We start from the raw sequence: 72,089 nt of genomic DNA, 5'->3' as shown, positions 1-72,089 counted from the left end.
TAAAGTGGTCTATCAAACCATTATCTTTCTCTGAAGGACAAAGGAAGAATTCTATCAAATAGAGGATACACAGCTTGATTACATCATCATCAATCACCCAATTACGACTAGTTACAATTTGTTTCAAGTATGACTTCTCAACTTTTTTCCTCGTTCGAAAAATAGCTCCTCATTATTTTACTGTCATGCTTAATTGTGTAACCAAAGTCTGTTACTGTCACGACCCAAACCTAACCCGTCGTGATGACGCCTATTGTGGAACTAGGCAAGCCATAACTCAACAATTTCAACCCAGTAAAACACTCTTTTAGAAATAATAGCGGAATAATTTATATTAAAGAAAAGCCATTTATAAAACAGAATTTAAACAAAATACGGTACAATCAATCCCAAAACCGGGATGTCACTGAGTACATGATCATTTATACCAAGAGCAGTCTAATACAACATCTAAGGAATAAGAACTGAAATGTGAATAAGATAATGAAGGAGAGCCAAGGCCTTCGAACGCCATGCAACTACCTCGATAGTCTCTGAAATCAGCTACGCAAAAATCAACACCCGCTATAACTGGGAACACCTGAATCTGCACGAAAAGTGTATGGTGTAGCGTGAGTACAACCAACTCAATAAGTAACAAAAATAAATAAGGAACTGAAAAGGTAGTGACGAGCTATACAAATACAGTTCATTTTCAATAATTCCAACAAAGAATAGGCATGTTTTCAAATCCAGCAATTTAAGTCAAATCAGTTTTATACAATTGAAGTGTAGGTAATCCGGATATAGAATCTTTCAGAAATTTTACAACAATGACACATAGCAACTAAGTGCATCAACAAATGGAAAACAAGTACAGCCTCTCAGGGCAGCAGTCACTCAACTCGTCACAACAGCTCAATCACTCGGCTCTCAGCCTCAGTACTCACACTCAATAGGTACATGCACTCACTAGGGGTGTGCAGACTCCGGAGGGGCTCCTTTCATCCCAAGCGCTATATCGATGCGGCGTGCAGCCCGACCTAATCATATAAGTATCTATAAGGCTCGTTGCGACGTACAATCCGATCCACAGTCCATAAATAGCCATAAGGGTTGTTGTGGCGTGCAACTCAATCCATATACCCTCACATAGCTCACAGCTCGGCATTCAGGCCCTATCTCAGTCACTAACCTCTCCAGCGCTCTCGGGCTTTCATAAATGATACAAATCAGCCAAAAGAGATAATAATAAGTATCAACAAGAAAACAAAAGGAAACATAGATATGACTCGCAAGTATGACTGAGTTCAAGACAGCAAATAGCAGTTAATTCAACAAGTACTCGCCCGTTGCGGGTCCCAACCGTGTTAACATATGGCCTAAGCATGGTTTCTAACATGAATGACAATCAAAATTCTAGAAGACACAGAGAACAGGTAATTAACAATAAGCTATCCGACTTTACAGTCTGACGGGACGGACCAAGTCACAATCCCCCACGGTGCACGCCCACACGTCTGTCACCTAGCATGTGCGTCACCTCCAAAATAATCACATCATACCAAAATCTGGGGTTTCATACCCACAGGACTAGATTTAAAACTGTTACTTACCTCAAACCGTACAAAATCCTACTCTAAAATGCCTTAGCTCCTCGAATCAGTCTCCAAATGCCTCGAATATAGCGACAAGCAGTACGATATAATTAATATAGGCTAAAGGAATCAATTCCACAAGAAAAATATGAAATTATAAGCCAAAATCTGAAATAGGCTCGACCCGGCACCCGGGACCTCAACCAAACATACCAACAAGTCTTATAACCCAATACGAACTTAGTCGAACCCTCAAATCACCCCAAACAACATACAAATACGGATCACACCCGGATTCAAGCCTAACAAACTTCTAAACTTCTAAATTCCACAAACGACGCTGAAAGATATCAAACCACGTCCGATTGACCTCAAATGTTGCACACAAGTCATATTCAACATTACAGACCTACTCCAACTTCAGGAATCGGAATCCGACCCCGATGTCAAAAAGTCCACTTCCGATCAAATTTACCAGAAATCCAACTTTCGCCAATTCAAGCCTAATTCTACTACGGACCTCCAAATCACATTCTGGTCGTGCTCCTAAGTCCAAAATCACCTAACGGGGCTAACGGAACCATCAAAATTCAAATCCGATTCCGTTTACACATAAGTCGACATCCAATCGACTTTTCCAACTTAAGCTTCCAATTAAGAGACTATGTGTCTCAATTCACTCCGACGTCACTCCAAACCCGAATCAACCAACCCGATAAAGCATATAACAGTTGTAGAACATAATAGAAGTAGAAAATGGTAAAACGGGGCTACAACTCTCGAGACGACCGACCGGGTCGTCACATCCTCCCCTTCTTAAATAAATGTTCGTCCTCGAATGAGTATAGAGACATACCTGAAGTGGTGAAAAGATGAGGATAACTGATGCGTATATCATGCTCGGTCTCCCAAGTCGCCTCCTCGATCGGCTGACCCCTCCACTAGACCTTCACAGAATCAATATTCTTCGACCTCAGCTTTCGAACCTGCTTATCCAAGATCGTCACCGTCTCCTCAACATAAGATAAATCCTTGTCCAACTGGATAGAGCTAAAATCCAACATGTGAAACGAATCACCGTGATACTTCCGGAGCATAGAAATATGGAATACTGGATGAACTCCTGCTAGAATGGGAGGCAAGGAAAGCTCATAAGCAACCTCTCCAACACGTCGCAACACTTCAAATGGGCAGATAAACCTCGGGCTCAGCTTGACCTTCTTTTCGAACCTCATAACACCCTACATGGGTCACACCCAGAGCAAGACCCGCTCTCCATTCATGAATGCAACATCACGAACCTTCCGATCTGCATAACTATTCTGTCTGGACTAGGCTGTGCACAGTCTATCCTAAATCACCTTAACCTTCTTTAGAGCATCCTGAACCAAGTCTGTACCCAATAATCTAGCCTCGCCCGGTTCGAACCAACCCACTGGAGACCTACATCGCCTACTATACAGAGCCTCATACGGTGCCATTTGGATGCTCGACTGATAACTATTGTTATAAGAAAACTCCGCTAGAGGCAAGAACTGATCCCCCAAACCCCCAAACTCCATCACACACGCACGGAGCATGTCCTCTAATATCTGAATAATGCGCTCCGACTGTCCATCCGTCTGAGGGTTAAATGTTGTGCTCAACTCCACTCGAGTACCCAACTCATGCTGTACGACCCTCCAGAACCGTTATATAAACTGCGTACCCCGGTCAGAGATGATAGATACTTGTATGCCATGAAGCTTGACGATCTCGCGGATATACACTCGAGCCAACTGCTCTGAAGAATAGGTAGTCATCACAGGAATGAAATGAGCTGACTTGGTCAGCCGGTCCACAATCACCCAAACTGCATCAAACTTCCGCTGAGTCCGTGGAAGCCCAATAGTGAAATCCATAGTGATCCGCTCCTATTTCCACTCCGGAATCTCTAACTTCTGAAGCAACCCACCTGGTCGTTGATACTCATACTTCACATGCTGGCAATTTAGGCACCGAGCTACATACTCCACTATGTCCTTCTTCATTCTCCTCCACCAGTAATGTCGTCTCAAGTCCTGATACATTTTTGCGGCACCCGAATGAATAGAATACCGCGAACTGTGAGCCTACTGGAGAATCAACTCACGCAAACCATCTACATTGGGCACACATAGCCTACTATGCATCGTCAATGCACCATCATCCTCAATGGTGACCTTCTTAGCATCACTATGTTGGACATGTCCTTAAGGACAAACATATGGGAGTCATCATACTGACGCTCCCTGATACAATCATAAAGAAAAGACTGAGAGACCATACAAGCCAATACTCAACTCGGCTCAGAAATATCCAATCTAACAAACTGGCTAGCCAAGGCCTGAACATCCAACGCCAATGGCCTCTCTGCTGCTGGAAGATATGCTAAGCTCCCCAAACTCTCCGCCCGACGACTCAAGGCATCGGTCACCATATTGGCCTTCCCGGGATGGTACAAAATGGTGATGCCATAGTCCTTAAGAAGATCCAACCACCTTCGTTGACGCAAGTTAAGATCCTTCTGTTTGAACAGATACTGCAAACTCCGATGATCAGTGTAAATCTCACAATGGACCCCGTACAAATAGTGCCGCTAAATCCTCAAGGCGTGAATAATAGCCGCTAACTCAAGGTCGTGAACAAGATAGTTCTTCTCATGAGTCTTCAACTGGCGCGAAGAATAAACAATCATTATACCCTCTTGCATCAGAACATACCCAATACTGATCCGCGAGGCATCATAATACACTGTGTAAGAACCAAAAGCTGATGGCAAAACTAGAACTGGAGCCCTGGTCAAAGCAGTCTTGAGCTTCAAAAAGCTCTCTTCGCACCCCTCCAACCACCTGAAAGAAGCACCCTTTTGGGTCAATTTAGTCAAGGGCGATGCAATACATGAGAATCCCTCCACAAAACGACGGTAATAACCAGTCAAACCGAGAAAACTCCGAATCTTCGTGGCTGAGGACGGTCTGGGCTAACTCTGAACCGCCTCTATCTTCTTTGGGTCTACCCGAATACCTTCACTGGACACCACGTGTTTCAAGAACGCCACTGAACTGAGCCAAAACTCACACTTGGAGAACTTTGCATAAAGTTTCTCCTCCCTCAACCGCTATAACACAATCCTCATATGTTGGGCATGCTCCTCCTGGCTACGAGAGTACACCAGGATGTCATCAATGAATACAATAATGAACAGGTCAATATGAGGCTAAAACATATTGTTCATCAGATCCATGAGCGCCATTGGGCGTTGGTCAGCCTAAAAGACATCACAAGGAACTCATAATGGCCATATCTGGTCTTAAAAGTTGTCTTAAGAATATTTGAGTCCCGAATATTTAGCTGGTGATACTCTGACCTCAAATCAATCTTGGAGAACACCATCGCACCCTGAAACCGGTCAAACAAATCATCAATACGCGGCAATAGATACTTGTTCTTGATTGTGACGTTGTTCAACTGCCTGTAATCAATGCGCATTCTCATAGTACCATCCTTCTTCTTTACAAATAGAATTGGTACACCTCAAGGTGACACACTAGGCCGGATAAACCCCATATCAAGGAGTTCCTGAAGTTGATCATTCAGTTCCTTCAACTATGTCGGTGCCATACGATACGGTGGAATAGAAATGGGTCGAATGCCCGGCACCAAATCAATAATGAAGTCAATATCCCTATCATGCGGCATGCCCGGCAGGTCTGCAGGAAACACATCCGAAAAATCTCGCACCACCGGAACAGAATCAATAGCAGGGGTCTCTGTACTAACATCCCTCACAAAGGCCAAATAAGATAGACAATCCTTCTCAACCATCCGCTGAGCCTTCAAGTATGAAATCACTCTATGGGGAACATAGTCTATAGAGTCGCTCCACTCAACCCTTGGAAACTCTAGCATCGCTAACGTCACAGTCTTAGCGTGATAATCTAGAATAGCATGACATGGAGACAACCAATCCATACCCAAAATCACGTCATAATCGACCATACTAAGCAACAAGAGATCTACGCAGGTCTCCAGACTCCCAATAGTCACCACACATGATCGATATACACTGTCCACAATAATAGTATCGCCCACTGGAGTGGATACATGAACAAATGAAGCTAAAGACTCATGGGGCATATCCAGATAATGAGCGAAATATGAGGACACATATGAATAAGTGGAACCAGGGTCAAATAATGCTGAGGCATCTCTATGGTAAACTGAGATAATACCCTCAATCACAGCATCCGAAGCAATGGCATCTGGTCTGGCAGGGAGGGCATAGAAACGGGCATGGCCGCCCCCTGATCGGCCTCCCCCTCTCGGACTACCCCTAGCTGACTGAGCTCCACCCCGAGTTGGCTGAGCGGGTGGTGAAGAAACTGGTGTTGATGTCATAGACTGGCTCCTCTGCTGAGCTAGACCTCCCACTAGGCGGGGACACTGCCTCCTCATGTGACCAAACTCTCCACACTCATAGCAACTCCCCGGTGCTAGTGCTGGGGACTGAAGGAAGCCCCGAGCACCGGGATAACTAGTAGAAGGACCTGGCATAGACGAGTCCTGACCTGATGGAGCACAGGACGAACTCTGAGCTGGGAGAGCATTGAGAGATGAATGGCCATGTTGATAACTGTATGAATCATGGCCATATGATGCACCATGGTAAACTGGGTGATCCGTTTGAGCATGTCTGAAAGGATGACCCCTACTGTGGTAGAACTGACCCCCAGAAGGAACACCGTTAAATCCACACTGTCCACGAGGCCTCTTGGCATCCCTCTCAACCCGCTCCTGGCTGCGAACCATCTCAATCTGACGAGCAATGTCGACAACCTCATCAAAAGTAGCACCAGACACTCTCTCAAGTCATAAGCAATCGCAGCTGAAAAGTGAGGCCATCTATGAACCTCCTGATCCTCTCCCTATTTGTGGAAACCAACCAGATAGCATGACGGGCCAACTCAGAAAATCTCATCTCATACTGCGTCACGAACATATCACCCTGATGAAGCTACTCGAACTGCCTGCGCAGCTCCTCTCTGCGGGACTGTGGCACGAACTTCTCCAAGAATAGACCGGAGAACTGCTGCCATGTAAGGGGTGTTGCGCCGACCGGCCTACACCTCTCGTAAGGCTCCCACCAACTGAAGTCATCCCTAGAGAACTGAAAAGTAGTGAATGAGACCCCACTGGCCTCTAGAATACCTGTTATATGGAGTATCCTCTGACACCTGTCCAATAAGCCTTGTGCATCCTCTCCCTCGGCACCACTGAAAGATGGAGGCTGGAGTCTCCCAAACCTCTCCAATTGACGCTACTCATTATCAGGCATGACAGGAACCACATAGTCCTGAGCAACTGCAACCGGCTGGGCTGGTGGTGCCCTCGATGTCTGGAATCCCTGTACCAACTTCTCTGGTATGCGAGCAGCGGGAGTGTGAGCACCTCCCCCGGCCTGAGAAGTGGCTGCTGCGACCAGACCAGAGACTGCCTGAGCAAGACTGGTACACGCTTTCAGGATCTTAACTAAGGCCTCCTGAAGGCCTAGAATCATAATAGGCACAGGTGGTTCCTGAGCCGGTCTCACAGGCTCATCCACAACTGGAACCTGCTCCTAAACTAGGTCAGCTGGTGGATCTGCAAGTGCTGCCCTAGCTGCGGTGCGAGCTAGGCCTCTTCTCCTACCGCGACCTCTACCACGACCTCGGCCTCTCGCGGCCCTAACTGGTGGTACTGGTGGTTGTCCATCCTGCCCCGTAGTACACGTTGTCACCATCTGTGAGAGAATTAGAACAATAGAAATTTAGTTACCAGAATCAAAAGATTCGCACGACAAGAATTCAAGAATGTGAAATTTCCTAAGAGTTCGGCAGCCTCTCGAAGATGAGTACAGACGTCTTTGTACTGATCTGCAAGACTCTACTAACCTGCTCATAACTCGTGAGACCTATGTAATCTAGGCTCTGATACCAACTTGTCACGACCCAAAACCTAACCCGTCGTGATGGCGCCTATTGTGGAACTAGGCAAGACATAACTCAACAATTTCAACCCAGTAAAACACTCTTTTAGAAATAACAGCGGAATAATTTATATTAAAGAAAATCCACTTATAAAACAGAATTTAACCAAAATACGGTACAATCCATCCCAAAATCGGGATGTCAGTGAGTACATGATCATTTATACCAAGAGCAGTCTAATACAACATCTAAGGAATAAGAACTAAAATGCGAATAAGATAATGAAGGAGAGCCAAGGCCTGCGAACGCCATGCAGCTACCTCGATAGTCTCCGGAATCAGCTACTCAAAAATTAACACCCACTATGACCGGAAACACCTGAATCTGCACACAAAGTGTATGGTGTAGTGTGAGTACAACCAACTCAATAAGTAACAAAAATAAATAAGGAACTGAGAAGGTAGTGATGAGCTATACAAATACAGTTCATTTTTAATAATTCCAACAAAGAATAGGCATGTTTTCAAATCCAGCAGTTTAAGTCAAATCAGTTTTATACAGTTGAAGTGTAGGTAATTCGGATATAGAATCTTTCAGAAATTTCACAACAATGACAGATAGCAACTAAGTGCATCAACAAATGGAAAAAAAGTATAGCCTATCAGGGCAGCAGTCACTCAACTCGTCACAACAGCTCAATCACTCAGCTCTCACCTCTCAGCCCTCAGTACTCACACTCAATAGGTACATGCGCTCACTAGGGGTGTGCAGACTCCGAAGGGGCTCCTTTCAGCCCAAGCGCTATATCGTTGCGGCGTGCAGCCCGACCCAATCAAAGAAGTAGCTATAAGGCTCGTTGCGACGTACAATCCGATCCACAGTCCATAAATTGCCATAAGGCTCGTTCTGGCGTGTAACCCGATCCATATACTCTCACATAGCTCATAGCTCGGCACTCAGGCCCTATCTCAGTCACTAACCTCTCCAACCCTCTCGGGCTTTCAGAAACGATACAAATCAGCCAAAAGAGATAATAATAAGTATCAACAAGAAAACAAAAGGAAACAGAGATATGACTCGCAAGTATGACTGATTTCAAGACAGCAAATAGCAGTTAATTCAACAAGTAATCGACCGATGCGGGTCCCAACAGTGCTAACATATGGTCTAAGCATGGTTTCTAACATGAATGACAATCAAAATTCTAGAAGACAGAGAGAACAGGTGATTAACAATAAGCTATCCGACTTTACAGTCTCACGAGACGGACCAAGTCACAATCCCCTACGATGCACGCCCACACGTCTGTCACCTAGCATGTGCGTCACCTCCAAAATAATCACATCATACCAAAATTCGGGGTTTCATACCCTCAGGACCAGATTTAAAACTATTACTTACCTAAAACCGCGCAAAAAATCCTACTCTGAAATGCCTTTGCTCCTCGAATCAGTCTGCAAATGTCTCGAATCTAGGCACAAGTAGTACGATATAATTAATATAGGCTAAAGGAATCAATTTCACAAGAAAAATACGAAATTATAAGCCAAAATCCGAAATAGGCTCGACCCGGCACCCGGGACCTCAAACAAACATACCAACAAGTCTTATAACCCAATACGAACTTAGGTGAACCCTCAAATCACCCCAAACAACATCAAAAATGCGGATTACATCCGAATTCAAGCCTAATGAACTTCTAAACTTCCAAATTCTACAAACGGCGCCGAAACATATCAAACCGCGTCTGATTGGCCTCAAATTTTGCACACAAGTCATATTCAACATTACGGACCTACTCCAACTTCCGGAATCGGAATCCGACCCCGATATCAAAAGGTCCACTTCCGGTCAAATTTACCAGAAATTTAACTTTCGCCAATTCAAGCCTAATTCTACTACGGACCTCCAAATCACATTCCGGTCGCACTCCTAAGTCCAAAATCACCTAACGGGGCTAACGGAACCATTAAAATTCAAATCCGAGGCCGTTTACACATAAGTCGATATCCGGTTGACTTTTCCAACTTAAGCTTCCAATTAAGAGACTATGTGTCACAATTCACTCCGACGTCACTCCGGACCCGAACCAACCAACCCGATAAATCATATAAAAGTTATAGAACACAATAGAAGCAGAAAATGGGAAAACATGGCTATAACTCTCGAGACGACCGGTCGGGTCGTCATAGTTACTTTTGTAAAATATCTAAGGCTAGTGATAAGGGCAAACTCCCTCAACCTAAAGTTCTGCCTCTCACCCCTTATCTCTGCTGTAAAAAATGAGAACCGAATGCGTTCAATTCATACTTCATGAGAAGGTGAATTGCTCGATTTTGGATACATATTTTGGGCATGCAAAGAAAGTGCCCAAAACATGTCCTCTTAAATAACTTTAACCCATTTTCAGACAATAACACATTGATTTGGGCAGAAACAGCATGGTCGGATAATGTTTGAAACCTAGTGATCCTATAATCAACATCATATGGTGCAAAAATGTCTGATTCTACACCAAAAGAAAAATTAATTAATAAAACATGTTTAAAGACCAAAAAAAAAATTAATAATAACAATCCTGCTACACTTTAGCTACAGTGAGAAAGACAGTAATACATTGCATACAAATAAATTACAAAAGTAGTAAACAAATACAACAACTGAACTACACTGATACTACAAATGCACAGACAAATTTATGTTTAGAGTAATAAACTAGAAAGTAAACTACATTTAAAAAATTGGAGGGAAAACAAACAACTTAACATAATATATACAATTTTGTTTTACAGAAAATGAAATTAACATCTACAAATAGAGCAAAAATTAACCAATAAAACCAACTAAATCATGTAAAACATATCCTAACAAAATTATTTCAAATAATATATAACAAATCTATAATTTTCAGAAATGTGTAGAAAAATTGATAAACAACAAGAAATATACACAATGTAGGCAAAAATTTTACAATTACAGAATAACAAAAAAATAGGTACCAGGATGAGAATGAAAACAACTTTTTAAGTAAAAATAAAAAATAAAAATTGTAAGTACTATAATTTTACCTTCTCTAATGACTGTTGGGGTATGTTTTTAGGAGATTTTTGAACCTTCTTATTTTTTGAATGTTTGCCAGTAGAAGAAACTTTGATTTTTTTTTTTGTGCAGGCTTCAGAATAAGTTCTTCTTCGACGAAATCATCATCACAAGCAATTTCTTTGCCCTTCCGTTTTACTGATTTAGCAAATGTCGAAGCTTCAGCAGCATCCACGTCATGCTTGAGTTTTGTTCGAGCCTCTGCCCTAGCTTCACGAGGAGAAAGCTTGGACTTTCTCTCTGGTGTTGCATGTCTGGATTTCACCATTTTTTTTGGGTGAATCCTTTGAGAAAGCACCCAAATCAAAAGTAGGAATATCACCATCAGTAGGTTTTTTAGGGCTATTCCTCGGAGTTTCTTTCTTCTTCATCGTAAGGGAAGGAAAATTTGAAGCACTAAGGATTTCGTTAGGATTTTGAGAGAAAAATCAAAAAATGAGAGAGAAATTGTAAAAGCTTTTTGAACAAAAATGGAAAAAACGTTAATGGAGGCAGAGAGGATGAGAATCGTGGGGGTGTGGGCAGAGATACGTGGGGGGGAGTGAGATATGTACATTAGATACGTTTTAGCGTGATTAAAGGAGAAACGTGGGGGGAGGGGATATCTCATTTAATTCCTAAAATATATATTATTGGTAAATTGTATATGCACATATAATTAAATTAAAACTTGAGTAAGATGGGCAATAACTTTGACTTGTAACCATCAATTAGTAGCTCTTTGACTCTGCTCCTATCTCATTTGTTGTTCTAGCTTAATTGCCCGCCCCAATTATCTAGAAAATGAAATACTAAGAACTTTCTTCTGGTTATCATTTTGAGGGTTGAAAGTACAATGGACAGTATAGGCGGGCAGCCCCGCGACAATATTTGGACACTAAGGTTAGTTTTCATAGGGCGAAGCGGCGACCTCATTCATTATCTTCATTCCACTTCCAATTAGATGTGTTAGGCACAGTGAGATTTGCCAATCCTCTTAGAAATTAATTGAAGGCTGACTGGCGCTTCCCTCTTTCCTGGTCTCCATTACCCTTCTCCCGAAAATGCTTTTTCATCGCTCTGAGCTCATCAAGTGGAATAGTTAATTACGTTCAACAATCTTCAGCGGCTTTAAGGTAAAGATGCCATTTGCATGATCCAAGGCCTTCCCTGCAAAAGGCTGTTGGAAGTCTCGTTCTCGATCACGGAGCAAATTACTTCTGTCTTAAGATCTGCAATCTGGCACTTGAGGCGAATCTTGCCCGTAGCTTTCTGAGACTCAGCATTGTACCCTGGGTCTTAATGCTGTTCAGCTTCCTGGTGGGAATCCCCTCTGTCAAAGACAGATCTAAAGGCTTGAACAGTTAGGAATGAAACTGCCTACGGGAAGAGTGAGCTCTTCCTTCTCACCTTCGGCTACTAAAAAGGAAGGAAGACTGGTGCGACAATAGTAATGCCAAGCCAAAATCTGCTTATTTTCTTTCTCATCTTAAGTGCACAAAGCATCTCACATTCACACAGGGTCAGGGCAGCACCCCTAGGAGTGTGATGTAGACAACCTATCGATAGAGAAATAAAAAGCTCTCCAAGATCTTTAGATCCCTAAACCAACCATGCTTGATTTGATCAGATAACTATTCTTATATTATGTGTTGGATTATTTTATCCGGTGTATCTATGACAAAGCAAGTGATAGCAAAAAGAAAGCCAGAAGATAAAAGGGAATTAAAGCCAACAAGTGCTTAAAACAACCTCTTATGTCATCCTATTCTGTTCCTAGATATCAGAAATAACCCCATGAAATATGGACAAGTCAATTAAACAAAACACAGACTGAATATGATTACTGTTTTGAGAACCACTCCCTTCTTCGGAATTTTGAGGCAATGAAAATCTTAATACTTTTAATACCACTTAACCTTAGCATCATGTAGCTCATACATAGGCTCATTTTTGTGCTCCTTAAGTATGCACCATCTACCTCAATTTCCACTATAATTATCAAACTACATTATGGCTACTCTAATAAACAGCATCACTCTAACATCCAGCAGCACGACAAATAAGACTCTGTGTGTGTGTGGGGGGGGGGGGGGGCACGGAGCATTTTGCGTGAACACAGGGTGCAGAGAAGGGTTGCACCTCAAAGAGGTGTGATGTAGGCAACGTACCATGATGCAAGCATTAGTGGCTGATTCTACGGCTCAAACCAGTGACCTATAGGTCATACAGACAACTTTACCGTTGTTCCAAGGCTCCCCTTCGCCCTTCGATTTGAAAATATTCAGTATTGTATCTCAACTAAGTAGAGATCTAAAGGACATAGCCAACTGGAATAAGATTTTAAGCACAGAAAGCAGACAATTATACTATAACCACTTAACCACAAATGCAGCTTCTTAAGAGAAACGGTCAAACTTGAATTTTTTCGTGCACTTGGCACTGAAAATGAGTTCAATCTCAGTCTGGAACAACAATGTAAGGCAATTGTGACAACAATCACTGGAGAAGGTTGGAATTTATAACAAAGTATTCCAACCATTAATTTAGAAGAGTTCAATCTTCCAGTCAACCATAATAATCCACTGGTCGCAGAGGAAGGTTCTTCCAAACAATCCGTACTTTCAAGGTTTCATACCATTAATAGCTGGAGCGAGACCTCGGGTATTCTTCACATAAGCCACATATTCACTGTAGTGCATAGTAAATAATGTGCTCTGGTATCGAGTTAAACGGATTCGTTTCCTCAGTGATTCTGTTATAGGTCCATCGTAACCTGCTTTGCGTATCAATGAGTCAATTGCTTCTATCACTGTCCACCCTGGAGAATAAATTCAGAGAGTTCATTTTGCAGCTCAATCAGTTCCAAAAAGCGCCAGAAAATCTTGACAAGACGAACAACATTCGTCATCAGTGATAGGGAAGGGAGAAGAAAATCACCTTCATGAGCGGCGACCTCAGGTAGGTATGTGGCGTTTCTCTTTGTGTTATAGTTAGGGTCAGTGAATTCAATGATTATCCCATGCGTACCTACCTGAACAAACCCACTACATTCATGAGAATAAAATACTAGTACAACCAGCCAACAAGAGAGAAACACAAGTTGGGAAGAAATGATGGTAGATAATATTGTCAATAATGAGGATTTACGCACTGGCAACTCATGATCACCTTACCCATGCACAAAAACATATAGAAGTCATATGTCTGATAATTCAACTAAAAACCAATAGGAGACTTTGAAAATGTAAAAAGGCTTCCGACATTTGATTTCAGAATCTGGATTCTCACAAAGGAGCAAATGAGGAAAAGATAGCTTTGATCCGAGCTTCATCGATTTACATGTCTGGGGTGTTTATACAAGTTCAAAGACATATTTGATCGGCATGCTTGTGTATCAAATCTCTAAGAGCACCGAGATCCATACGAAACTTAGTTCTGTCATCTCATCCAAGTAACAATATAATGTCTTAAAAACTAAAAAATGCATGCAATGTTTAAACACCATTCACATAAGTGCAATCTAGCAGTCTAATTACGGCAGTATTTGCTTCTTATTTGAAATCTTTTGGTGCTCATTAATTTTCTCCGCAAAGCCAATGCACTATCACAGAAACATGCATGTCAAGCATACAAGCATGTACATTTCCACTTTGCTTTAAGAATTAGAGTAAGTTCAAAAGTAATACCTCCCAATCTAGGTAGTTAGCTGCAGTTTCATAATTAGTTAGAATTGAAACTGTACACTGTAAAGTAGGTAACTCTTTAGCCTGTATTGGGGGGAAACGGCGGTCCCTGAGGGCGCTGAAAATGAATTCAACTATCAGTATAAATACAGATATAGTGTCACAGGATATAACAAGCTTTAAAGTAGGCATGATCAAAATCACTTACTTAAGAACCTAAGAGTGACAAATTTAACGTCTCGAAACAAACAAAGAGAAAGAGAATGAAATGTAAAACGTCATTTGTACTGAAACAGTGAAATCTGAAGAGATTAAAGTGCAATAATCTCAAGATTTAACTGTACACAGATCCAATATCTTTATACCACATGCTAAGTTGCTAACCAATAAATAAAAAAAGACCTTTATAGCGCATACTGAATCATGCTGAAGTACTACGCTAGTCCGCAAACAGATTGCTTTCAGAAGCTCAAGAAGGGTCCGATCAATTAAAATAAATTTTTCTTTCGAAACATACCCAAGCCTAACAAGCATATAATCCTTCTGCCAGTGATAACCACACTCATGCAAGAAATTCTTATCACAAAATGAAGCTCAATTATCTTAATCTAATTCCTCCCTATTAGCTAAAGAACATGAAATAAAATTGCGAAAAGTAAGAAGACAGCTCCTCAGATATAACTTCACTTATAATTTACCTTGTTAGAGCATAATCCCTAAAACCATTAACAATGCAGCGAGCTTCCAGAGTGCCAATGCATCCTCGCAACCGAGGCTCCCCACCATTCACTGCTTTCTTCCAAGTCACAAATAATGGGCTGAAATGCAGTTTGGGCCACATGAGAACAAAGCATCCAAATTAATCTTTGCATTGATTTGGCATTTTATAAGTTTCAAAGGAAAGACTAACAATGACGCTAGCATTTTGGTTAGTTTACGAAAGGGACAGTAATAAAGCATTACCCAGTACAAAACTGACAAGCAGCTTATCAACACTAGACTTAAAAACAATTCTCAGTGAAGACAGTATACAGAGACAGTTAATAGGTCAAGTTTGAGAGCCACAAACCTTAAAGATTATAAGGAAGATTAAAGACTACAAGTAGGGGGAATTATATGGAAAAGGAAGCTTCCAATATGTAGAAAAAGAAGTTCCCTACATAAAAATCCTATTTGAAAAACATACGAAGCAAAGAAAGGCCATTTTCAGAATGCTATCACTTAGTAAAAACTATTCTCAAAAAAACAAAAATTAACACTTAGTAATTACAAGTGACACAATTGGAATTAAGAAGTTAAAAATCACTTCTTTTTTTTATGGCAGAATAGCCTAGTAAACTCCTGTAGTTGTTTCGATTTGCCATCCCGGTCCTTGTACTCCATAAAATTTCATCTAGACACTTATAGTTATTAAAACACACCGTTGGCCTAGCTTATGTGGCATAAATAAGCTGAGGTGGATAAAACGACTGGTACACACGTGCAGAAAGAGCTTGAATACAAGGATTCGGCAAAAAATGACTAAAATAAGAGAAAAAAGAAAAAAAGAAAAATATAAGACCAGCGAAGAACCCATGGTTCTCTTCGTTGCTGCCATTGCCATAATTTCTTCTTTTCATCAGAATTAAAGATAGAAAATCATCATAATTTTCATAGGCAAAATTGTTAGAATAATCGTAAGTTCTCAACAGGAACTCCATCCAAAATTAGGAATATCATCGGAGCTAGTCGAAAATCCATCACTGGTTATAGCTGAAACCTTCGAACCATCTAGGGCGAAGAACACACCGAAAAAGTTCGAACCATCACCGGCGTGGAGACCACCGATGACCACCATAATTTTTTCTTCCGTATCACACCTTTGTAATAGAAAATAAAACAACCCTAGTAGTTCAATCAAATCGGAAGAGAAATACTAAAACGGGTGCCCGAATCTGATTTATAATGGCGTGTGGGTGCCCAAATCTTGCTTGGTTTGTGAAAATTATTGGATTTTATAGTGACGGCAACTTCAATTGTTTCCTCTTCCACTTTTAATCCCTCAAAAAATTATAGCGGATATTCACAAATCCCCATTTTTATTCTTTGTTTCTAATGAAGTAGAGATAGGGGAAAAAAGTTTTTGATGTTTGCTAGAATCTCAGTTGTAGTTGTTCAATGGTGAGGTTTTAATGGGGAAGGTCTGAACGTATTACAGTGGTATTGGAAGGTGAAGAAGGTGAAATGGTGGCCATTTTGCCTTTTTTTTGTAAGACTAAAAAAATGATATTTTATTTGATGTGGATATTAATATTAGCGTGATTGAGCAACACGCAGGACCAAAGGGTTTAAAATAGTGTGTTTTAACAGCTAGAAGTGTACAGATGAAACTTCATGGAATACAGGGACCGGGATGACAAATCAGAACAAGTACAAGGATCTACTAGGCTATTCTGCCTTTTTTTATCAATATGGCAGCCCGGTACACAAAACATCCGCTATTCACGCAGGGTCTAGGGAAGGGCCGCACCCAAAGGATGACATATAGACAGTCTGTCCTAATGCAAGTATCAGTGGTCGCTTCTACAGCGCAAACCCGTAACGTATAGGTAATTGTTGTTCCAAGGCTCCCCGTTCAATAAAAGTAAGAAATCACATCTTTTTAATCACTAAAAGAAAATTCACATCTTGAAAGCACATCATTTGCAATTGGCGTTAAAAAACAAAATAAAGGAGCAATTTTCCAGATTAAAAACACAAAGGGATTGAAATCGCATTGACCCACCATGCAACCAAGAATGTAAACACAGTAAAACACTCAACTAAGCAACTTTCACAAAACAATCTAATTCATTCAAATCTTCAAATAGAGAAATTGCACATACCCAGGTACAAGGTTGTTTATTTTCCACATACTCTATATCCCAAAAGGATAGTAAAGATATTTTTACACATAGCATGTATATTAAAATTCAAAATCCCCCATGTATTAAAAAATAAAAAAGGAGTAAAATTTGCAAGAATAGAGATGTGGGTGTCTCTATTTTTAGGCTAAAAGAAAAGGGGAAAAGAGAAAAGTAACATACTGTTCACCCTCATCAAAAGTAGCAGGAGGAGGTTGTTCCTTGTTGTAGTGAGCCACCAATGTATCAAAGCAGTAAACAACCATTTCCTTATTTGCTGACACCATTTTTTTCTCTTGTTAAATTCAAATCAAATTTCAACCCGAAACAAGAACGGATATTTCAATCAATCAGTTAACAATCAATGGATCAACTGCTATCAATTTGAGTCAAATAAATAAAGGGTTTTCCCCTTTTTCTATGTGCTATATAGATTTAATAAATCTTAAGCAGAATTGAGTGCAGAATAAAAAGAAAGAGCCTTTAGAGTATTCTCCTTCCTTTTCCCCTTTGGCTCTTTTTGAGTTTTTGCTTTAATGGTTCCCAAGAATTATTTAGAGTAGTGGAAAAGCCAATATTACTTGGCTTTTTCCTTTTTGTTTTTCTTACTCCAAATAAAATAATTAGTATGTTCTTAAATCCAAATATAATTAATTGTACTCAAATTATTTTTTTGCATTAATGTCATGTCATGGACCAACCTTCTAGAGAAAAGCTAAAAATGTCCCTCGATTGCTGGAAATTATTATATTGTTGCATTTAAGTTGCGTGACAAAAGACATGAAAGCAACATGACAATTTCCGAGTTTTAGTCCCTCATTTAGACATTAATAATGTTGTCCAATAAAACGTTCAATATTTATTGAAACATGTCTATCTATTCTCACGAGGTAGATAAAATCTACATATTTACTATCCTTCTCAAATTTTATTTCTAAAATTATACTAGATTTATTGTTATTGTTGTTGCAATGATTTGTTCAAACTTACCCACAGTTTAGGCATCCGATTCAGTTGCATTCTGCGAAAAAGCTATAGGACGCATTGAGAAAAAATAAGACACAAGTTTCGTTTCAACTTCCATCCTGGTCGACCAAAGATCTAGAATCTTAGATTTAGTTCGTATAAATATAATCCCCTCATCCTTAGGTGTTACAAAATTCTTATAAATCCTTGGTTTGAATATTAAACTATTGGTTATTGTATCAATCGTTTATTGCACGCAATAGTGTCATGGTAGACAATTGAAATTAAGTAGTTGAAAAACCTAGATGTACTCGAGCATAGAACTGATTCCGTCCTTAAGATTTTACGTTAAGCATAAAATGTCCTATAATTTTAAATTTTTATATCACCTTTGTTGTCATGTGAACTAAAAAGGTTAACTATAGTAGAAGTTTGATCTATATCCATGATGATGACAGATGTATTCAATCAGGAGCGGAGAGAAAGGTTGAAAGTTGGATCCACATGAGATGTATAACAACATAACTAAACAAAAACTAGTTAACAAGTCGAACCCCTACGAATAACTAAGATCGCTTACACTTGATAATCTATCAAGTGCTGATTAGGTGTGGAGGATACAGGCTGTTTAAGAAGAGAAAGTAGTTGGTCGAAAATAAAGGAGAAGTAGCGACCTTCTACTAAACATCACATTAGGGATGACCTTTGAGTCCTTTTCACTACATATATATACTATGAAATGTATATTGAATGTAGCACGGGCTTACTTTGTGAAAAAGCTGAATATTGGCAAGTCCAACCAAAAAGTCCTAACTTACCAAACAGGCGCACAATCGTATTAGATTTGTTGGTTCCTTGAAAATTATTGGCAAGTGTTTTCTTCATTTTCGGCAACAGTAGAAAAAAGACATGAGATACTGAAATATACCCCTGTTTGTAGAAGAAAGCAGGCAAAAGAGTTCTCTATGGTACATTTTACGTCACCGCTAGAAACTAAATAGCTTCATTCTTTTTCGTGAGATGTACGCAGTAAAAGAAAGGTACTTAATTGTATCCAACACAAATATCCAGAACGTAATTGTTAAAAGTAAATGGTCGTAGCACACAATAAGTACAAGGATTATTCAAGTTAATCCGAATCCGAATCATGTCTTCTTCTCTTCTCCTTGTCTTTCTTGTGTTTCCTCCTGTCATCTGAATCTCGGGTATGCTTCCTCTTATTGTCTGAATCGCGGGAATGTTTCCTCCTGTCATCTGAATCGCGGGACTGTTTCCTCTTATCATCTGTATCCTGCAAGTGTCGCTTCTCTCTCCTTTCATCTTTTTCCCGTCTCTTCTCTTCTCGCCTCCTCTTCTTTTGGCTCCTTTCATCCTCTGACTCTTCTTCATTCTGTAGGGGTGCAGCAACAGTTACACTCACATTAATCTTTTCTACAGGCTCATTTATCGGATCAGATGGAAAAGCCGATGGTGAACTTGGCTGTTCCCAAGGTTTGGGCAATCTGCAGAATGCGTTAGCAAACATGATAAGGCACCCGCACAAAATAAAGATGAAACAAAATCCATACAGTTCTGTCCTTTATTATTTTCTTTAAATCTTAATTTAATAACTCTTGGACCTTCATCTTTAAAGTCGAGCCACCGTTCCTCACCTAGCAATGAAGTTCAGAGATAATTTATCCATAAGAAAAAGGCTAAATGGCAGGCAGAAAAATAGTGCATAACGCACAACATAGGAAATAAAATGACTGATAAGAATCACAAAAATCTAAAGAGAACTTTCAATGCTAGTGAAACCAATACTTACTTTGAGAAACCAAGACCATCTACCCGAGCTGCTTCAGAATGGCCTGCTCCCAAGTCTTCTGCAGTTGAACCTCTCTTCACAAGTTCAGAAAACTCATGTTTATCTAGCCGAGTACCTTGAGGACGTGTGGCACGCTTAGGAGCTAAGCCCAGTGCCTCCCTCATTGCCTGCTCCTCCTCTTCTTTAATCCTCCGTATTTCTTCTTTTGCTGCCTCCATATCCTTTTCCTGGGATTTCTTATCGCGGGTGTACCAATGAAGATCTTTCCCTGCACAGAGGGAGAAAACACCATAACAAGATGTAAAATATGTAATGAAGAAATAAAATGTCCAGTGCAACTTACCCCAGCTTTTCTCAGTAAAAAAGCACTAGGGATTCCAAATAAAATATTCATTTAGTACCTCATGAATCCAACATGTTATTTATAACTTCAAATCTATATCGGCTAGCTTTGTCCAAACATGCATCTACTGAGACTTAGCAAGATAATTGCAGTATACAAAGCAGGGCAGAATAATCTCCTCCGACAATACAATATTAGACAAGATAAAAATGACCACATCCACCAGAAGGTGCAATTAGCACACATCAAGGATAAATGAGAGGACACTTGAGATTGTTTGTCTATGTCCTACGTCTACCTCCAGATGCACCGAGTCTTCAGTGCGAAATGTAAGTGTTAGAAGGGAACGGGGTAGACCTCAAATCACATGGAAGGAAGTTGTTTCGAAAGACCTACAATCTCTTGGAATCTATGCATAATTAGCCAAAGGTAGGGTATGATGGAAGAAGATGATCTATATAGGTAATACAAATTAGTTGGGATATATTTTAGTCATTAGTACATCACTTTAGGTCCTATGCTTTCTAGGAGTCTTTTAGCCTTGACAAGATTTATACGTCAGTAGAAAATATAGAGAATTTCAAATATATTTTTGTTATTATTTGTATCTCGCATAATATTGACCTTAGATGAGTTTAAATGGAGAAACATGATTAATGAGGATTCATATAGCCGACTACAACTTGTTTGGGACTGAGCCATCTATATCTCACTCCTCCGACAACCAACAAGGCAAATCAATCAACTATGCCTCAATCATTAACTAGTTGTCGCTCACTATAAGAATTTTTTTAATCTATTGAACTCCATTAAATTTTGTTTCATTTTTCAGTACATAATTGTCTTTTAAGGCAACTTCGGAGTTACCTAAAGCTAGAGATTCTCTAACTTTCACAGTTACCTTACACGCAAATACAAGTCTCTAACCAGAATAAAACTAGAAATCACATGACCTAATGTAAGCAACAACAACCAGCAAGTCTTAATTCCAACTAGTTCTCGTCGCCTATATGAATCTTTTACTACCGTTATGTGCTTTTCTTGGCTAAATACGCACTGATTCCAAGGGATAAGGTCTTCTAATAAAATTTCCTCAACGTAATTGAAGGCCTCTTTCAGTTTATTCCTTTTTTCAACTAGGGTATTTCAGTTATTTATTATATGTGCTACTTGCACCCTCCGTTGATGTGATCATCTCTAATCTTTTTCAATCTTGTATAGTTGGACAACCATCCAAACATTCGTAATTTCAACATCATTCAAACTGTTGATAGCCCTTTTTTTAAATCGGTTCAAGATGTTGATAAGCCTTATAGCCCAATATTCACTCCTATACGATATTGCTAATCTGAAAACTTTTTTAGAACTTCCTTTCACTTTATTAGGTATTTAGTATTTACTTATCACATAGGACTCCGAATAGGGATGGCAATGGGGCAGAAAAGTAGGGCAGGGCAGGGCTTTAATGGGGCAGGGCGGGGCGGGGCAGGGTTTGGCAGGTCAAAATACGTTTTTAGAAAATTTTAAATAGGGCAGGGCAGACCTGCAGGGATAGGCAAGCAGTTGTAGCTTCATTAAAAAGGTCAAAAAGTTATAAAAACTTGAATAGAATATTGCAAAACCAAAAAAAAAAAAAAAAATGAAAATTTTGAAGGAGAGTCTAAACAGGGTAGGGAAAGGCAGGTCAAAAGCTTAGCAGGTCAAAAGCTTAGCTTAGCAGGTCAAAAGCTTAGCAGGTCACAGCTTGCCCTGCCCTGCCCAATTGCCATCCCTAACTCCGAAATCACTTGATAGCACTCTTCCATTTCAATCATTATATTTCAGTTCAATGTTTATCTTCATCTATCATGTCATTCTCTTAAAAGACAGCCTAGATATTTGAATTGTTTGCATTTAGGTACTACAATCTCGACTTAATATCACTTTAGCTTCATTCTTAAGAGGGTTACACTTCCCGAGCATATATTCTATCTCATTTCTACTTATCTGAAAATCCTCAAATCTCTAAAGTGCTTCTTCACAGCTCCATTTTTTCGTTTCATTAGTCTTCAATTGACAATATCATCAGCAGGTACATGCACCATCGAACATCATCCTAAAAATTATTGTTTATCTCATCCAACATTAGTTTAATACTTTAATTAAATTCAAGCTCACAGAAGACCCTTGGTGTAAACCCACCATTATACTCAACTCCTTACCTATTTTAAAAAAATTACTAAACTCTTATATATCTCCTCCTACTGTTCACACACCTTTGATTGCTCCTTTGTACATAATCTTTATAACATTGATATATTTGGTATGAGTTCTTTATTCTAAAGTATACTTCCCTTAGCATTTCTATTACATGCTTGACTACAAAACTAGACTAATCGATCAAAAACTCAATACAACATACAATAGGAAGTTCCTGCAAAATCTATCACTTATGGTCCATTGTAAGGTAATAGTAGATAATAGAATAATTGCAGCAGCAAATAAAAAGCAACATGAAGTACTGTGATAATTCATGAATATATTACCCAGTGTTTTAAAAAGCATCACTTCGCCGCTTTAAGCGAGAAGCAACGCGAAGCGACCAGCCATCACTTTTTCCTACCCGAGGCGACACGACCAGCAGAAGCGATCCAGTCGAGGAAACGCGAAACGACACAGAAGCGAGAAGCGCAGAATCGATCGCTTCTGTCCAGAGGGGTCAATATTTTTTAAAAAGAAAAATTGGGTCTATTTTTCTATTATACAAAACATACCCCAAAGTGAAAGAGACCATTTCTTTCTCTTCTTCCCAAAATCGAACGTTGCCTGCTGCTGCTAGGGTTCCATTCCAGCCACGACCAAAGACCTCCAGGTAATTTTTCTTTCTTTTTTTCTTCTATCTTTTTCTTCTCCTTTTCTCTCTTCTTTCTTCTTCTTCTCGTCCAGTCGTCTGCACGGCTAGGGCAGGCGCTGTTTTTTTCTTTTCTTTTATTCTTCTTATTTACTCCCTCCGTTCCAATTTATGTGAACTTGTTTGACTGGGCACGGGGTTTAAGAAAAAATGAGACTTTTGGAATTTGTGGTCCTAAACAAGTCAAGAAGGGACCCAGAGTATTCGTGTGGTTATAAAAGCTTCTCATTAAGGGTAGAATTGTAAGTTTAAGCAAAATTGTTTCCAAATTTAAAAAGAGGTCATTCTTTTTGGAACAGACCAAAAAAGAAATAGGTTCACATAAACTGGAACAGAGGGAGTAGTATTTTAGCCTTTATTTATTAATTTTATGTGTATTTCAGTTTATAATTTTTTTTATTATATATATATATATATATTATATTTTCAGTTTATTTGATTATGTTTTTTATTATATCTTAATAGGAATTAAAAATGTCCCAAAGTTCGAAAGAGAAAGACCCGGCTTGGCAATATAACGATAAAGTTAATGAGAAGAATAGTACAAAAGTTATATGCAAGTTTTGTAACAAGATTACAACGGGAGGAATTTATTGCTTTAAATTTCATCTTATTGGTGGCGATAGAAACGTCACAAGTAGTCCGAAATGCCCACCGAAGGTGAAGGAGGAAATAAAGAAATTTGTTGAGAGCAGGAAGGAGCAAAAAAATCAAATGAGTCATCAACCATTTGTGATTAATCTTGATGATGATAATGATGATGATGATGATATGGAAGAAGGTGAAGGTTTGTCACTTCCAACAAAACGGGGAAGAGATGCAATCTCTTCAAGTCATGGATCGACGGGTACGAGTAGGACTAAAGATCCTATAGATTGTCATTTCCCAAAGAAGCCAGAAGCAAAGAGTGGTGGAAAAGATGTGCAAAAAATTGCCAAGGACATTTTAAGGGATCGTGAGTTAAAATTTTTGCACGATGGGTCTATGATGTTGGGTTCCCCTTCAATTGTGTCAACTATACTGACACTTTAGGAGACTTTATTGAGGTCGTTGGTCAATATGGACCTGAAATGAGCCTCCCACTTATCATGAAATCAGAGGTCCTTATCCAAATAAGGAAGTGGAGGAGACCAATAAAATTGTGAAGGAACATAAAGTTGTGTGGAACAAGTATGGATGCTCCATTATGATGGATAAGTGGACGGGAACAACCGGGAAAATGATTATTAATGTGTTGGTGAATTCTCCCAAGGGAAGCTTGTTTCTTGAGTCGATTGGACTCCATGTGCGGCTCATCGCATCAACTTAATATTCAGGAACATTTTCAAGGAAAAACCCTTCTCTACAGTTTTTGGCCAGGGCGTTAGGGTACATTCTTATATTGCTCAGCGGCCCTTGTTATTGAATATGAGAAGATTCACCAAACAAAAACATTTGGTGAAACCAGGCAAGACAAGGCTCGCCACTGCTTTCTTGACTTTGCATAGTATCCACTTCAAAAGGCCAATTTGAGAAAGTTGTTCATTTCACAGGAATGGAACAAGAGTAAATTTGCAAAGGAAGCTGGGGGGGGGGGGAAGAAGATGCACGCATTATTCTTTCTTATTCTTTTTGGAATAATGTCCTTCATGCTCTTAAAATTGGTGGCCCTTTGATTAGAGTACTCCGTTAGGTGGATGGGGAGCAAAACCCACCAATGGGCTACCTCTATGAAGTTATGGATAGGACCAAGGAAGCTACTCAAGCATCATTCACTGATGAGCATAAATATGCAAAGGTCTTTCAGATCATTGATTCAAGATGGACGGAGCAACTTCATCGACCTTTGCATGCAGCTGGACTTATTCTGAATCCGTCACTCTTTTATGATCAGTATGAGAATAATTCACTAGCTAAAGAAGTGTGGAAGGGATTCCATGAGCATGTTATTAAGTTGACCCGAGATGAAGACTTGCAAGAAAAGATAGTAGATCTGTTTGCTATTTATAAGCAGGAGAAGGACTTTTTAAGCTGCGACTGGCTATTAAACAAAGAAAGACGAAGTCGTCAGGTGATCGAGTGCTTCTATATTTTATAGCTCTAACTTTTAATGTATTTTTTATACTTATTAACTCTTGAATATTTTTTATTCACTTTTATAGTTGAGTGGTGGGACCAATATGGTGTAGAGACTCCGGATTTACAGACTTTCGCCATCAAAGTTCTAAGTTTAACTTGTAGTTCATCTGGATGTGAAAGGAACTGGAGCATTTTTGAATACGTGAGAACTAAAAAGAATGATTTCATGTTTTGAGATAAAGTAAATTATATCTCAATTGTTCTAACTCCTACTAATTAGTTGACACATCTTGTTCGCAGATTCATACAAAGAAATTGACTAACCTTGAAGCGCCTCCATAATCTAGTGTTCAACAACAACAACAACAACCCAGTAAAATCCCACAAAATGGGGTTTGGGGAGGGTAGTGTATACACAAACCTTACCCCTACCCCGATGGGGCAGAGATGTTGTTTCCGATAGACCCTCGACTCAGGAAAACGGGAATAAAACAAGAAGAGACAATTCATCAGTAACGTCAGCAGAAACCGTAGAAATAGTAACAGAAGCATAAAAACCAAAAAATAGATAGCATGCAATAACAGTAACCAGTAATTAGGCCCGGGGCTAAGAAAAACAGAAAGGATAGTATGGACTCAATATTAACCACAAGCCGTCTAAGATCAACCCTATCCAACCCCGCCTCACCCCTGGTATGAAGTAGGAAAAGCTCGACTACCCCTTAGCCTACAACCCTAATGCTTGACCTCTAGACTTTCTTATCAAGGGCCATGTCCTCGGAAATCCGCAGTCGTGCCATGTCTTGCCTGATCACCTCTCCCCAATACTTCTTAAGCCGCACTCTACCTCTTCTCGTACCCACCACAGCCAACCGCTCACACCTCCTCACCGGAGCATCAAGGCTTCTCCTCCGCACGTGTTCGAACCATTTGAGCCTCGTTTCCCTCATCTTGTCATCCACAGGGGCCACGCCAACCTTCTCCCGAATAACTTAATTCCTAATCTTATTCATCCTAGTGTGCCCGCACATCCACCTCAACATCCTCATCTCTGCTACCTTCATCTTCTGGATATGAGAGTTCTTAACCGGCCAACACTCTGCCCCATACAACATGGCCGGTCTAACCACAGCTCTATAAAACTTATCTTTGAGTATCGGTGGCACTTTCTTGTCACACAAGACTCTAGATGCTAGCCTCCATTTCAGCCAGCCCGCCCCTATAAAGTTAGTGACGTCCTCGTCGATCTCTCTGTTCGCCTGAATAACCGACCCAAGGTACTTGAAACTACCTCTCTTGGGGATGACCTGTGATCCAAGCCTCACGTCCCTGCCTACTACCCTCGACTCAGCGCTGAACTTGCACTCTAGGTACTCTGTTTTAGACCTACTCAACTTGAAACCCTTAGACTCGAGGGCCTGGCTCCAAACCTCCAACCGCTCGTTAACACCGTCTCACGTCTCAGCAATTAGAACTATGTCATCAGCAAATAACAAACACCATGGCACATCCCTTTAAATATGGTGTGTCAGTGCATCCATCACCAAGGCAAATAAGAACGGGCTAAGCGCAGAGCCTTGGTGTAACCCCATAACAACCGGAAAATGCTCTGAGTCGCCTCACACAGTCCTAACCTTAGTCTTAGCTCCATCATACATGTCCTTGATCACTCTGATATAAGTGTCACGCCCCAAAACCGAGGAGCACGACTGGCGCTAAACCGAGTGAACCGACCGAGCAAGCCTGTTAGACTTCCTTCTACCCAAACTCATCCACGAATGAAGATAATACATATTTTCATTAATTAGACAAAAACGTGATCATGTCTAAAATACCAATTCATTACCAATAGTTTTCATCATTTTTAAAGTCTCAAATGGGACAAGTAATACAACCACAACATAACATAGTTTGTCTTTCCCAACACCAATACACAACCCACACTATGTCTACGGAGCCTCTATAGATAAAGATGAGCACAATGATGAAGCCGACAACAAAGCCCCGACTATACCTCAAACAGAATACACAAAGAACAAAAGATACATGACCCCGGAATGAAGTGGGGCTCACCAAGTCAGCTGGGAAGAAGGTGTACTGTTATCACTGCTCAATATCTCCTGTTGTGGAACCACCTGCATCCATTTAAAGATGCAGCGCCCCCGACAAAAGGGACGTTAGTACCGTCGAATAGTCTAGTATGAAAACCAAACACCAATTTAAGAATTTAAAAATACAATATGAATATGATGAATCAGGGCGACACGACAATAGCATGATATAGCTAACCGTTTAAACAAGAGCAAGCTTATTAAGAGCTATCAATATCATATATATGATTTAAGATGAGATCCTCTGTAACCATCTTCACGCAAAGAGATTCCCGCCGCCTCACCCGATGTATGCATGTGGAGGTGTAAGTACAATACCACAACTCTACTCAAGCGGCCCCGCCGCCTCACCCCAATGTATGCGGGTGGATGTATAACCACAGTACCAAGAACCTACATAAAGCGGCTATACCGCCTCACCCCAATGTATGCGGGTGGAAATGCATCAACGATACCAATACCAACACAAAGCGGCTATGCCGCCTCACCCCAATGTATGCGGATGGAAATGCATCAACGATACCAATACCAACACAAAGCGGTTATGTCGCCTCACCCCAATATATATATATATATATATGTGTGTGTGGGGGGGGGGAGGGTTGTGCCACAACAATACCAAAACTATACACAAAGCGGTCGTACCGCCTCACCCCAATGTATGCGGGTGGAGGTGCAGTCCCACAATACCATAATCCCTACACAAAGCGGTCATGCCGCCTCACCCCAATATATGCGAGTGGAGGTGTATCACAATCACAATCTCTATACCATAATCCCCACACAAAGCGGTCATGCCGCCTCACCCCAATATATACGGGTGGAGGTGTATCACAATCACAATCTTTACACAGCTTGGCATAATAACTTTCACATAAATCACGACTTGAAATTATAACATGTGGATACACAATCCATAGTTTGGAACATATCCTCAATTTATAATGCAATATGATAAGAGCATTTGAAACACGAATTGAACATATATCTTTATTACAAAACTTATCGGAATACTCGATTTGTAATCAACATCTTGCAACTTACAAGGATAATAGGAATTCCAATTCTCAAAGAAGAGTTTAGCCAACATACCTCACTTGAGCTTCCTTACACTCTAAATGTTCTGGAATTCTTAGCAACTTCAATCTATTGTAGAAATATAACAAGTTGAACCAAAATTAGGACGATGATCATGGTTCTAGCTCATTTGAGTATTTTATCAAACACTAGGTGTGCATAAGGTTTCAAAGTCCTTTTATGGAGAATTCCATCATCCCACAACTCAATCTTTACCATGCCTAGTTCAACAATCTTCCTACACCCCTTGATATCACATGCATGTAAAATAAACAACTCTCATGCCCAAAAATTATCTTGCTCATTACCCATTTTCATAAAATTTCGAAATTACGGGTTAGGTTGTAGAATCTTACCTCTAGGATGAAGACCTAGTGAGTTTCCCTTCTTAATCTTCCAAAACTTGAGCAAGAATTGAAGAACAATTATTGAAGAACACCTTCTCACTCTAGGGCACTCTCTCTCACTCTAAAATGTCAGATTATAGCTCAAAAATGACCCAAAGAGTGTATTTAACGAAATAGGGTCGGGTTTTAAAAAAATCCAAAAAATGAAGCTCCGGAACAGGTTCTGCGAGCGATCGCATATGCGATCGCATAATCAGTATGCGGACCGCATATCGGTCGCATAATTGCTGACCAAAACGACCAAAAATCTGTCTGTGTTTGCGGTCACTATGCGGCCCGCATAACAGTTATGCGGTTGCATAGTCGACCGCAGAATTGCATCCAATCTAGCCCTCTCCTGCCTCACTTTTGCGGCCATTATGCGGCCCGCAGAGTGGTTCTGCGGTCGCATAATGAACCGCAGAAACGCACTTTTCCGCCAAAAATTTTCCTTTACTTTCCGGTGCATTGTTCAACCCAAAAAGTTCGAGTCGTGGCTTGCAAGCTCGCTGCGAAGAATTTCTATAATACTCAACACGTAAAACCAATTCGGCACCATGAAACATTATTTTCTTTTGCAAAATTTTACGGGGCCTTACAGTAAGCTATCGGCACACCCTTTGCCTCAAGACATCTCCAGAGCACCTCCCTAGGGACCTTGTCATACGCTTTCTCCAAGTCAATAAACACCATGTGCAGATCCTTCTTCTTATCTCTGTACTGTCCCACCAACCTCCTAATAAGGTGGATAGCTTCTGTAGTTGAGCGACCCGGCATGAACCCAAACTGGTTGTCGGATATAGACACCGTCTTCCTCACCCTCACCTCCACCACCCTCTCCCAAACTTTAATGGTATGGCTTAGTAACTTGATACCCCTATAATTGTTACAACACTGGATATCACATTTGTTCTTGTACAACGGTACCATTGTACTGCACCTCCACTCATCCGGCATCCTCTTCATCCTAAAAATTGCATTGAACAACACAGTCAGCCACTCCAAGCCTGCTCTACCCCACACACTTCCAAAACTCAACCGGAATTTCGTCTGGCCCGGGCGCTCTACCCCTACTCATCTTACGCAAAGCCCCCACGACCTCCTCCACCTTAATGCGCCTGCAATACCTAAAGTCTCGGGGACTCTCCGAATGCCCCAAATCCCCTAGCACTATATCTCGGTCCCCCTCCTCATTTAGAAGACCATGAAAGTACGTCTGTCATCTCTGCTTAATCTGAGACTCCCCCATCAATACTCTAGTGTTCATAAAATACAATAGAGCATTGAGGCGTCGCTACAACCACCGCAATCTAATTGATCTAATTCTTTTGGATAATATTGATGAGGCTAATGAGTGGCTAACCGGAGTCCCCGAAAATTGTGAAGATGAAGAAGTATTTGAAGGCGACTCTAATTTCACTTGGGGTGATATTGCGGAGGTTAGTGGAGTTGGGGAGAATCCTTATGGTTTAAGGGGGAATACTTCAAGTTCAAGCTCGAACAGGAAGGGAAAAAGTTTAGCTATTACAAGTCGATCCCTAATTGATGAAGATGAAATGGATCATGAAGAGGAAGAGGAGGGGGAAGAAGAAGATGACGAGCAATATGAAGATAATAGAGGAATTCAAGATTTTGACAATCTTGAAGAAGAACAAGAAGAGTAGAAGAATAAGATGTTGATTCTAGTAATTTAGTGGTTTTGATTTTGCTTGTCCTATGGTTTATCGAGTTTTGTGGTACATACTTTTAAGCTTTTAAATTGAACTTTTTGATTACTTTTATTGTCTCGTTGCAAGGTTTACATTATGTTTTTTAAGAATTGCGCTTCACTTCAATGAAGCGTGCGCTTCGCTTTTTGAAGCGAGGCGAGCCCCTATCGCTTTTTTGCGTTTCTCGCTCTCAAAAACACTGATATTACCTTTTTTCATATCTACAATCTTCAGAAGAAAAATAATTTTGTTTAGCCAGTTTTCTAAGTAGAAGAAGAAGAAAATTCATAATTAAGAAAAAAAGAAAAAAGAGAAAGAAAAAAGAGAGAGAGAGAAGCTCTTATACATAGGGATCAACATATGTAGTTAGGTACAACCCTCGGGGGTTGGCCTGGTGGCAATTGACTTGAGCCTTGGGGTTTGCTCCCTTTCAAGGTCTCAAGTTCGAAACCCACTGGGTGCAAACAATTTCTGAGGGCCATCGGACTGGGTAAAACCTGAATTAACCGTGGTGCACTTGCGGGAAACTCCTTGCCGAGGGCCTGTGCACCCCCGGGATTAGTCGGGGCTCAAAGAGACTCGGACACCCGGTGCAAAATCAAAAAAATGTAGTTAGGTACCATTCTTTTATTTACAATGGGCACAAACTACTAATGCAATTAGCACATATCTTAGGGAAAACAGCACAAGCAATATGGTTCTTATCGACTAATTTCCAGCAATTGCAGTTGTGATATACTACGAGAACAAGAATAAATACCTTTCTGCCATCTCCCAACCGGTGCTTTGATACTATGACCTATATAATTTTCTCGATGTTTATCGACCTTCACATCATCCCAGCTAAATTCTGTTGCAGCAAAGAAATTATACATTAGGAACACTACATAATAGGACATAGGCATAACAGTTTGATTCTCCAAAAACAAGATAATTTTATGCAAGAACAACCTATGCCATCTACAAAAAGACTTCATTAAGCGTGTCTGAACTAGATAGCATCATAACTCTCAAAATTCAATTTTTTTCCTGATAAAAGGTAAGTATGATCATTACTCGAAACTCATGACTCTAGGAAGAGCTTAGATATACTGATCCTCACATCCGTGTATCTATCTCCTCATTTTTTGTTGCAGAGAGTTGGATTAGTAAGGCAGAACCCCAAAAAAAGGAGCAACATTCAGATAAGGGAAAATGTAAAAAGGCAGAAAAAATATGTATGACAAGCAGGACTGGACACCAAGATAGCTGACCAGATCTAGCTGCATCAATAGATAGCAACTAATTTCTTGTAGCACATACATGATTCACCCCATACAAGCAGCACGTACAAGAAAACTTCCGAATCTAACAAATTGAAACATGGACTTAAAATATACAGACATCAAATTATCAGAAAACAAACATGCATTGAACACCACCTCCTCTGCCTATCACCCAAAAATAAAAGAAAGAGAATGATTGCGGCAACTCTCTGCTTTATTCGGTCAAGTAACCCTTTACACAATATTCCTACTTCCTAGATCACAAACCCATATCCTTTATACTTTTAAACCCTAGAGTCCTAGACCTGATGTATAACCCACCAAGCTAGAAAACCTGAATTTTAAACCCTAGAGTCCTAGTCCTTGGATTGAAGCATAGTCATCGTAATTGTTGTTGTTGAACCATGAGGTCTCAGGTTCAAATCCCGGGGGAGACAAAAAATACTACTAGAAATTTCTTTCCATCCGCCTAAGACCGATAACTAGTGGGAGGTAGTAGCTACCTGACAAGCTGGCTCAGACACCACTTGTCATAAAAAAATTAGTAATAGTTGTTTATAACTCCTAAAAGTTTTCCATTCTAATCCTACTTTTGAGTGCTGGGCGAAAATCTGGTTTTGTTTATCACGACAATAAATCTACATAATATAATTCCACGATTTAAGATTTCTCGAATAAGCCTTCTCATTTAACTGCTAATTTCAAATTCAACACACAATAAGAAGACTCATTTTTTGTAGGAAGGGGTGATTTTTCCCAATTATTGACCCGATAAGCCATGAAAGGAAATTAGACTCACAATTAAAGGGGAAACCCAATATTACGAGAGATGGGAAAGAGAGGGAAATGAAAGCTTACGATCTCGTCCACCGCGAACGCCACCTCTAGTTGGATGATACATCTTTTGCCCCTTTCTTCTAACCTTGGATTTCAATTGCAGGAATAAATCCAAAAACCGAGGTACTGAGGAGGAAAATAGGATACTGGCTGTTTCGCCGAAGGTCGACCACAATATTAGATGCTATTTATAAGTCGCAATTATTAGATGCGATTTATAAGTCGCAATTATTAGATGCGATTTATAAGTCATAGCCTATGCACTCTAAAACACGCATTTATGTCTTTTTATTTTTTTTGGTTTTTCTTATAAGCTAAAAAATGGGTTATCGCTTAAAATATCAGGATAAGGTACCTCGTTTTTTCTCTTAACCAGTTAACCTTCTCGAGCGTCAAGCAAAAATTTAAGATAGGTATTACTATAACCTTTTCTAGCCCCCCGCCCCCCCCCCCCCCCCACACACAAAAAAAAAAAAAAAAAACTTCAACCTTGCACTTAATAAACACTCTTTTGGTCGAGCTTGTAAAAGATATCTCCTAAAAATTTTGTTACGACCTGTTTGAAATTTTCAAGATCAAAACAATTCTTATCCACATTTATTTTATAGGTGTACAGAGATAATTCTTTTTCGTGTGATTTTATATTTACCTTATTATCGTTTTACGCCTTTGATCGCCACAATTTATTGTGTAGTGACCAGTGCATGTAGAGATTGTTTGATTGATTGTATTGAAGTATATAATATCAACATTAAATCTTGCATAGGATAGTTTGATTGATTGTATTGAAGTATATAATATCAACATAAAATCTTGCATAAGATAGCATAGTGTTTGGTTGGATGTATATGAAAAAATAATTGTGTATAACTAATGCAACGTTTTGGCAATTTTACTAAATTATAGAAGAATTTATTATTTTATGTGAGATAAAATATATATTAACAATGTAAGAATTACACTATTTAAAATTTAAAAACTTCTTTAAAATAAACAATGTATTTTTAACATTTTTTCATAATTATTGTTATATAACAATTTCTTCATTAATAATATTAAATAAAAATTCTTATATTATCAGTTTCTCGTGTAATTAGCTCATGAACCAAACAACCGCTTAGAAGATTAACGGAGGTCATGATCACCATTCACCAAACAATGTCTAATTAGGGGTGTTCGTTGGTCGGTATGGTACGTTAGACATTTCGGTTTGGTATTTTTGGTATTCGATTTCTTAAAATGCTACACCAATAAACGTACCTAATTATATTCGGTATGGTTTGGTTTTTCTCCTTTCGGTTTTGTGATGGTATACCAGAATCCCGTATTTTAGTCATATTTTGCTCTCTAATTACTCCATTTTACTTGCGTTTGAGCTTAAATGATAGTGAATTATACTTATTATGTGTTTTATGCCTTGCAAGAAGTGATTCCGAGTTAAAAAGATAATCGGGAGCTAAATCGAACAAGTTGGAGCTTTGAAGTCTAAGTAAAAGCCAAATGAATTAAATTAGGATCGCATTTTGGGGGCGAGGACCAAGTCTAGATATCAAAAATTGAAGAACCGAAAATACTCTGTAAACAATACACAGCCGCGCTACATGGGGCCCGACTGGGTGCGGCGCGGCTATGCAAATGTGCCAACTCTGTCAGGAATTAGCTTCTGTAAAGGTCCACCGGTACCCCGCATGGGGCGGGCGCGCCCTGCGCAGTGCTAGTGTATTTTTTCAAAGTACTTCCTAGTTCAGCTAGGAAAGGATAGTTTCATCCGTGCCCGTTTCCAAATGATATAAATACATCAAAAATACGATTTTTAGAGGACTTTTGACCTTTGAAGCTTTGGGAGAGCATTGGATTGTAACATTGGATTGATGTTTTCTTACTCTTTAATTATATTTGTGATAACTTTCTCCATATCTATGGAGTAGTTTATTGTCACGCCCCAAACTTGGGAAGGCATGGCCGGCACCCAGTGCTATATTCGGCCCGAGCGTACCACTCTGTAACTGTGAACACTGGAGGGGTAACCTTCAACTTAGTCCGATGAGGCCTATCTTCAAACTGACAATACCAATCAAGGCCGATAAGGCCATATTCTGTATAATCTGAAAATAACATCTCTCCTATTTGAGGGGTAAACATACCCAATAGCTCATATACATAACTTTGCAGGTCGACGTGGCCGCCATGAATGTCTCCAACTAGTAATACCAAACAAACATATACACAGGGCTGGCAAAGCCACAATACTGACATACAAAATACACAAGGCTCGTCTACAAGGATCTAGAGATAACTGAATTATATCATGGTCGGGACATGGCCTCGACCTACCCATCAAACTTGTATGTATAAAATTGACTCTAAAGTCTAGACCCGGTAACTCCAAGGAAGTGGAGCTTACCAACCAAGCTGATGTTTGACTCTGTCTACTAGGAAAGTATATCCAACTGTCTATCAGGACCTGCGGACATGAAATACAGTGTCCCCAACAAAAGGGACGTCAGTATGAACTAATGTATAAAGCATGTAAGGCAACAAAATAACTGAAAGCTGAAATAAAATTGATAATATAATACCTGAAAATAACATGGAGTCAAAAATGATCTGGAGCTATACTTACCTTATGATACTGCCTAAACTCTTTCAATATAGTAAGTAAAATAGTTGTCCAGCCCTATAAGGCTGGGTATGTGTAACTCCTCGATCGTAGTAGGCTCGCTCATAGGTGCTCGGCCATACTAGGCTCTGTATCTCGGCCATTCTGGGCTCGCTCATAGGCGCTCGGCCACATTAGGCTCGGTATATAAATTACCATCTGATCAGAGGTTGCCCAATAGGGGTCTGCCTGATGATTATATATATATATATATATATATATATATATATATATATACGGTCATTCTAGGCTCGCTCATAGGCGCTCGGCCACATTAGGCTCGGTATATAAACTACTATCTGATCAGAGGTTGCCCAATAGGGGCCTGCCCAGCGATTTTATATATATATATATATATATATATATATATATATATATATATATATATATGAGAGAGAGAGAGAGAGAGAGAGAGAGAGAGAGAGAGACCCTCTGTTCTCTTGACTAGAAGGAAATAATACCTAACTGAATATAAAGTCCCGATAAAGGAGAATTCTGTAACTTATGAGACTAAGATAATGTACATAAATTCAGGAACATGAACTTCTCTTTATGTCTCGTTATCAAACACATGTAATTATAGGATCATGTCAAAATGCCGAAAAGGTTTAGCCTTAACATACCTTAACCCCGTTGAGTCTTTAATACCTTCCAAGCAATTCTTCAAACAACACAACTCCTACCATAGCATAAATAGATTCAAAATCAGTGTTGAGTAAAGGCTAAGTCCGTAACTTAAACTAGTAGCTCGTTTATATAAATTTAGACAGCATCTCCCCTAAAACAAGGGCATCCTCCAATACCATATACCAACAACAACAGCCAAAGCTATACAATGAGAACAACATCAACAATAGGGCACAAAATATTTCATTAACAAGTCATCAACATATCATCCTTTTAGCACCCTTAAACCCCATTATTATTCATTCTTGAACTTAATAATATATTCAGTATAATAACCAATTCCTTTTAAAGTATTTCCAACCTTCTATTCAATTTCAAAGTTACCCGAAATAGCCCGACACAAGATAATATCACATTGAACAACTTTCAAGTGCTTTATAGCCATTTCTTTTTCTAATCACCAATTTCCTCAACAAGATTGACATGTAAAACAACATAATCACACTAACAATATCATAGCCAACTTATTTTCCATAATTTCCATCCACTTAAAGTTTATATGAGCAACTTTCAAATCAATACATCAAGAACAACAACATCTCAAGCTAATCCAAGTCTTATCTTGTAGTTTATCATTCTAACAACTTAACCAACACACAAGAAATCTTAAGCACAATTAGTAGGCTGCTATACTCACCTTAACCAGTATCAACAACTTAAAATTTCAGTCAAACACAGCCCACAACTATCCTCAATGACAACACAACCTCAAAGAGGTGTTGTTCTTCACTAGAACTAACTTTTGATGTTGAAATATGGTGTAATCACTTTGGAATCACTTCTAACCCTTATGGTATCTGTTTATGAGGGTTAGTAGGAGTGTAGGGGAGATTTTGGGTCAAAATATGAGTAATAAAGGTCGTCCAAATCATTTTTAAAGTGAAGTAGGTCGATCACCTCCTAAGTGTGTCCCATTGAGAGCTGCTTGCGCAGTCTAGCAAAAATGCAAATATCCCTGTACTCCGATATCGTATTGACAAATGGTTTAATGCATTAGAAACTAGAATCGTAGATATTCAATTTTATAGGTGGATAATCTAGTAATTCTAAGTATAATGGAGAAAAACTTAGGTATATTTGACGTAATTCTCAGCTCATTTATGAATGTAACATGACCTTTGCCGACTTTTGTTTCACAACTCGCTTGACTTCAAATCATAACAAACGACTATAATATGACTAAATAACTCATGAACTAACCTCCTTGCCATATTAAGCACTCTAGTATCACCCCAAAAGTACATGTTATAACATTCCCAACTTGTCGACTTTCGACAAAACTTATCTTCTTCAATTTGTTTAGCTTCTTGGCCTTCCAACTTTTTTGGTAACTTGTTATCCGTGATCTTAAATATTTGTAACCTCCTAGGTAACATTATTAACTTACTTTATTTACTTTCAAATACGATCTCAGTTTTGGGCTTGCATTAATTAGCTTACGACGTACTCTCACGTACGAAAAATATAGGGTGTAACATTATTCCCCCCTTTGGACCATTCGTCCTCGAATGTTGACTGATGTTATTATTAGTCTCATAACCTATAGCTCTTACGAATACTTTAATATTGTACTTGCCATCCAGGCAACTATTCCGTGAATAAATCCAAAGGCCAGGGCATTCCCTTCTTTAGGCCTCTTTCTCACACCATGACATGTGGTCGAAATTCTTCCAATCTCGTAACTCTTGCTACCTTTTGTCATGCAGCCAGTACTACTTTGTCCTTGTATGTGCACCTATGCAACTCTTCACTCCTTTTTCCTCTAGCTTTTATCCAAACTTCAGGCCTCATTTTGTGAACATATACAAAATTATGACAAGTTGTCCTTATGGGCATCTATAGGTGTACTGAAGTTCTTCGCTCGGTACTTTGTCGAACTTACGACTATTGCTATATCTTGTTTCATAGCCTCAGTTATATATCCTTATGGATTTACTGGATCTAGGTAGGTTAGACTATACAATAACACTTACTTCAATTTTTATTATTACCGAGGTCTGCTACCAACTCCGGGTTTCTCTTTCGTTGCTTATCCTATATGTATAAATCCAAGTCCTTTAATGCTTCCTTATTACTGTTCATCTAAAGAATGACATCCTAATCTCCTCTCATACTTTGGAACTTTAATCCATCTATTGTTGATTCACCTTAATATTGACCTATAATCTATTATTGATAACTTGAAACCTCTTATGCAATACATTGTCACTAGGACTCACGTCTCATCGAGGAAACATCTGAAGTTATTTGCTTAATACACCTAGGGGCGATACAATACTTCAATAACCATATCTCATGGCATCCCAAAGTGATTCATCTTATGGGGGTATTCTAATCCCATGCAATTCATTAAATCCCTTCTCTTTGAATCAATACTCAATCGACGGCCTAAATGTCACCTTCTCACTCACCTTTTCGTATCATTACTCCTGTCTACCTAAAAGCTTGTCGCTCTACCATACTTTAGCTTGCGACCTTCACGTATCTATTTATACTACTCGCAAACTTTATTTAACTTGCTAGCACCATAGATTTCCTTATGTTATTCAGGAACCTCAAGCGAGACATCACGTTGTCTCTAAATCTTCTTTACTCTTTTAACTAGACCTCTCAATACCTGGAAATCATAGGCTAGAAGATATCGTACTGACAATATCACTATCATTTCTGGATACTGAATCACAATGCTTCTAGCCCTCTATCTGAAGTATGGACTATTCACAATCTTCTGCACTTGAGTATCTCATAATTTATTTATCCTTACCATACTTACCTTTAAATCTCGAATTTTATCTTATGTCTATTTCATAACCTCCCTTCCACATAGGTGGAATTCACATCGACATCTTAAAACTCTACTATAATACTTGTACCTCTGGTGCATACACAATCCGGTGGGAGCTTCATACTGACTTCTTATGAGGTTGGTACTCTTCTAACTAGCTTTATCGTATATCCATTATAGAATATAGTTATTGTACTATCTCTCTTGTACCTCTGATATTAAGAGTGATTCTGTAACGTTCTCAATCACGATTTCTATAATTATCTAGGTCTAATTATCAAACTCCTGATTTACTTAGCTGATGTAACTCTTTAGTTTTCTCTTCTCTCTTAGCCTTTAAGTAGGCGTAAGCTATCTTCCGATCTGCAGCTCAGGGTATTAGTTATTACTTTAGCCTTTCATGGATGCTATGGAACATCCATGATATAACCTTCTAACAATTCAATCCTTTGTCTCTGACGTGGACTCAATTCTTTCTTTCAACTTATATTGGAGTCTCCTATAGCTGTATGAATGGAAACATATATGCTGCATGGATAATACTCTGAATCTTAAGTGCATTCATAACGTAACTAACTCTGGGTCATTTATCGAATAATTACTTTCGTTTCTTCTCAGCTTTCTTTAAACAGAAGCAATTACTTATCCTGGTCTTTCTGGCACTTGTTGCATGAATACTTAGCCTTATCTTCGTTCCCACGCATGCTGGAATATTATGTAACTCATATGATTATGGATATTACTTTTGATTTTATTTACTTGCCGTTTACTAATCACGATAGGTGCCACTTTCTTATGGAGTGCATACAATATTGTAGTGAGACTGTTGTTACAAGACCATTTCTTCTTCAAGTTACTATACTTAGGTTGAAGCCCTCTTCCTTATTTCCTCAGCTAGTCTTTTGTTGTGGTACTTAGGGAAGACTCTCTGACACTTGTAAAGCTGCGAGCTTATTACATCATATACCCGACAGAATTTTTGATATTCTTACTAACCTATAAATATCCTCAGTTTACATACCTCCATACGCTTGTTCTCATAGGGTTACTGCTGAACTCAAGTTTTTATTATCTCCCCCGTGGCCCTCTCTTTTATTTCTGTAACACTTATACGAAAACTATAACTACCTCAACTCCTATCCGAATATTTCTCAAGGATTACGATGTCGTATATGCGAGACGGAACTCCCTATGTTGTGGTTCACTAGGTTTATCTTGCACGATCTGCTGATTTATTTATATCCTCTTGTCTAGCCATAACTAGGCTCTTCCTAAATCAACTACGAACTACTCATTGGTTCATTCTCATATCTATATTCCGTGTAATCTCTCTTGGGTTGTTTCCTTTGTCTTAACTTACCTCTCGCACTGGATCCTTATGTATCAAATGTTCATTCGCACTTATTTATCAATAACATCAAGGGAGGGAACCCTTACTGTATCTCCCTGCCATCGTGCTTGTATAATGTTCTGGAGTCATAACATATATGTAGGAACTGAATAAATGCAATCTCATCCCTTTTGCCTTTTTACCGCATTCTTATTTTTACTATTCCATACTTACGTCTTCATCTTTGGCATCTTTTCACAACTTCACTGACTCTTACTCGCCTTGCGGTGACCCTTCTGTACCAAGGATAACTGAATTCCTTACGCACGAAGGTGACACCTAGTGTAACTGGCACACTTAGTCCCTTAAGCTTAACTCTGCTCACGGTGCTTGCTTTAGGGAAGCATATTCTAGAATAACCGTTAAAGGTTATTCTTCTATTGTCTATTCTATTTTTGTAGGAATGCGGTCTCTAAAATTCTCATGATGTCGACTATTATCAAATCCTTTGGTCCCTAATTCATGTTCGATTTATCTTGTTTACTAGCCTATGCTGATTTCTATTACTCCGGGGGGTCTAACTTAGCCTTCTGGCAATTATGTTGGAGTCGCCAACTCATTTTCTCCAAATGAGGATATGACTTTATGGCTTATACTCTTTTATTGTCTCAAGGCATGTCACCTCTTATCTTTTCCTTCACTTGACTATAGACTCTGCCATCCCATCATATTTTGATATACCGTTATCACCAATTTATCACATCTTACTCACAATGCTTCAATTACTCTATTTTTATTCTCCTGCTAATATTTTTGTCTATTACCTTATTCTGAAAACTTCAACAAAATATTCTTTCGCTTTTAGCTCCCCTTGATCTATCTCACTAGCTCTTCGGGTCACCTAACATTCTCTTTTTACCAGGGGCAGGAGTCATACTAAGGTAAATAGTTATCCCTTCTAGGATTCCAGTGCTTATCTTCTAAAGTTTCTGAACATTCTAGTATTCATATCTGACTATACTATTCTAGTTTGCACCATATAAGTGTCTCGCAAGTAGAACTATTATTACGCTTGCAATATCCTTCGAAAATGTCATCTAATGCTAACAATTCATCCACCATTTTGGTTTACTCTAACCCCATCTGAATACTGATATCACATCCTTCTCGTAAACTATATATGTTAGCTCTCATAGGGCATAACTGAGATGTGTGTGGCTAATTGTAAATACCCATGTTACTATTGAAGATAACTTAGAATGCTTATATTTCTCTGCCTGAATTGTAAATACTGATAATCTTCACTAATTTGGTACCTCGTACCCTCCTTCACCTTGCTTTTGTTACCTATTGAAACTTATTCTCTTACCTTTTGATACTCTCATGGCTTGCTATTCACGAGGTGTGTTTGATATTCCCATATTAGGGTCTTAAGCTAGATATTTGCACATTTGATATGCACGATCTCATAGGGCCTCAAATAGGGCTACGTCTTTAAGAACTCTCTCTCTCTCTCTCTCTCTCTCTCTCTCTCTCTCTATTAGTGCCCGTACATGTTGTTGTATTAGCCTTCTGGCTCTACTAGTGCACAACACATCTATAAACAACGCTCTACTAGACACGACTTGTAGACTCCCTACGATAAAACTACTCTAATACCAAGTTTGTCATGCCCCAAACCTGAGAAGGCGTGGCCGGCACCTGGTGCCATACTCGGCCCGAGCGTACCACTTTGTAACTATGAACTCTGGACGTGTAACCCTCAACATAGTCCGATGAGGCCTACCTTCAAACTAAGAATACCAATCAAGACCGATGAGGCCATATTCTATATAATCTGAAAATAATATCTCTCTCATTTGAGGGGTAAACATATCCAAGAGCCCATATACTTAACTGTGCAGGCCGACGTGGCCGCCATGAATGTCTCCAACCAGTGATACCAAACAAACATATACATAGGGCTGACAAAGCCACAATAACTGGTCTACAAGGCTCCAGATATAACTGAATTATATCATGGTTGGGACATGGCCTCGACCTACCCATCAAACCTGTATATATAAAATGGACTCCAAAGTCTAGACCTGGTAATTCCAAGGAAGAGGAGCTTACCAACCAAGCTGATGTTTGACTTTGTCTACTGGAAATGTCTATCCAACTATCTATCAGGACCTGCAGGCATGAAATATCGCGTCCCCGGCTAAAGGGACGTTAGTACGAAATAATGTACCGAGTATGTAAGGCAACAAAATAACTGAAAGCTAAAACTAAACTGATAATATAATAACTGAAAGTAACTGGGAGTCAAAAACGATATGGAGCTATACTTACCTGCTGATACTGACTCAACTATTTCAATATAGTATGTAAAATAGTTGTCCGACCTTATAAGGCTCGATAGGTGTAAATGCTCGGCCGTAGTAGGCTCGCTCATAGGCGCTCGGCCATACTAAGCTTTGTATCGCGGCCTATCTCGACTCGCTCATAGGCGCTCGACCATATTAGGCTCGGTATATAAAATATTGTAATACTATATATATACACACCCTCTGCTCTCTTGACTGGAATAAAATAATACTTAACTGAATATAAAGTCCCGATAAGGGAGAATTCTGTAATTTATAAGACTAGGATAATGTACATAAATTTAGGAACATGAACTTCTCTTTATGTCTCGTTATCAAACACATGTAATTATAGGATCATGCCAAAATGATGAAAAGGTTTGGCCTTAACATACCTTAACCTCGTTGAGTCCTTAATACCTTCCAAGCAATTCTTCAAATAACTCAACTCAATCTACCATAACTTAAGGAGATTCAAAATCAGTGCTGAGTAAAAGCTAACTCCGCAACTTAAACTAGTAGCTCGTTTATGTAAATTTGGGTAGCATATTCCCTATAACAAGGTCCTCCTCCAATACCAACAACAACAACCATAGCTATACAATAAGAACAACGTCAACAATGGTGCAAAAAATATTTCATTAACAAGTCATCAACATATCACGATGAGCGGCAAGCTTGAATCCCTTTAGCACCCCCATTATCATTCATTCTTGAACTTAGTAATATATCCAGTATAATAACCAATGACTTTTAAAGGATTTCCAACCTTCTATTCAATCTCAAAGTTACCTGAAATAGCCCAACACAAGATAATATCACTGTGGACAACTTCCAAGTGCTTTATAGCCATTTCCTTTTCTAGTTATCAATTTTCTCAACAACATTGACATGTAAACCAACATAATCATACTAAAAATATCATAGACAACTTATTTTCCATAATTTCCAGCCACTTAAAGTTCATATGTGCAACTTTCAAATCAATCCATCAAGAACAACATCTCAAGATAATCCAAGTATTATCTTATAGTTTATCATCCTAACAACTTAACCAACATACAAGAAATCTTAAGCACAATTAGTAGGTTGTTATACTCATCTTAGCCAGTAGCAACAACTTGAAATTTTAGTCAAACACAACCCACAACTATCCTCAATGACAACATGACCTCAAAGAAGTGTTGTTGTTCACTAGAACTAACTTTTGATGTTGAAATATGGTGTAATCACTTTGGATTTACTTCTAACCCCTATGGTATATGTTTAGGAGGGTTAGGAGGAGTATAAGGACGCGTTTGGGTCAAAAAAATGAGAAATAAAGGTCGTCAGAATCATTTTTAAAGTGAAGTAGGTCGACTACCACCTAAGTGGGTCCCCTTGGGAGCTCCTTGCGCAGCCTTGAGAAAATGCAAATATCTCTTTACTGCGATGTCGTATTGACAAACTGTTTAATGTGTTAGAAAATAGACTCATAGATATTCAATTTGGTTGGTGGATCATCAAGTAATTCCAAGTATAATGGGATAAAAGCTCAGCTACATTCGACCTAATTTTCAGCACATTTATGAATGTAACTTGTGATGACCTTTGCCAACTTTTGTTCCACAACTCGCTTGACTTAAAAACATAATACACGACTATCATATGACTAAAATAACTCATAAAATAACATCCTTGTTATGTTAATAACCCTAGTATCTACTACACCCCATGTTTTCGTACATTAAAGTATGCCATAAATGATCGGAAATGAGATGTTACATCCCGCATTTTCGAACGTTAAAGTTTCGTAGTAGGTTAATCAACGCAAGTTCGGGAATGAAATTTATTTTGTGATTATAAGCATTATGCTATTTTAAACAAGTAATGAGCAAATTGGTGAAGGTGAGAGGATAAGCAAATCGAAGAAAATGAATTTCGTCGAAGTTTGATATTTTGGAATAAAATATGGCCCGAGCTAAAATACCCGATATTTATGGACTAGTACCATACAAGGTACCACATGGCCTTGATAGTAAGGTGTATAAAGTATGTTAAAAGTGAGTAGTATTTTAAGTAATTTGAGATAATTCTTAATTACGTGGGTAATTGATTAATTATTGGGTAATGGGATATTACCCAATTAATTAAGGATTAATGGTTGATTAATAATAATTTTGGATAAAGTTTGAACTCCATAACGTGGCAGCAAACCCATCTAAGGATTGTGACTCATAAGTCACTATGATTATGTGGAAAGACTTAAAGAGCATGAGTCATACTCATTAAATAAAGAAATGGGCATTTTGGCTTCTTTGGACATTAGATATTCAAGTAGTAATCTGATAATGATTTCTTAATTGAAAGGTGGTATCATAAGTGAGTACGTGTAAGTCATTTAGTATTTGGCTTCATTGGACTTAAAGAAACAAAGTAAGAGATCTTATAACATTTTTTCTAATTCAACCATTTCAAACAAAACACTCAATCTAGCAAGTTTTTTGTAAGAAGTCTTATAACATCTTCCTAATTTAAGCATTTCAAACAGACGCTACACTCAGCAAGTTTTCAACAAATTTCATTCTCAAAAAATACTTCAAATCATATTCTAAACCTTACACTAGCAACGTGATTCTTAAAATTCCTACACAAAAAAAAATCCAACGAGAATTATTGAAATCATAGCAACATAAAATTTTGCGTTTCTAAAGGAGTATGGTGTAATCTTTTTCAAGAACATCATACGGACTTTTTCCTAATCCGGGTATGTTAAGGCTATCCCTTCTTTCTTTTTGGCACGATCCAAATGATACAAACGAAACGCGAAAAATACGAAACTTTCATAAATGACTCTATTCATAGAAATACTAGGGGTGTCTATATTCTTAATTCCCCATGTGAATTATTATTATTATATCCTATGTTCATGGGTTCTAGAAAAATATGTATTTGTTAAAGTTTGTCCGAAAGGAATATTAATTTTATGATATTCGAAAAATCATATTAACGTATTTCTTATACATTTCATGCATTTATACATGTACATTGACCCATGACCAGAAGGCGTTATATACGCGTATATTATATATATATGGGATATGGGAAAAGGTTAAGGCGTTATATACGCACCACCACCCGATCAGCTAGTATACGTTGATGATTTTGCCCATAGTGGCTGAGATGATATGATGGGATGCCCTCAGAGGCTTGGTGATGTTATGTACGCATATACCTATGCATGGTATTGCATTTATACGCACATGCATGACATTATAAATTTTTCATGATTCACAGAGCTATTCAGAATTACAGGTTGAGTTCTTTACTCCATGTTTCTCTCATGTCTTTTATATACTACTGTCATGCCTTACATACTCGGTACTTTATTTGTAATGACGTCTTTTTTTCCTGGGGATGCTACGTTTCATGCCCGCAGGTCCCGATAGACAGGTTGAGAGTTCTCCTAGTAGGCTATCAGCTCAGTAGAAGGTGCTTGTGCACTCCACTTGCTCCGGAGTTGCCTATTTGGTCAGTATGATTTGAATATGTATTGTTTGGTATGGCGGGGCTTTGTCCCTATCTTTATGATATTTATGTACTCTTAGAGGCTTGTAGACAGGTATCATGTATACGGATACTAGTGTGGCCTTATAGGCTAGGACGTCATACGTATAAGTCAGTATATCAAGTTGGGTCACCCTATATTGAGTATTTCCTTATGTTTTATTCTACTTATCTCACGACAGCCTCTCTGTCTCAATTACCTATGATAGTATGATACGAAAGATACATTACGTTGGTACTCGGTTGAGTAAGGTACCGGGTGCCCATCGCGGCCATCGGCTTGGGTCGTGACATAAGTGGTATCAGAGCAGTTCTGTCCTATGGAGTCTACAAGCCGTGTCTAGTAGAGTCTTATTTATGGGTGTGTCGTGCACCATACTTATAAGCATGAGGCTACAGGGAATTTAGGACTGCCACTCTTTCTTCTTACTCTAGATCGTGTGGTAAAGGTTAGTTGTAAGAACTCAATTTCCTAAACTCTATCCTAGTCATAATACAACGATGCCTACATTCAGAAAGACGGTTGGTAAGAGATATAGTTGTGGAAGAGTTGAGTCAGAGGGACTCAATTTTTGCATCATGCTTATGATGGATAAACATGAGGCATTCAGCAGATCATGTCTATACTAAGACGTGTGAGGCTCTTGATAAGGAGCCTTAAGGCAAGAATATTTATCCACCTTTATGGTGAAAGACAATGAGAGATTCAAAAGATATTCACAAGTTTCAAGGAGTAAAAGAAACAAGATAAAAAAAGGTACGAGGTACCCAGTTAATAAAGATTATCATTATTCCGGAAGGGAGATATAAGCATTTGAGTTACCTTCAACAGTGACAGATATATGTACAATTGGCCACACCGATCTTAGTGATGCCCCATGGGAGCTAACAGACATAGTTTAAGAGAAGGACGAGTTATCAGGATCCGACTGGGGATAGAGTAACCCAAAATAGTGGATGGATTGGTAGAGTTAGTTGACAATATCCGAAGGATGGTGCAAACATGGTAATAGATCTCCTTGTGAGACACCTTGATGGTGTACCCTAAAATAGTACAGCTAGATATGAATACTACAAAGATAAGCATTGGAGGTCTGGAAGGGATAAATATTATCTTAATGTGACTTCCGTCCCTACTAGAGAGAGAATGTTAGGCAACCCGAAGAGCCAGTGGATGGAGCAAGGGGAGCTAAAAGCAAAAGAATGTCTTGTTGAAGTTTTTGGAATAAAGTGATAGACATAAATATAAGCGGGAAATAAGAAGAGAGTTAATGAAGCATTATGAGTAAGTTGTGATACATGGATGACAACAGTAGATAAAAAAGATGACAGTATTACAGTGTCTATAGTCAAGTGAAGGCAAGGACGAGAGATGATAGGCCTTGAGATGACAAAAGAGTATAGGCCATAAAGTCGTATCCTCATTTCGAGAAATACGTTCATGATGCTAACGTGATTACCAAAAGAAAAAAAATATTAGACCTCTAAGTAATAGAAATAAATATGAACTGGTGAACAAGATAAACTAAACATAAATTAAGGACTGAGTGATTTGATAATGGTCGGCATCATGAGAATTTCAGATTTGTGTTCCAGCGATAATAAAATGAACAACATAAGATGATTCATAAGATATTTAGAGAAAAGTCATTCAGGAAGACGCTTCCCTAAAGCAAGCAAGGTGAGTAAGGTTAAGCTTAAGGGACTGTGTGTGCCAATTACACTAAGTGTCACCCTCGTGAGTAAGGAATTTTGTTATCCTTGGTACTGAAGGATTACTACGAGGCGAGTAAGGATCATCGATGATGTGAAAAGACGCCAAAGATGAGAGGGTAAAAGCACTAAATCTTAGTGCTCCCCTAAAGGGAGGAATATGGTGTGATGTGGCATTAGGTCAGAATCAAGTGGTTTTAGTAACTATGGAAATGGTAAAGGAAGAATGTGATAAGAATGAAAAAGGGATGAGAGTGCACTGATTCAAGCCTACAGATATGCTATGATTCCAAAACAATTTGCAAACACGACGTCAAGGAAATGAAGTAAGGGTCCTTGCCCAAGATATTATTGATAGACGGGGAGTCATTAAGACAAAGGAAATAACCCAAGAAAGATTACGCGGAATATTGATATGAGAATGGGCCAAGGAGTAGTCAATAGTTGATTCAGGAGAAGCCTAGTTATGACTAGACAAAAAGATACAAACAAATCAACATATCATGTAAGATGAAAATAGTGAACCCCAACATGAAGCATTCAGTCTCGCAGATATGATATTGTAACCTTGAGAAATACTCAGATAGGATTCGGGGTAGTTAAAAGTACTATATGTTGAGTATTACAGAAATAAAAGAGAATTTCGTTGGGAAGACAGTAAAAATATCAAGTTCAGAAGCAACCCTACAAGCACAAGAGTGCGGAGATAAGTAACTACGACCATTAAATAGGAGAGGAAGAACATCAAAAATTCTATCAAGCATACAATGAAATAAGCTCATAGTTTTACAAGAGTCAGAGGATCCTCCCTAAGTACTAAAATGAAAGACTAGATGAGGAAATAAGGAAGAAGGCTTCAACATAAGTACAATGACCTAAAGAGTAGATGGTCGTGTAACATCAGTCTCACAACAACATTGTAAGAACTCCAAAGGGAAATGGCACCTACCATGGCTAATGAACGACAAGTAAAATTAAAAGTAATATTCGAGATCATATGAGTTGCACGAAAACTCTGGCATGCGTAGGAACTAAGATAAGCTAAGTATGCACGCAACAAGAGGGCAGAGAGACCAGAAAAAGTAATAGCTTACGTTAAAGAAAGATAAGAAGGAACGAGAGGAATTATTCGATCAATGATCCCGAGTTGGTGATGTTATGAACGCACTTAAGAGTTTGGGGGTTTTATACCTGCAACATATACAGCTGTAGAAGATTTGGGTATACATTAAAAGAAAGAATTGAGCCCATGTCATATACGAAGGATTGAATTGTTAGAGGATTGTATCATGGATATCCCTCAGCGCCCATAAAAGGCTAAAGTAATAACTAATACCAGGAGCCGCATATCGGAAGATAGCTTAAGCCTACAGAAAGGTTGATCAGAATGAAGAGAAAACTAAAGAGTTACATCAACTAAGTAAATGAGGAGTCTGATTATTGGACCCAAAAAATTATAGAAATCGTGAGTGAGAACATTACAGGATCACCCGTAATATCACAAGTACAAGAGAGATAGTACAACAACCACATTCTATAATGGCTCTCTGATAAAGCCAGTTAGAAGAGTACCATCCTCATAAGAATTTAGTATGAAGCTCTCACAGAATCATGTAAAGAGGTGTAAGTATTATAATAGAGGTTCAAGTTGTAGATGTGAATCATACCTCTGTGGAAGGAAGGTCATGAAAGAGATAGAATATGTGATGTGAGATTTTAAGGTAAGTAAGGTAAAGGTGAACAACCTACGAGATACTCAAAAGAAAAAGGTTGAGAATAGTCCATGCTTCTGATAGAAGGCTAGAAGCACTAGGATTCAGTATCCGGGAATGATAGCGACGTCGTTAGTGGAATATCTTCCAACATGTAGTTTTTAAATATCAAGAGGTCTAGCTAAAAGAGTAAAGAAGAGTTTGAGACAATGTTATGTCTCACTTGATATTCCGGAATAACATAAGAAAATCTATGGTGCAAGCAAGTTGAAAGAAGGTTGCGAATAATATAAATAGATACGTAGAGGTCGCAAGCTAAAGTATAGTAAAGCGACGAAGTTTTATGACATGAGTAAAGATGAAAAAGGACAAGAAAGAAGGTGACGAGAATGGATAAGTCCTTGAGATTAAGCTCATGAAAATAATAGAGCTGATGGTTTCTCTAAGTTATAGAAAGCTCAGTATAGCCTGAATGAACTCAAAGGAGTCTAAGACTAATAGCATCTAGAGTGGAATGAAGGTGTGACTGTGATAGATAAAGGATGACGTTTGGGCCTTCGATAGAATAATGACTTGAAGAGGATTTCATGAATTGTACAGGATTAAAATACCCATGTAAAGTGAGTCATATTGGGATGCTATAAAATACAGGTTATGGAAGTATAGTATCGCAATCTCCCCTAGGTGGATCAATCTAATTACTCTAGATATTCCTAATGAGACGTGAGCCCTAGCGAGAGTGTTACATAAGAGATCAAGTTATCAGTGGTAGATGATAGATCAACATTAAGGTGATTCAACAGTGGATGGACAAAAGTCACAAAGTATGAGGTAAGATTAGGCTGTCATTCTTAAGACGATCAAGTAATGAGGAAGCATTAAATGACTTAGATTTATACATATGGGATAAGTAACGAAAGTAGCTTGGAGTTTGGTAGCAGACCTCAACGATAAAACGAAGTAAGAGTTATAGTATAATATGACCTATCTTGATGCAGTAAAGTCATACGGATGGATAACCGGGTCTATGAAATAAGACATAACAATAATCGTAAGTTCAACAAAGTACCGAGCGAAGAACTTCAGTATATGCCCAGAGGGACATCTTATTAAGCTGTGTATACATTTGCGAAATAAGGCCTAGAGATTGACTAAAAGCTAGAGTAAAGAGGAGAGAAGAGTCTCATAGGCGCGCATACAAGAAAAAAGTCATACATGCTGCGGGATAAAAGGTAGCAACAGTTACGAGGTTGGAAGGATTCCGACCACAAGTCGTGGTATGAGAAAGAGGCCTAAAGGGGGGAGTGCCCTGGCCTTTGGAATTATTTACAGAATAGTTGCCTAAATGGCAAGAACAATATTAAAGTATTCGCAAAAGCTAGGGTTATGAGAATGATAAGTGCATCAGTCAACATCCGAGGATGAATATTCCAAAGGGGGGAATGATGTTACACCCCATGTTTTCGTACATTAAAGTATGCCATAAATAAATTAATGGAAGCTCGAAAATGAGATGTTACATCCCGCATTTTCGAACGTTAAAGTTTCGTCGTAGGTTAATCGACGCAAGTTCGGGAATGAAATTTATTTTGTGATTATTAGCATTATGTTATTTTAAACAAGTGATGAGTAAATTGGTGAAAGTGAGAGGATAAGAAAATCGAAGAAAATGAATTTCGTCGAAATTTGATATTTTGGGATAAAATATGGTCCGAGCTAAAATACCCGGTATTTATGGATTTATGGACTAGTACCATACAAGGTACCACATGGCCATGATAGTAAGGTGTATAAAGTGTGTTAAAAGTGAGTAGTATTTTAAGTAATTTGAGATAATTCTTAATTACGTGGGTAATTGGTTAATTATTGGGTAATGAGATATTACCCAATTAATTAAGGATTAATGGTTGATTAATAATGATTTTGGATAAAGTTTGAACTCCATAACGTGGCAGCAAACACATCTAAGGATTGTGACTCATAAGTCACTATGATTATGTGGAAAGACTTAAAGAGCATGAGTCATACTCATTAAATAAAGAAATGGGCATTTTGGCTTCTTTGGACATTAGATATTCAAGTAGTAATCTGATAATGATTTCTTAATTGAAAGGTGGCATCATAAGTGAGTACGTGTAAGTCATTTAGTATTTGGCTTCATTGGACTTAAAGAAACAAAGTAAGAGATCTTATAACATTTTTCCTAATTCAACCATTTCAAACAGAACACTCAATCTAGCAAGTTTTTTGTAAGAAGTCTTATAACATCTTCCTAATTTAAGCATTTCAAACAGACGCTACACTTAGCAAGTTTTCAACAAATTTCATTCTCAAAAAACACTTCAAATCAAATTCTAAACCTTACACTAGCAACGTAATTCTTCAAATTCCTACACAAAAAAAAAATCCAACGAGAATTATTGAAATCATAGCAACATAAAATTTTGCGGTTCTAAAGGAGTGCGGTGCAACCTGTTCCAAGAACATCATACGGACTTTTACATAATCCAGGTTTGTTAAGGCTATCCCTTCTTTCTTTTTGGCATAATCCAAATGATACAAACGAAACGAGCAAAATACGCAACTTTCATAAATGACTCTAATCATAGAAATATTATGGGTGTCTATATTCTTAATTCCCCATGTGAATTATTATTATTATTATATCCTATGTTCATGGGTTCCAGAAAAATATGTATTTGATAAAGTTTGTCCGAAAGGAATATTAATTTTATGATATTCGAGAAATCTTATTAACGTATTTCTTATGTATTTCATGCATTTATACATGTACATTGACCCATGACCAGAAGGCGTTATATACGCGTATATTATATGTATATGGGATATGGAAAAAGGTTAAGGCATTATATACGCACCACCACCTGATCACCTGGTATACGTTGATGATTTTGACCATAGTGGCTGAGATGATATGATGGGATGCCCTTAGAGGCTTGATGATGTTATGTACGCATATACCTATGCATAGTATGACATTTATATGCACATGCATAACATTATAAATTTTTCATGATTCACAGAGCTATTCATAATTACATGTTGAGTTCTTTACTCCATATTTCTTTTATATCTTTTATATACTATTGTCATGCCTTACATACTCGGTACTTTATTTGTACCGACGTCCCTTTTTCCTGGGGATGCTGCATTTCATGCTCGCAGGTCCCGATAGACAGGTTGAGAGTTCTCCTAGTAGACTATCAGCTCAGCATAAGGTGTTTGTGCACTCAACTTGCTCCGGAGTTGCCTATTTGGTCAGTATGATTTGAATATGTATTGTTTGGTATGGCGGGGCTCTGTCCCGACCTTTATGATATTTATGTACTCTTAGAGGCTTGTAGACAGGTGTCATGTATACGGATACTAGTATGGCCTTATAGGCTAGTACGTCATACGTATAAGTCAGTATATCAAGTTGGGTCACCCTATATTGAGTATTTCCTTACGTTTTATTCTACTTATCTCACGACAACCTCTCCGGTTCAATTACCTATGATAGTATGATACGAAAGATACATTTCATTGGTACTCGGTTGAGTAAGGTACCGGGTGTCCGTCGCAGCCATCGGTTTGGGTCGTGACAGTATCACCCTAAAAGTACATGTTATAACATTCCCAACTTGTCGACTTTCGATGAAATTTGTCTTCTTTAATTTGTTTAGCTTCTAAGCCTTCCAACCCTTTTGGTAACTTGTTATCCGTGATCTTAAATATTTGTAACCTCCTAGGTAATATTATTAACTTACTTTATGTACTCCCAAAGACAATCTCAGTTTTGGGCTTGCTTCAGTTGGCTTATGACGTACTCTCACGTACGAAAATATGGGGTGTAATATTTACCTTAGGGTTTGACATGATTTGGTTACTCGATTTTTGTTTATGGATTTGACTACTGTTTAATTGCTTGAATTTATTGGATGAGCTTTAATATAGTTGTGATTTTATTTTTTATAGTGTTTAAACAAAAGAGGAACATCATATCGAATCTTATTGCAACGTATGCCTAAGTTTATTTTGGTGATTCTTCGAAGTAATCGAGAGAGATTTTTGAGTTATCGATTAAATTAAGATTGAGAAATATTCGCAAGAAAGTTTTTCTATGATCATTCCTACCAATAGATTCTTGCAAGTTTCACCGCACTTCACATTAGTTTATTTAAAAGATTTGGATTTAAACGAGAGAGGAGTCTGAATCGGAAGTATAAGCTAATCACCTATTGAATTCATGAGAATCGATAGAACCTTAAGAGTGAAATATAACCTCGAGGACGAGCAATGGTTTAAGTGTGGAGTGTCGATGGTATTCTAGAATCTCGTGTTTTAGTCATAGTTTGCACTCTAATTGCTACATTTTACTTGTGTTTGAGCTTAAATGATAGTGAATTGCACTTATTATGTGTTTTATGACTTGTAGGAAGTCATTCCGAGTTAAAAAGATAATCGGCAGCTAAATCGAACAAGTTGGAGCTTTGAAGTCTAAGTAAATTCCCAAGGAATTAAACTGGGATCGCGTTTGGGGATCGAGGACAAGGTATGTATATCAAAAATTGAAGAAGCGAAAATACTTTGTAAAATATGCGTAGCCGCGCCGCATGGGGCGCGGTGCGGCGGTGCAAATTTGCCAACTATGTCAGAAATTAGCTCCTGTAAAAGTCCACTGGCACACCGCATGGGGCGGCGCGCCCTGCGTAGTGCCAATGTGTTTTTATCAGAGTACTATCCTAGTTCGGCTAGGAAAGGATAGTTTCGTCCGGGCCCATTCCTACATGATATAAATACATCAAAAACACGATTTTTAGAGTACTTTTGATCTTGGATGCTTTGTGAGAGCATTGGAGGCTACAAGACACATGATTTCATCATCTTTCCATCAATTCAATACGGGAGTTTGGATTGTAACGTTAGATTGATATTTTCTTACTCTTTAATTATATTTGTGATGACTTTCTCCATATCTATTGAGTAGTTTACCTTAGGGGTTTGACATTATTTGGTGACTTGGTTGTTATTTTTTGATTTGACTACTGCTTAATTGTTTGAATTTATTGGAGGAGCTTTAATATAGTTCCGAATTTATTCTTTATAGTGTTTAATCGAAAGGGGAATATCATATTGAATATTATTGCAGCATATGCCTTAGTTTAGTTTGGTGATTCTGCGAAGTAGTCGAGAAAGCTTTTTGAGTTACCGTTTAAATTAAGATTGAGAAATATTCGCGAGAAGTTTTTCTTAGATCATTCCTACCAATAGATTCTTGAAAGTTTTACCGCACTTCACATTAATTTATTTGAAAGATTTAGATTTAATCGAGAGAGGAGTCTGAATCGAAAGTATAAGCTAATCACCTATTGAATTTGTGAGAATCGATATAACCTCAAATGTGAAATATAACAATATCATATCCAGAATAATAACCTTGCACCTATCATGTCAAAAACTCTTATTTCTCACATTGATAAGAAATGAACTCTGCTAATCTCTAGTTCTTTGCAGTCAATTGTCAATTGTTTTACTTTAGTAGTTAATCGTAGTTCATAATTATTCCAATCAATTTTGATCATCCTGAATAGCAGTTAAACTAAAAATTACTAGAGCATTATTTAAATCCAATCCATGTGAAGACGATAAATTAACTATACTATCTTTGGCTAGCGAGCATCAATTTCGTGTTGTGTTTGCGCTCGTCATTTTGGTTTATTCGATATGGTAACTTCGGTTTGTTCGGTTTCAATATTAACTAGTGCATAAAGCCATATATTGTAATAGTCTTAATTAATGTACTCGCAAATATAAAAATAAAAATATTATCATCTCATATGACTGACAAAGAATTTGTCCAAAAAAGCATGTATCAACCCACCCATAGAGAGGAAAAAAGTACATAAAAGAATATATTTAATCATTAAAAATATCTTGTTACTTGCGTAGAGCTAATTGCTAAAGTTAGATAATACAAAAAAGACTAATCCAACAGATGTAATTCAATACACGAGAAGAAACACCCTAAAATCTTAAGGGGGCGTTTGGTACGCGAACTAAATTATCTTGGGATTATAATCCCAAGACTAGTTTATCCCACATGGAAGATGGGATACGGTGGAATAAGATGGGATGTCTTGGATTAAGCCTGGGATTAAACTTATAACGCTAATCAAATACGGTATAAATTTAATCCCACATCTTATCCCACCTTATCCCTTTTACCAAACGACTTCTAAAAGTATTACGTTAAGATGCTTGGCATCCTAGAGAATAAGAGTCAAAATGGACTTTACTGTCAGCCTCAACATGCATACCAAAGAAAAGTATTACATACCTTAGTATGTTATAATCAATCTTATGTATATTGTATAACTTATTATATATTTTGGTACAATATCGGTATTTAGGTATTATTTTTGTAAATACCAAATACAATGCCTAATACTAAAAAAATTTAAAAACTTAAACTAAATACCATACCAAACACAAAAATATTGAATACCAAATATCAATTTTTTTGGTTTCGATATGGTAATTAGGTATTTACCAAATTATGCACGCCCCTATGTCTAATGACCTCCCTTACATATAGAGTCTGTTTAGAGTGGTTTTAAAAAGTAGCCTTTAAGCATAAATAACAATTGCCCAACTTATCGCTTTTGGCTTATTTTAAACAGTTTTAAACTTATTTTAAGCACTTTTTAACTTGCCAAACACTGGAAAAAACTAAAAAAAGCTTTGTTTACCCGAAAAACGGATAGAGTTGAATTTATACGTGGTTCTAAGGATATGTGGTATAACTTGATACAAATTAGAAAAATAAGTAAAAATATATCGAATATTGACTGTAAAAAAGGAATGAAATACAAACCCAAATTGAGCAGAGAATGATCTATGAATGAACAAAATGAACCAATGACTAAAGCCCACAAAAGGGATAATATTAACTATATGTGTGTGTATCTCAACAATCTTTGAAATGTGAAAGTGTATCAATGTCTGAATGTTCCCTACCCTCACCCCCTTACAAATGGCAGCCACTCTAATATAATGGAGGAATCCTACTTTGGATAAAATTAAAAATACATAGTGGGATCCTATGATAGAGTAATCAATTAGTTTTTCCTTGATTTATGCCAAGATTATCTCCCTTAGTGTGGCTATAACGACTTTGTTGTCCCTTGACTCGAGCTTGATCGGTCTCTAGGTCTCGAGCTCGGTATTGACTCAAGATCGATATTGACTCGAGCTTGGTTTTTGAGCTCGACTTTGACTTGGTTTCGGTATTTGATCGGTCTCTGGGTCTCGACCTCTATCTGGGCTCGATGTCGATCTTGGCTGATCCCGACCTTGGTCGATTTTTAAGGCTCAAACTCAGCATCCCGACTTCACGTCATAGCTCGATATCTTAATGACGAACCTCGATCCATCATGCCCTAAACTCGATCAGTCACACGAGGGCAAACTCGGTTTTCACCATATACAAATAGTCCCCTCGTTTCTCGGAAAGAATGTGGCGAGAAACGACATGACTTTTCAACCTCTGATTAGATACACACTGACGTCTACGTTGAGCCCCATTGTGACGTACGTGACAAATGTCTCGTCGGTTCAGTTACCAAGGCATTAAATGCGCGTAAGTCGATGGTCGGCCACTGTAAATTTTGAACCGTCATTGTGAAATCTATAAATAGCCCCCTTCCTTTATCATTTTAAACTTTTACTTTCAACTCTTCTCATTCTATCCTTCACAGTTCTTCGTCTTCTCCAAAATTATCTATTTTCAGGTTCTGAAAAATTCTTTGCTTGTTCTTCACCAAACACCAAAATATTTCAATTTTTCGACTTCTTTGTTCTTTGAAATTTTAGATGGCCAAGATATCTAAAATTGTTCCTCAAAAAGAGGCAGCTTCCTCATCTCGGTTGGTCGGTGAGAAATCGGTGGTGGAGCCATGCCTTGAAGAACTCGATCCCGGGGGACGCGTTATTGATTCTGATTTTAAAGTTGATAAACCCTCTTCAGTTGTCGGTCGATGCGAGCCGGTATCGAGATATATATGCTCGATACCAGTAAGTCTCCTTGATGTGGTGAATAAAGATTGTAATTGGGTAGACAAAGAGGTCGTGATACCGACACCGGTGGAATCGCTCACTGTGAGCACCTAATTTTTGACTATATTTGAATTTTTATCACCTTCTACTATGTAAATATTTTCAAAATTTTAATATATATATATTTATTTAGCTTTGTTACATTTTTTTAGGGTAAAAATTAATAATAATTTAAAAGGTCAATTATTACAATTAGTATTATCTTTATTTTTTAAAATAAAATGAATTAAAAAACTGAAAAAAATAAAAATTAATTATTTAAAAAAAAACAAATTTCGGATGGAAATTAAAAAATAGTAAAAGTAGAAATATAAATTAAAAAGTAAAAGTAAAAGTAGGTAGAAATTGTTTAATAAAAAAAGTAAAAGAAAGTGGAAAATTTTAAAATTAAAAGTAAAAGAATGTTGAAATTTTAAAAAATGAAAAGTAAAATAAAGTTGGAAGTAAAAAATAAAAGTAAGGTTATCTGATTTTTTTAATAAAAAGTAAAAGTAAGTGGAATTTTTAAAAATAAAAGTAAAATAAGTGGGAAATAAAAAAAGAAATGTAAAAAAAGTGGAATTTTAAATATATTAAAAGTAAAAAAAAAGTGAGAAATTAAAAAATAAAAGTAAAGGAAAGTGGGGAAATTCTTTTTTATTAAAAAATAAAAATAAAAAAATATCTGAAAAATTCCGAATTTTTTTCTATAAATAGAAGAGAAATGTGAGGGAAGAAAAAGGAAAGGAGAGATAAGAAAAAATAAATAGGGAGGAAGGGATTGAGAGAAATTTATTTTCTTCTTCTATGATAAGAAAATTTCTAGTCGTGTCATTATTTTTTCGTATTTCTTTCGAAAAATCGAGCAAAATCACCCCCCCAAAATATAGCTTTAAACCCAACAAAAACAAGCCACTAAATCACCGGTTTTGTAAGGTCGATCGGGGTTGCAAGTCACAATTTTTTGTTCGAGGTTTCGTGGCCGGTGAAAGCTCCAGTCAACACTCGTCGAATTGTTTAGTGCTCTTGTAATTTCAACTCTGTTAATTTATATCAAAGGTCCGTTATTTCCCTTTCTTCACTGATTATAATTGTCCATTTACCTTCTTGTCTATTGGTGTGATTATTGGGTAGCATGAAGTAGTAGTTCACTCTATTGATATTTGGATCATTTGAATCTCAATGTTTCCTTGTTCATATGTTTATTGGACCATGATGTTAATTTTAGAGTTGCAAAGTTTTATTTTGAGTTGATTTAACCGGATAAAGGGTCTATTGAATCACTGTAATTTGGCTTGTTTACTAATTTTGTTCATGAGATTGTGGTGTCATTAGTTTTGTTTAAGAAATGTACAGAATATGGGATATTGGGTTGGATAATTTTCTTGGGCCACGATATGTTTCTAAGGAAATTGGTTTTTGGGCTGTTGGAGAAGAAAATATTTTGGGCCAAAAGATTTTGTCTCATCAAGCCCAAAGTAATAAATAACATAGCTGACTCATCTTTCTCTAAACTAGCCCACTTTTCTATAAATAATAAATCCAATTCTTCCACAAATAATTACATACCTCATGACCTTACAATAATCTCAAAATTAGTAATTGAATAATATTCGAACATCGTAGCTTGCTTTCGGCGCGATTAATAATAAATCATTGTGACTGTGGGTACGGTTCCCGTTGCATGGTCACGATACATAATCCCCAATTCGAGTGTGCGTTTCACGTGACTCGACCACAACTTCAAACAATAATAAATAAAATTAAACATGTTGTAGTTTGTGGGTGCATTTCACGTGACGCGATTTGCGATGTGTATAAACAACGAGTGTACGATAACGTAACTTGTCTCATATTAATTCCATCAAAGTTTAAAATACAGTAATGTAATAAAAGCGATAAAAGGAATAAAAATGCACATATAGGTTTAAAACATGTATTAAATCAGATAATTAGGTCAATTATTAATAGTTGAGCGACCGTGCTAAAATCACGAAATTCGGGAGTGCCTCACACCTTCTCTCGGGTTAATAGAATTCCTTACTCGATCTTCTGTGTTCGTAGACCATAAATAAGAGTCAATTTTCCTCAATTTGGGATTCTAAAATAAATCGGTGACTTGGGACACCATAAATTATTCCAAGTGGCGACTTTGAATAAATAAAGAATCCCATTTTGAATAATGTCACTTAAATTGAAAAAACTCCATATCCCCTCGGGAAAAAGGAGGTGTGACAGCTTTGGCGACTCTTCTAGGGATAAGAACCTAGAATCTCTGTTTCAGAATTTAGAATTCGAGCTTAGAATAGCTGTTATACTTGGCTTTTATTTTTATCTGATTTTACGTGTTTGAGCCTAATGTGCTTAATGCCGCTTTTTACCGCTTTTATAGTGCTTGAATTGTATATAAACTGTTACGAAACCCTCTTCTCTTTGAGTCTTCTAAATCTTCTGGGAAGCGTGTGCTTCGCGTTGCTTCTTTTCTGTTAGAGTCATACCCATAATTTTAGAACAAGGATCGGACAAGTTACAAAGCCGGTGAAGCTTCTGTATTCCCGGTATGCTGCCCTCCCCCCGGCTCGAGTTGTCCGCTCGGGTAAGCCAGGTCTAGAACAACACACCCAGGATCTAAACCTAGAATAACATAGCCTTATGCTGGATCCCTAGTAGGAACGTTTATTTGCATCACGTGCATTTGACTTTGGGGACTCAACACAGGGGTTGGGTTCGTCTAGGACGGGTGTACCCAATATAAAAGACCATCCTGATGCATTTTATGTGCTACTTGTGCATATGTTTGTTTCGGCTTGCATGTTGACTGGCTTCTAGAATAGGAAAAGGGAACCAAGTTGATTTGATCTTAAATGCATGGTACACAACTCCCTGATATATTTGCCAATATAGGGTATCCCATTCCCTGGCTACATTTTCTTTACATAAAGTACACCAATCCTTAGTTGAGACATACTTTTGACAATAAAGGAATACCATCCAAACAAAAAAAAACATGACTTTTTCGGGGTACACCACTCCCTACCTTTTATTGCTTCCAATAAAGAAGTAGATTAGAACTTTGTTACAATAACTCACGAAATTTTCCCCAGTGCAAACTAGGCAGAAAAATTTCGTTTGTTTGTTTTGGTGTCTGAGTAGGTTTTACGTCAAGGCACAAGGTTCGAGATGACCAAAAGAAGAAATCTCAATATAAAATAAAAGAAAAGAAAAAAAATAAGGGAATCCAAAATATAAAAGCATTTGAAAAGATGTGAAATGCTCAAGACATGACTGAAGCCACAAGTATTGGAGTTCTGTTTTGATTAGAAGATGCTATAGAACAATAAACTGGAACCCACAACTAGTGAGCATCAAGGTTTAGATCAGAGTCTGCATGAAGAATCAGTCAACACTCAAGATCAAGTTTCAGAAGACTCATAGATAAGAATCTTATAACTCATAACTGATAGACTTGTTTAGTTTCTTTTTAATTTTGATATAATAGCAGGATAACGGACCGGAGCCTCGACAGAACCTCACCTGACTCCTCAACTCATCATTCCACCATTCTCCTTGAACTACACGCGACCTGATTCCCTTATAACCCGGAATATGTAGGCTATCCAAAATCAGGACTCGGTTGCACCCTATCTTTTATTTCTTTTCCTTTTGATAATGATTTGGTCAAAAATTAGTCACATGACTCACTTAGTCTTTGCCTAAAAACTTTTCATGTTTCCAAGCAAAGATGAGTAGCTGTGAGCACCTAATTATATATATATATATATATATATATATATATATATATTTTTAGCTTTGTTATATTTTTTTAGGATAAAAATTAATAATAATTTAAAAAGTCAATTATTACTATTAGTATTATTTTTATTTTTTAAATAAAATGAATTTAAAAACCGAAAACAATAAAAATTAATTAATTAATTTTTTTTTTCTTTTTTATAAAAAAACAAATTTCGGATGAGAATTAAAAAATAGTAAAAGTAGAAATATAAAATTAAAAAGTAAAAGTAAAAGTATGTAGAAATTGTTTAATAAAAAAAGTAAAAGAAAGTGAAAATTTTAAAAATAAAAGTAAAAGAATGTGGAAATATAAAAAAAATGAAAAGTAAAATAAAGTTAGAATTAAAAAATAAAAGTAAGGTTATCTGTCTTTTTTAATAAAAAGTAAAAGTAAGGAATTGAGAGAAATTTATTTTGTTCTTCTATGATAAGGAAATTTCTACTCGTGTTATTCTTTTTTCTTCTTTCTTTCGAAAAATCCAGCAAAATCACCCCCCCCCCCAAAAAAAATAGCTTTAAACCCCCCAAAAAACAAGCCACTAAATCACCGATTTTGGAAGGTCGATCGAGGTTGCAAGTCGCGATTTTTTGTTCGAGGTTTCGCGGCGTGTGAAAGCTCTAGTCAACACTTGTCGAATTGTTTAGCGCTCTTCTAATTTTAACTCTATTAATTTATATCAAAGGTCTGTTATTTCCCTTTCTTCACTAATTATAATTGTCCATTTACCTTCTTGTCTATTGGTGTGATTATTGGGTAGCATGGAGTAGTAGTTCACTCTATTGATATTTGGATAATTTGAATCTGATTGTTTCCTTGTTCATATGTTTATTGGACCATGATGTTAATTTTAGAGTTGCAAAATTTTGTTTTGAGTTGATTTAACCGGATAAAGGGTCTATTGAATCACTGTAATTTGGATTGTTTACTAATTTTTTTCATGAGATTGTGGTGTCTTTAGTTTTGTTTAAGAAATGTACAGAATATGGGATATTGTGTTGGATAATTTGCTTGGGCCACGATTTGTTTCTAAGGAAATTGGTTTTTGGGCTGTTGGAGAAGATAAAATTTTGGGCCAAAAGATTTAGTCTCATCAAGCCCAAAGCTTCAAGCTCATCTTTCTCTAAACTAGCCCACTTTTCTATAAATAATAAATCCAATTCTTCCACAAATAATTACATACCTCATGACCTTACAATAATCTCAAAATTAGTAATTGAATAATATTCGAACATCGTAGCTTGCTTTAGGCGCGATTAATAATAAATCATCGTGACTGTGGGTACGGTTCCCGTGGCATGGTCACGATACGTAATCCCCAATTCGAGTGTGCATTTCACGTGACTCGACCACAACTTCAAACAATAATAAATAAAATTAAACATGTTGTAGATTGTGGGTGCGTTTCACGTGACGCGATTTGCGATGTGTATAAACAACGAGTGTACGACAACGTAACTCGTCGCATATTAATTCCATAAAAGTTTAAAATGCAGTAATGTAATAAAAGTGGTAAAAGGAATAAAAATGCACATATAGGTTTAGAACATGTATTAAATTAGATAATTAGTCTAATTATTAATAGTTGAGCGACCGTGCTAAAACCACGGAACTCGGGAGTGCCTCACACCTTCTCTCGGGTTAACAAAATTCCTTACCCGATCTTCTGTGTTCGCAGACCATAAATAAGAGTCAATGTTTCTCGATTTGAGATTCTAAAATAAATCGGTGACTTGGGACACCATAAATTATTCCAAGTGGTGACTCTGAATAAATAAAGAATCCCATTTCGAATAATGTCACTTAAATTGGAAAAACTCTCTATCCCCTCGGGAAAAAGGATGTGTGACACTCACTACCCACGTGGAAGAGTATCTGAGTGTTTACACTTACCCTTTCACGTTGGGTCCCCTCGATCCAGTCATCATCGATTTTTGCAGGAAATACTAGGTTATCCTCGACCAAATTTATCCTTCTTTCTGGAGGATCGTAATCTTGATCCCTTTCTTTGTGAGCAAAATCGATGGGCTTCTCTTCACCATCGACCACCTTATAAGATTGTATAGTCCTCGACTTTACCGAGGTGGGCTGATAAAGCTTCAACATCGTGCCACCAAGGTGTTCACGTCGAGCATAGATGAAGATAAGGATCGGGGCTGGTTGGGCCGGTTTGTTCGAGTGAAGACCTCGGACCTAATCCCAGTTGAGAGTATGCCATTTCCCGAGAAATGGAATATGAACCGTGAGTGTGATGCCGTTTTTAGTTTTTGTTGTGTTTACTTCTTCATCTTATCTTATCAGTGTTCTTTTTGACACAACAGTTGCTTGGATGCCGGGTGCGGTTCCCCATCTCGAGAACTGGGTCAAAAACTTGGTCTCGACATCAACATTTTTCGAGCGCTCATGGCGCAATTTGTCAAAGGGTCGATGTGAAGCTCGTACTCATGGTAAGCTTTCATCTTGGTCTATCGATTCATTTGTCGTTCGAGGTGACATATTTATGCGAAGCATGAGTTTACTTATCTTCTCCCTTCGCAGGTCTCGAAAAAGATGCGGTCATGAGGCCCCCTATTGGTAGTGAGGAAGTTTTACCGCCTGTCTCGAATCCGTTGAAGGAAAGTAAGAGAAAAAGGACTTCAGATTCCGAGGATCAAAAACCTAAGAAGAGGACAGTCTGTAAGCCCAAGGGAACCACAATCCCGTTGACTATGGAATTGGTCCTGCGTCTAAGGGATGATGAAGAAGAAGAAGAAGAAGATAACTCTGGACTAATGGCCCGTGCTCGGGCTCACACCGATATTTGTAAAGCTTTGGGATATGTGGGAATTGATTCTGCTTCACTCAGGTCCGACAAGGTCGAGGATAAAACTTCGAACCGAGTTCCCGAGAAAAGGAGAACCGAGGATGTTTTACATCGGGTCAACGAATCCATCAAAGAGGCAGTTGATGATGGTGAAAGAACCGAGTTTGAGGTTCCCCGAGATGGAGGCGACGTCTCGAAAGACATAATCGGGGCAATAGAGATCAGTGATTCCCCTTCATTTCCTTCATTTTCCTAGTTTATGATACATGATGCCCAAGCTGTGGAGGTTTATCATGGGGAGGGAGCCCATGGAGAGGAAAATTATTTCCGTGGTTATTTTTTGGAGTAGAAGATGCTACCGGTCCGAGCGATTATGAGGCTTCAAAAAAGAGCTCGGGCAAGGCGGGGATTCCTCGTATATACAACGAAGCTCAGCATGCCCTGAATCGGGTAAGTTCGCTTTCTCTTTGTCAACTTTCATACTTGTATTTTTCTTCTTTCGTATAACTCATTTTTATTTTTTGTAAGCTTCTGCGCTCTATCACGAGGCATTTTTCCGATCCCGAGGGGAGCTAAGCCAGTTCGAAGCCGAAATTCGAGGGCTTAATGTGGAAAGAGATACCTTCAAGCTTCTCAGTGAGCAGAGGGAATAAGAAGCAAGAGGACTTCAGATCGAGCTAGAAGCAACTCAGAAAGAACAAACCAATTTGTCCGAGCAGGTAAAAAGAGTGTTTGAAGTTAATGACACTGATTTGGGCGTGAAGGCTAACAGTTCAGTCCTGCAGGTTCAGCAAAAGCTCGATATGATTGGGCAGCTTCGCGCCGATATGGATGTAGTGAAATGGGGGGTCGAGGAGTGGAAAAAGAACATGGATCGCCTTGCTTCTGAAAAGGAGTTTGCCCGGACTAAACTGGCCTCGGTCGAGACCCAACTCCGAAGCTTGAAAGAGAGAGCCTTGGTGCAAGCCTAGAATATCGAGGAGTTATAGTCTTGGTTGGGCTCACTGACTTCTGATCGAGAGAGACTGGCGTCGGAACTGGCAGCAACCAAATCAAAGGCTAAAATAACCATGGCTAATGTTGATGCAATGGTGGCTATTTACTGGTTCGATGCTGAAGCCATTCAGGTTTGAGCAAAAGAGGTTGTCGAGGCTGCTCAAGCTTGAGAAAATTGGGCTGCCGAGCATGCTAAATGTCAATTTCGTAGGGAGACTCTAGAGGAGATCCACGCTCGTGGCTTCGATTTTTCTGCCGAGATCGAGAGTGCAAAAGAGCTCGAAGCCGAAGCTAGAGTGTTGGCCTTTCCCGATGATGATGATATCAGGAGTATGAGCGGTTCTAAGAGCGAAGGAGGCCTCGAATGTGAAGATGCTGCTCCTAGAGAGGACTAAGTCCTTTTATTATTTTTCTTCTTTCTTTTAAGATTGTTTTGGTCTTTTATAGAAAAATTTGATCGGGCCATGGTGCCCTTGTAAATTATTTATGATATATATAAAAATTTGTTTCTTTTATGGCTTCTGAATCCTTTGCCTTTCTTGTTAATTTATACAAAGGCCAAAAAGTGCCTTAGCACGGGATAATTACTTGATGGTCCGAGTGAATGTTCGAACTCGACCTTTTCTTATAGGTAGTCCCCGAGTGAATGTTCGAACTCGAACTGAGATAGCTTTTAGACTTTGACGAATAGGGTTCAAGCAAAATGATTTGCTCAAATTCGAGTTAAGGTAGCCTTTAGGCTTTTCGGTCAAGTGAGAGTGATTTCTCGAACTCGAACTAAGGTATCCCTTTAGGCTTTACGGTTGAGTGAGAGTGTTTTCTCAAACTCGAATTAAGGTAGCCTTTAAGCTTTATGGTCGAGTGAGTGTTTGCTTGAACTCGAATTAATATAGCTCTTAGGCTTTACAATCGAGTGAGAATGATTTCTCGAACTCGAGTTAAGGTAGCCTTTAGGCTTTTCAGTCGAGTGAGTGTTTGCTCAAACCCGAATTAAGATAGCCCTTAGGCTTTATGGTCGAGTGAGTGTTTGCTCAAACTCGATTTAATGTAGAACTTAGGCTTTATGGTCAAGTGAGTGTTTGCTTGAACTCGATTTAATGTATCCCTTAGGCTTTATGGTCGAGTGAGTGTTTGTTCGAACTCGAATTAATGCAGCCCTTAGGCTTTTCAGTCGAGTGAGTGCTTACTCGAACTCGAATTAAGGTAGCCCTTTAGGCTTTATGGTCGAGTGAGTGTGATTTCTCGAACTCGAAATAAAGTAGCCCTTAGGCTTTTCAGTCGAGTAAGTGTTTGCTCGAACCCGGATTAAGGTAGCCCTTTAGGCTTTATGGTCGAGTGAGTGTTTTCTCGAACTTGAATTAATATAGCCCTTAGGCTTTATAGTCGAGTGAGAATGATTTCTCGGACTCGAATTAAGGTAGCCCTTAGGCTTTTCAGTCGAGTGAGTGTTTGCTCGAACTCGAATTAAGGTAGCCCTTAGGCTTTATGGTCGAGTGAGTGTTTTCTCGAACTCAAATTAATGTAGCACTTAGGATTTATGGTCGAGTGAGTGTTTTCTCGAACTCGAATTAATGTAGCCCTTAGGCTTTATGGCCGAGTGAGTGTTTGCTCGAACTCGAATTAACGTAGCCTTTAGGCTTTATGGTCGAGTGAGTGTTTGCTAGAATTCGAATGAATGTAGCCCTTAGGCTTTATGGTCGAGTGCGAATGATTTCTCGAACTCAAATTAATAGATAGAGAATATGAAGCAGAAGAATCTTTATGAGATATGAGATATCAGTAAAGAAAAAAAATTCTTTTTATAAGTCATTATACATGCGCTCATGTTTTGTGCCAAGGCTCGAGCAAGCTACGCGGGCATGGTTCGTTTGACCATTTGGCCCTTAAATTTTTTTCCTATCGAGTCCCTCTTGCCATGAAGTAATTTCATTGTATCGAACTTGATATATCCGAGGTTGATTGTAAAGAGACCTCGGATACTATTGAATTGTTCTAAGTTAGCATGATCAATAGTTGCTTCATTAAAAACCTCGCCGAAAAACCCATTTGGACAAAACCGGTCTAAGGAAAAAAGAGTGCAACGCGTGCTTTCAGACCTAAAGGCTTCGAGTTGAATAATCCATCCATGTTTCTGGTCGAACACTTGCAAGGGTTAATTTCGAAATACAAATGAACATGGAGGGTCTTACCGTAGCAGTAGTATCGTTTTAGGTGTGACACATTCCAATTCCTCGATAGTTGTTTGCCGTTTATCACGCGGAGCTTGTAGGATCCTTTTACGACGATTTCTAGAACCTGATATGGTCCTTCCCAGTTCGGACCTAGTTTCCCTTAATTCGGATTTCTGGTGTTAAGGGTGACTTTCCTTAGCACCAAGTCCCCGAATTTAAAATGTCAAAGATTGGTTCTTAGATTGTAGTATCTTTTGATCCGCTGTTTTTGGGCGGCCAATCGGACGAGAGCAGCCTCTCATTTTTCGTCCAATAATTCTAAGCTCGTGTTCATGGTTTCGTTATTCGACTCCTTTGTTGCATATCGAAAACTGATGCTAGGTTTTCAGACCTCCACTGGGATCAGAGCTTTGGCGCAATAGACTAATGAGAATGGCATTGCTCCAGTACTGGATTTCGATGTTGTGCGATATGCCTATAGGACCTTGGGTAGTATTTATCTCCATTTTCCTTTGGCTTCGGTCAATCTCTTCTTAAGATTTTGGATGATGGTTTTGTTGGTCGATTCAGCATGTCTGTTCCCTCTGGGATGATACGGTGTTGATAGGATCCTTTTGATCTTGTGTCCTCGAGAAATTTAGTTACTTTGCTGCCACTGAATTGTTTTCCATTATCACATAAAATCTCGGCTGATATCCCGAATCGACATATGATGTGGTTACAAATGAAGTCTATCACTTCTTTTTCTCTGACTTTCTCGAAAGCCTATGCTTCAACCCATTTAGAGAATTAATCAGTCATAAACAAAATAAACTGAGCTTTACCTGGGGCCGATGATGTCTATTCCCCATTTCATGAAAGGCCATGAATATAGGACCGAGTGGAGTAGCTCCCCGGGTTGATGAATCATGGGCGCATGTCTTTGCCATTTGTCACATTTTCGAACGAACGCCTTCGCATATTTGCCCATATCAGTCCAATAATACCCTGCTCTGATCGTTTTATGGACCAGCGAATCGGCACCGAAATGGTTTCCACAAGTGCCCTCATGAATTTCCCATAGTATGTAATCAGTATATCCTGGTCCCAAACATATTGCCAATGGTCTATCGAACGTCCTTCTAAACAGCGTTCCGTCTTCAGATAGGGTGAACCGTACTACCTTTGTGCGCAAAGTTCTCGATTCCTTTGGATATGATGGAAGCTTCCCATTCTTTAAGTACTCTATATATTTGTTCCTCCAATCCCAGGTTAGACTTGTGGAATTTATCTCGGCGTGACTTTCTTCGATCATCGATTTTATGAGTTGTACGACAGTCCCCGAGTTGAGTTCGTCATCTTCAACTGATGAACCTAAGTTTGCAAGAGTGTCGGCCTCGCTGTTTTGTTCTCGGGATACATGTTGCAAAGTTCATTCTTTAAGCTGATGTATAGTCACCTGTAATTTATCCAACTATCTCTGTATTCGATTTTCTCGGACTTCGAAAGTCCCGTTAGCTTGGTTTACCACGAGGAGGGAATCACACTTAGCCTCAACGACCTCAGCTCCCAAGCTTCTAGCTAGTTCGAGAACTGCAATGATGGCCTCATACTCGGCCTCACTATTAGTTAATTTTCTAGTTCTGATAGACTGTCTAACTACATTACTTGTGGGTGATTTTAGTACAATGCCTAATTCAGACCCCTTCGCGTTCGAGGCACCATCCGTGAAAAGGGTCAAACTCCCGAAGAGGTACTCAATTTTATCAGTAGCTCTTTCTCAACCTCGGGTACGAGGGCCGGTGAAAAGTTAGCTACGAAGTCCGCCAAGATTTGAGATTTGATAGCGGTTCGGGGTCGATACTCGATATCGTACCCACCGACTTCTATGGCCCATTTGTCCAATCAACCCGAAAGCTCAGGTTTGTACAAAATATTTCAAAAAGGATAAGTTGTTACAACATGTATTGGATGACATTGGAAATATGATTTTAGCTTCCTAGAGGCGCTTATTAAAGCAAGCGCTAATTTTTCTAAGTATGGATATCTAGTTTCGGCCTCGCCTAAGGTCCGACTGACATAATAAACAGGGAATTGCGTACCTCGTTCTTCTCGAACCAGAACTCCACTTACCGCTATCTCCGATACAGCTAAGTACATGTAAAACTGCTCGTCCACTTTTGGGGTATGAAGCAGCGGAGGGCTCGATAAATACCGCTTTAGTTCTTCCAAAGCCTGCTGGCATTCCAGAGTCCATGCAAAGTTGTTTTTCTTCTTAAGCAGTGAGAAAAATCGGTGGCTTCTATCTGATGTGCTCGAAATGAATCGTCCTAGGGTGGCTATCCTCACCGTTAACCTTTGCACGACCTTTACATTATCGACTACCGTGATTTCCTCGATATCTTTGATTTTGTCAGGGTTGATTTCGATTCCTCGATTGGACACCCTGAAATCAAGAAATTTTCCCGAGCCAACCCCGAATGCACATTTTTCGGGGTTGAGCTTCATATTGTACTTCTTTAGTACGTCGAAAGATTCCTACAAATACTTTAAATGGTCCTTTTCTCGCAGGGACTTAACTAACATGTCATCAATATAAACTTCTATTGATTTACCTATTTGTTTTTCGAACATTAGGTTTACTAGGCGTTGATAAGTTGCACCAGCATTTTTTAGACCGAATGGCATTCCGTTATAACAGTAGGTACCGTACTTAGTGATGAACGAGGTTTTTTCCTGATCCTCTGGGTTCATCTGTATCTGGTTGTACTCGGAGTAGGCATTGAGGTCTTTTCCCGATTCTTGTTCATTCGACGTCACTATAGCTGGCCCCGTATTTTGGGTGACTTCTTGGGGTGGACTGGGCTCGAGCCTTCTCGGTGCCTGGGTTTGGCTCTGCAACTGGGCTATTGCTACTTGTTGAGCTTGCAACATTTCGAAAATCATACGCAGGCTGATCCCGTCCTCTCCAGCGTTTTGTGTATTTCGAACTGCAAATCGAGTTCCACCATGAATGCTGTTTTCTGGGTCGGAACGTTGGTTCGCCTCAATGGCCACATGTGAATTAACATCGATTGGATATACGACTCGAGTTCCAACGGGGTCGAAGAGTGTCCTTTCATCCCCGTGAGTCAGGTTGTTATTCTCATCTTGAAGGCCAGCTTCGTTGTCGATAGGTAGGGCCATTATTTGAGAGTTTATCGTTTTTAACCTGAAATCGAAGACACTTCCAAGAACAAGCGTGAAATAGTATGTTTTACAGAGATTCGTACCAAATAACCACTATTATCCTTAGCCCCACGGTGGGCACCAAACTGTTTACCCGAAAAACGGATATAGTTGAATTTATACGTAGTTCTAAAGATACGTGGTATAACTTGATACAAATTAAAAAAAAAAGGAGAAATATATCGAATATTGACCGTAAAAAAGGAATGAAATACAAAGTCAAATTGAGTAGAGAATGATCTATGAATGAACAAGATGAACCAATGACTAAAGCCCCAAAAAGGGATAATATTTACTATATGTGTGTGTATCTCAACAATCTTTGAAATGTGAAAGTGTATCAATGTTTGAATGTCCCCCCCATAAATGACAGTTACTCTAATATAATGGAGGAATCCTACTTTGGATATAATTAAAAATACATAGTGTGATCCCATGATAGATTAGTCAATTAGCTTTTCCTTTATTTCTGCCGAGATTCTCTCCCTTAGTCGGCTATAACGGCTTTGTTGTCCCTTGACTCGAGCTCGATTGGTCTCTAAGTCTCGAGCTCGGTATTGACTCGAGCTTTGGTTTTCGAGCTCGACTTTGACTTGGTTTCGGTATTTGATCGGTCTCTGGGTCTTGACCTCTATCTGGGCTCGATGTCAATCTCGGCTGATCCCGACCTTGGTTGGTTTCTATGGCTCGAACTCAGCAGCCCGACTTCACGTCATAGCTCGATATCATAATGACAAACCTCAGTCCATCATGCCCCAGACTCGATCAATCACACGAGGGCAAACTCGTTTTTGACCGTATACAAGCTTAAACGTTGATTTGACCAACTTAAAAGCCAATCCAAACACCCTCATAATTTCAATCTTAAGTTTCAAGCTTCTAGCCTTATACCTGTTTGGCCAAGCTTTTATTTGGCCAAAAAGTATTTTTTTTAAAGTTAAGATATTTAGCTAAGCTTTTAGAAGGAAAAAAAAATACTTTTTAATAAAAGCAAAAGTATTTTTTAAGAAGCAAAAAATAATAATTTTTTCCCAAAAGAATTTTTTGAAAAGTATTTTTGAGAAAATATACTTAGAATTACTTTTTAAAAACTTGGTCAAACACTAGTTGTTGTTCAAAAAAAAAATTCAAATTAAATACTAAAACACAAACCGATTCTCACCAACAATACTTTTTTGTACAACACTTTTGATAAATTATTTTTCAAATTAAATTGATTTTAAAAATTTGACCAAATTGTTGGTATGGAATTCGTATGAGTTACTTTTTCATATGATTGTATGAAAATGAAAATATGTGCAAATATATTTAAAATTATAATAATTAATAGATATAAACTCATTATTTTAAAAGTATATAATAAATTATTTATTATTTATTAAAGTCCTTAAAGATACTATATATTCTAAATCCGCCTTTGTTAGTACGTGGCGGCAAACCCGTCGGCGCAGAATCTGGAACCTTCAGACCCGCTAGCCACATCATCGATGGTGGTGACACGGCTTAGCTTTTGCTGACTTTCTCACCAAGTCACACGACTTTATTTTGCACTCTTAAAATTCAATACCCAGAATATGGCGATG

At 38.4% G+C, this 72,089-nt stretch overlaps 3 protein-coding genes across 6 annotated transcripts in view; 1 reads left to right on the top strand and 2 right to left on the bottom strand.

The window, feature by feature from the left end:
• Positions 1–12,983: 12,983 nt before the first annotated feature.
• Positions 12,984–17,783, bottom strand: LOC104113753 (uncharacterized protein At2g38710). The gene is made up of 5 exons (XM_009624021.4): positions 17,394–17,783; positions 15,027–15,146; positions 14,332–14,446; positions 13,583–13,676; positions 12,984–13,463 (listed from the first exon to the last, which is right to left on the bottom strand). The coding sequence occupies exons 1-5, from the start codon at positions 17,495–17,497 to the stop codon at positions 13,267–13,269; spliced, it is 630 nt and encodes a 209-aa protein (XP_009622316.1). The 5' UTR covers positions 17,498–17,783; the 3' UTR covers positions 12,984–13,266.
• Positions 17,784–19,091: 1,308 nt separating this feature from the next.
• Positions 19,092–32,839, bottom strand: LOC104113752 (uncharacterized). Its single transcript, XM_009624020.4, has 4 exons — positions 32,681–32,839; positions 31,318–31,407; positions 19,984–20,251; positions 19,092–19,678 (listed from the first exon to the last, which is right to left on the bottom strand). The coding sequence occupies exons 1-4, from the start codon at positions 32,721–32,723 to the stop codon at positions 19,306–19,308; spliced, it is 774 nt and encodes a 257-aa protein (XP_009622315.1). The 5' UTR covers positions 32,724–32,839; the 3' UTR covers positions 19,092–19,305.
• Positions 32,840–71,933: 39,094 nt separating this feature from the next.
• Positions 71,934–72,089, top strand: part of LOC104111035 (uncharacterized) — a 2,415-nt gene continuing 2,259 nt past the window's right edge. For all 4 annotated transcript variants that reach the window (XM_009620633.4, XM_009620632.4, XM_009620635.4 and 1 more), the window contains exon 1: positions 71,934–72,089. This exon is cut by the window's right edge and continues 144 nt beyond it. In XM_009620633.4, the coding sequence (XP_009618928.1) occupies positions 72,081–72,089 (9 nt within the window). In that variant the 5' untranslated portion in view covers positions 71,934–72,080.

The sequence above is a fragment of the Nicotiana tomentosiformis genome, chromosome 5 (assembly GCF_000390325.3).
Source record: "Nicotiana tomentosiformis chromosome 5, ASM39032v3, whole genome shotgun sequence".
Classification (NCBI taxonomy): Eukaryota; Viridiplantae; Streptophyta; class Magnoliopsida; order Solanales; family Solanaceae; genus Nicotiana; species Nicotiana tomentosiformis.
Note: the sequence above shows the minus strand (reverse complement) of the source record. Positions and strands in the feature narration are given on the sequence as shown.

Excerpts from the sequence above, each read along its gene's own strand:
- LOC104113753 (XM_009624021.4), bottom strand. The coding sequence starts at position 17,497 with ATGGTGTCAGCAAATAAGGAAATGGTTGTTTACTGCTTTGATACATTG. Across the intron at positions 15,147-17,393 it reads ACTTTTGATGAGGGTGAACA|CCCATTATTTGTGACTTGGA; the intron begins GTATGTTACTTT and ends ACTGCATTTCAG. Across the intron at positions 13,464-13,582 it reads TGAGGTCGCCGCTCATGAAG|GGTGGACAGTGATAGAAGCA; the intron begins GTGATTTTCTTC and ends TTTATTCTCCAG.
- LOC104113752 (XM_009624020.4), bottom strand. The coding sequence starts at position 32,723 with ATGTATCATCCAACTAGAGGTGGCGTTCGCGGTGGACGAGATC. Across the intron at positions 31,408-32,680 it reads CGTTCGCGGTGGACGAGATC|AATTTAGCTGGGATGATGTG; the intron begins GTAAGCTTTCAT and ends TTGCTGCAACAG. Across the intron at positions 20,252-31,317 it reads GGTTGGGAGATGGCAGAAAG|GGAAAGATCTTCATTGGTAC; the intron begins GTATTTATTCTT and ends CCCTCTGTGCAG.